Genomic DNA, 72089 nt, shown 5'->3' on the forward strand with positions numbered 1-72089 from the left:
TGCAGCAGAGGAAAGGCTGTGCAGGTTTGTCCAAGAGCACTGCCCACCTTGAAAGGCACCAACAGCCCCTCTCAGGTGGCAGGACAATGGAAACTAATTCATGCTTTGGATTCCCCTTCATGCTGTAGCTCTGTTTGGATGTGGACACGCCATCCCCGCTGGCTCCCTGCAGCTCCTGGCTCCCTCAGGCAGGGTCCCCCATGAGCTGGATTCCCGGCTGAGCAGCTGCCCTGTCAAACATCAGGGGCTGCCACGTCGCCATCCTCCAGCCCCAAAGGCACTGTCAGTCCCTCAAATACAGCTTTCTGCAAACCCCTGCCCATGAGGGTCTCACCCCAGAACCCCAGCCACGACTGCTGAAGCGAGTTTAGGAGTAGGTGGAAAGTATCTCCCGCAGATCCCTCCGGGAGTGCTACGGAGTATCTAAACCAGCCTGTTTCATTAGCTACATTTCTGTTTTCCTAGGAAAAGTATGCAAGTAAATATTTTCTCCAGATTTTTTCTTTTCTCTCCTCTTTTTCTTGGCTCCATTTTTCTCTCTAAGCCTATAGTACATCACTCATGATGACTTAAATAGTGAAAACTGTCTACAGTTTATCTAAGGATCAAACAGCTGTTGTCTTCACAGGCCTTTTTTATTAATATGAATTAATGTTTTCCAACTTATTTCCTACATTTCTGCTGGGAAGAAAAACCCTTCCCAGAAGCATTCTTTGGCAGATAGCAAAATAATTTGAGTAGCAGATATATGATCTCATTTTTTTCTGGACAGATTACAAATTGGAGATTGGCTGAAAGCGGATGAACACAATAAGTATTTTAATCTTGCAGTGATTTCATGTGCCTAAATGCTTCAGCTGCCTACACTTTCCAAGTTATGAGCTGCATCCTTAAGCACTTAAAGTGTCTCTAATTATGGAGGATACCTTGGTCTGTTTCTATTGAAATGGAAGAGGGAGTTGGTTGTTTCCATTCGTAGGTCACTGCAGAGGTCTCTGAGCATTAACCACTTGCCTGACCAGCATTTCTCAGATGAAGTGCTTTGGAAACGTCAATGTCCATGTCCTGCTCCAGCCCAACAGTCACAAAATAGGTTGCTTTTGACAAGATGGGCTGGTCCTTCTCTGCAGCTGGATCCTGCAAAGTGGGTCTGGAGGTAAGGACCTAAGAACACTGCCTTAGACAATTCTAGTATTATCTCCAGACACAGTCTTTACCACTTAAAATTTTCTTTAAACAGCTATATGGAGAGTCAGTCCTGCTAAAAGGTTACAGTTGGGCCTGAGAACCTTCCTAGGTTTATTCATGTGAGCTACACGTGTGTCACGGAGACTTTTGTCACTTGATGTATGGGCTTTTGGAACATATATAGTTATAGCAGTGACACATGGGCCAGCACACTCCCACATCTCACTATTTCTGAAGCAGGTAATTTTGCACATCTCTTACACAGAGAACTTTGCACCCAGGGGAGTGATGGTCATCAGAGACACAGCAGATGCAAGAGAAACAGCTGACTCTCAAATCCAATTATATCTCCTTCTGGAGAAGGTTTAGAATTTTCAGTTGCATTTCCTCAGTGTAAATATGCTGTTGGCTGTAGGCAGTCTTTACATGTAAGATCTGTGTTCCTTAGTAGTCCTTGTTTTTTCAGTGCTTCTCTCATCAACTCCAGAATAATAAATAACTAGGAACACAGTCTCCTCTGCATCTCAAATTACATTTCAGTATAATGCTTGGAAATCATAGAGCAGGTAGTTCCCTATCCTTCAGTGATGTTTGATAAGCAGTGTATATGAACTGATAAGTTGATGGGAAAACTCTCAGTGGTCTCTTGGAGCCTTGCACTGGAACTCTGCTCTCCCAAACCATGCAGAAAGGCTGACAAAATATATGAAAGCTGCTCTTTTCCTTCTGAAAAATGACTGAATGGAGAATTCTGTTCAGGTATAACAGAACTGGTGCAACTGGGAGGCCTTGGCACTTGTGGCAGGTCTTTTACTGAACCCAGGCTGGACATGCTGCATGTCATGACCAGCACTGCACTGTAGCAATTTAAACTTGAGTGATTTACTTAAATCTGTACCAATTTTGCACCTCGGTTCCTTTTTCTTTCTTTTCATTTGATATAATTCTCTCTGTTTTCCTACTTGCCTTCTTGATTATTTTCTTCCTTCAAGATGGCTTTTCTATAGGTAGGTGATAGGAGCAGCTGAAGGAAACAACACAGGATTCTGTGTCGTAAGAGACCCATCGTATTCAAGTGACCTCCACAAAACCGATTTCTTGGCGCCTCAATCTCCTTCAGGCCTTGCACATAGCTGCAAACCAGTGGGCAGGTTTTCATCAGTATCTTTAATCAGGTTTCAAGACACTATAAAAACACAACAAAAATCATAAAAATTCCTTTTGTCTCAAACACATACCTTAGCAGTAAGGGATGTATCCCTAAATATTTCCTCAGGAAAAATTAATGAAGCAAATTAAAAGAAAAAATCTTTCAAGCTGTTCCAAACAAACTCATTTCACAGCCTTTTATCATACTTCCTTGCTGTTTGGGAAATTTATTTAAGTTATTAAAAAATTCCCTAAAATTCTCAGCTGAAAAGTTGGCTTCTGTTTTTTCTACAAAGCTAACTCACCTGATTTGTCAGAACAGCTCGAAAATGAAGTGCTAACTGGTGGGTTTTATTGAAAGGAAACCAAGTGGAACAACATATGTATTTTCTTAGGAAACTAAAAAGCTCACAGTCCTGTGGTGTTCCTTGGGGTAAATTCTTTGTTATGAATTACAACCTGCTTACTGATGAGTTGTTAATAAAAAGTAGACCTGCTGGGCCATTATTTTTTTCCACACAGTATACCCAGTTTAGCTTTTTTTTTACGTTTTCATTAATACACTGAGTGTGAATAAATCTGTTTCCAATTTGTAATTGTTTTCCCTTCATCTGGACATTAATTTATTGCCAAATCTAACACTCTTCTATTTTTAATATCCCTCCAAACTGAAGAGTTGTTTTAAAAAGAAAAAGAAAGTGGGAAGGATCCCTCTTTCTTTCCTCTTTCTTCTTTTTTTCTTTCTTCTCTCTTCTCTCTTTCTTTTTCTCTCTCTTTCATCTTTTGCTCTTTCCCCCTCTCATTATCTTCTTCCTTCTTTCTCTCTTTCTCTCCTAGATCATGTCCCAGGATCTGGGACTGGGAGAATGGGGCACTGTGGTTCTCCTGGGGCCCCACTGTGTTTAGAAACAACAGCCGCCAGCTGAACTCATAAGTAGTAGACAAAATGGTTGAAAGAAGCACTGGAATCAAAGTAGAAACAGATGGTAAACCTGAGGTGGCAGTACAACTTCATCTAATGTGGGATGGTGTTTTATTTATTTGACTAGTTTGTTTATTTTCTGGCTAAGCCTCTCGTTGCATGTGGGAGCTTCCTTCCTCACTCATTACTGCTCTGCAATCTGGGCTATAGCAACAAATCTCATTTGTGGAAGAAAATGAAAGGATTAAGCAGAGGGCAGTCAAATGCCAGTGTATTTCAATGCCTATTATTAGCAAGTGGCTCTCTTCCTATTTTGGTTCTACACATTTGAAAGTATTCACATGAACTAGGGGTGTGAGTCCAGCCCCTAATGATGGAGCACTACTGTGGCAGGCAGGAACACCTGTGGAATCAGCATCAAAAATGAGTCTGGTTTTCCAGCCTGTTTCTTGCTGTGAGGAGAAGGACAATGTGTATGGAGGAGAGAAAGGGTAAGGGAGGGTTAGTGGTTCCTGGGATGTTTTCAGAAGGAGCAGCTACTGGGGTGGCAAACCTCTTGGCAGGCTTTAAGCTGTGCTTGTTCATGGAAGGAGAGATGCCAGGAGAGGGATGGAGATGCATAAATTAAAAGCAGCTGAAGCAGTCCTGCTTACGTGCGGAGGGTCCAGCCAACAGCTCAGGCGTGGTGGCTTTGAGGGATGCTGCACACAGTCAGCAGCAGAGTCACTACCAGGAGCACCTGGCACCACTGTGCTGCTCCCTCAGGGTCCATCTGCCTTGCCCAGGAGAGCTTCTGCCAGAGAATAGGATGTTCATGTGTGATTTTGCTGTGGCCTTCTGCCTACCACCCATTCAGCTTCATAAAGGCCTTTTCCTTAGCATTTCATCTCCCCCAAGAGCCCAGGCCATGGTTTTGAGGGGCAAAGAGCCACCAGTGGCCCTCAGGCTCCCTCACAGTCAGAGGAAATCACAGAACTACAGAATCATTAGGTTTGGAAGAAACCTCTGGAGATCACGCAGCCTAACCTCCCTGCCAAGGCAGGGTCACAGGTTATGCAGGAATGTGTCCAGGTAGGTTTTGAATGTTTCCAGAGAGGAGATCCATGATCTCTCTGGGCAGCCTGTTCCAGGGCTGTGACACATCAACATAAAGAAATTCTTCCTAAAGTTGAGGGGTGGAACTTCTTGTGGTTTAGATTATGGCCATTGCTCCTCACGCTCTCACTGGGCACCACTGAAAAGAGTCTGGCACCATCCTCTTGGCACCCATCTTTGAGATATTTATATTTTGATGAGATCCCTTCTCAGTCTTCTCCTCTCTAAACAGTCCCAACTTCCTCAGGCTTTCTTCATGAGAGATGTTCCAGATCCCTAATCATTTTTATGGCCTCCACTGGGCCCTTTCCAGTAGCTCTTGTCTTTCTTGTACAGAGGAGTCCAGAACTGGACACAGCACTCCAGATGGGGCTCACCAGGGCTGAGTAGAGGGGGAGGATCACCTCTCTTGACCTGCTGGCCACACTCTTCCTGGGCACCCCAGGGTCCCACTGGCCCTCCTGGCTACAAGGACACACTGCCAGCTCATGGTTAACTTGCCATCCACCAAGACTCCCAGGTCCTTCTCAGCAGAGCTGCTCTCCAGCAGGTCAGCCCACAGTCTGTACTGGTACTTGGGGTTATTCCTCCACAGGTATAGTACCCTGGGGAGGGACAGCAGTTCTGCTTTTCCCCTTTGAAAACCCCCAGGTTTCCAGGGAAGAGGACAGAGACTGAAATCCAAACCTTTCTGGGCACTTAAGCTGACATTACTCAAGGTTAATTTTTAGGCTGTAGCAAGCAGACACTCTCTGGGCCCTTGGACTCACCCCTGCTGCAAAAGCCAGGGGGCTCTGATGTTACTGACATTGTTTTGTTATGCACTAAACACAGCCAGGACATGGATGAAAGTGCCAAAATAGATTAGCACACGCATGGTGCTTGTGCAGCAATTGCACCCACTACACATACCAAAGCCAGATGCAGTTCTGGGATGGACTGGATGTGCTTATCCTAAAACTCCTGGCAGCAGTTGCAGGTACTTTAACCACTCAGATACTAGCATGGAAGCACAGGCTACAAGACATAAAATAAAGAGAAAGGAAAAAGAAATAAGCTTTTCCCTTACTCCCACATGGCGCCAGTATTCAGTTCCCTGCTGTGGGGAGCAGTGGGGACCCAGCACGTTGCAGAGAGCAGTTGCAGAGTTTCTTTGTCTCCAATGATTTTGACAGCAACTCCTGTTGCCTCTGCTCCCCAAAGAAGCTGGTTTTCTCACTGTGTGAACTGTACACTTTGGCAAGCCAGAAAAACTGATGCAGACACATTTTATATCTCAAATATTTTTCTTTTTTCTTTTGTTTTTTTTTAAACCACAGTTAATTCTTCCCTTTTGCCCTGGGTTATAGGACTTGTGTCCGGAAACAATAGGAGCCTAGCACCTTCCCATATGATCTCTTTCTTCGTTTTAGCTGCTTGTAAAAACCTATCTTGGTCCCTTGAGTCCTAAAGAGTAATAAGTCCATTGCCTCCACAACTGCCTACTCCATCTGGGACTCTCATTGGGATTCAGTCCACACATTCAGTTCAGGTGGGATCTTCAGAAAAATCAATAACCAACATGTCTGGCAGCACTTTACTGCATGGTATCTGTGTCCTGCTTCCTGGCTGGGATTCTCAAAATACTGATGTTCTGTTGAATTGGGTTTTTTTCCAAGGTTTCCAGCCACCTCTCTGTTGCTCTGTGATTTTTTTTTTCCAGTTGACTGTAATCTATCTCTCATAATCTGTACAAAGATGGTCATTCTTCCTGCTTCGCTGTTTCCCTTCTAGCTGAGGCCCTGCAGTTTGCAGTGTTCAAATTACAGCCTTTGGCATCATGGAATGATGCTGCTACTTGGGAAAGCTGCGGGTGACTGCAACCTGACAGTGACACCCTCTGCTGCTGCCAGCACGCTCCTGCCACAGCACAGTGGACTCTGATGCCAGCAGGGGAGCATGGCCGTGCAGGGCCTGTGCCCCAAGGTCACCTGGGCGGCGGGGGAGATGGGAGGAGTTGTTTTTCCCGGGTCATATTTGTACTGAAGCAGTAGGACAGGGTGGTACTGTCACCCACAAATTCTAAGCCACAAAAGCTTCTAATTTGCTTGCTTGGGTACAGGTAACACCCTGCCTGAGGCAGCATGGAGCTATAAAACAGCACAAGCTGTAAAACTGCTGAAGGACCTGGAGCTGCTCCATACTGAGCTTTTGGATACTGCTGCTAGCTCGGGGTTGAGGGCTGATAATGTAGGTCTGTGAGGCTGCAGCTAATGTAAGGACCTGCTGTGCAGCTGTTTCCCTAGGGAAAGGAACAGAGCTCCATGCTGGACTGAAATGGCCCTTTTCACCCCATTCATGTGAATTTAGCCATTCATGCTTGGGGAAATATCACTGCTGCTTTTAGTGTGGGGAAGGGTGAGGCGCAAGGAGATAATTGCCTGATTTTCAGCCATGCTGGCCATTTATACCTCTTGCTAATGGATATATAATGAAACCTGGCCATCACTGCTGAACAAATCAAGCCTTAGCTGACTTACTTAAAGTCACAGAAGCAGTACCTGGAGAAGTACTGACCCTATAAATGCTTAGTCCCTTGCCGGTGGCCAGCTGGGAGAGCATATTTCCACTCTTCAAAAGCATCCTCCTTGAACAAGCACTAACAAAGCTTTGCCAGTGTTGAAAATGGCCTGGTTTTGTGTAATTAATCATTCTGCTGAGGCCAGCCTGACTCAGTGCTTCTGAATACTTTGGAACATGAAGCCTGCAGAAAGCTGCTGGTCTGTGCAATAGAGAGTTAATGTTGCTGCTTCTGCAGAGCTCCAGCTTTGTAAGGAAGGAAGGCTGTTGATGACTCTGGATTTCAGTTTTCCCTACTATGACACTCGTTTCTCTTTAAGGAGTGGGAAGGGTGAGTACTGAGGTCCCCTGGAGAGATGGGGGCCCCTTATCTTCATTCTCCCTCCAAACAATGATAAGCAATTGTACTTTTGCAACTCTACCGCCAAACACTGACATAATTTCAGCCCTGAACATGAAATAATTTTGTTGCCACGAAACAGCAGCAAGTATGACCACTTTTAACTTGTACTTTTCCACTACTTAAAAGTCTAAAGAGCATTTTAAGCTGGCCAGTGAAGGACTGAGCAGCTTTCCAGGCCTGTGGAGAAAGTGTATGGGTTGGCTTTGGAGCACCTGAATTCTGTCATCGAACAGCAGGGACAACTTCACAGGGCTGTTCTTCCACATAAGACAGGATGCCTATTTAATGCAGCAACTGCAAAAATTCTTTAAAGATTTCTGGAAATTTTGAATGACCTATAATTTTATTAATATTTACATTGGATATGGGTACAAAAGAAAAGGAATATCTTAAAAAAAGTAGCTTTAGATCACTTACTTGTTTCCCAAATTATTGATAGCTGACCATAATGCTTTTTAGTAAACATACAATGACCTATATGTGGGCATTTCTTCTTTGGAAATTACTCTTTGCCATTATTTAGAATAAAACAATATGTTAGAATAATAAAGATCTGTTTAGGAAAAAAAAAAATTATCTTAAGGGTCTAGCCCAACTCTTTGGCAGGTTGAAATTGATAAAGTATCATCCCCAAATATTTTACCCTTGTGCATTTAAATTCATGAAATGGCTGTTGTGTGTTGATAACTTCATATTCAGGAAATCTTCTTCCATCTAATAACCAGTTAAAATATTCATAGCAAATTTCTTCTGGTACTATATCCCATGCTTCTGGGGAAGAGTCAGGCACATTTTTCTCTTTTAATATTTTTTGATAATTAGACTGTCTTTTTGGTTCTGTTTGTGATCGGTGCTTAGCACAAGGTCCATGGTGAAGAAGTACCATTGCTCTATAGCACTGTAGAAAACTCCAGTTTAGCAGATTCAGGATAGAGAAGATTTGTCCTGAGGACCACTGCCAAAAAAAATCTATGAGTAAAAGGCAAAGCACAGTATGACTATTCCATTTCCTATAAAGATAAAAAGAAAATCTTCAAATGACCTGAATATTAAAATGCAACTTTTCTGGATATATTACAGGAAAAAAAATGAGTACGAATACAATATAAAACTTTGAATTGCATTTTTCACCTCATCTATCCTGTGACTAATGTTAAAGGAAAAAAATATGAAGGATAAAGGGAAAAAAGGAAACTTTTATTATTTTATTATTTTATGCCTTAGTCAAACTCAAAATATTCTCGACCACTGAAAATCTAAGGCACTTTGTGTTTAGCAAATAAGTCACTGGGGAAAAGTTCTGCTTGAAGAGGTGTGTTATTCTACAGATTTTTAGGTGGATTCCACGTTAGCATTTACTAAAGTATTATCAGAAGCTGAAATCCCCAGCACAGTTTCCTGTCATAGCATTCTCTTGTGTCCTGGTCCATGCCACGTAGCCCATTTTATATTAATCATCCTTCCCAAGCTCTGATTCATAAAACCGTTATGAACTGCAGGCATTTGCAACACGTGACATTTAGCAGGAACAAATTATCTGGGATGAAGGAATTTAAGGCTTTTTTTTTCCCAATAAATATCTATATATTTTCCTTATGGTAATGAAGGGCTTAATGAATCTGATCTTATTTCATCTCAGGATGAAAGATGTTTCAGGCTGGTTAATGGAGAAACTTGGCTCAGGCCACAGACTCTGTATGAGAATTTGATGATTATTAAACCACAGAAACTGAGTGGAAATTCTGCTTTAGGTCCCATGAACACTGCGGAGCAGATGGACGAGAACACAAATGATAACTTTCCCTTTACTGTTTCTGAAAATTAGAGTCTCACACCTGCCTTAGTTTTCTTGTACAGGTAAGACAAAATAAATCAGAAAAACATTTCCAAAGGCAACTGTAGCACCAGGATACTGGTGTCAGTGTCAGTGGCAGTCAAAGGAAGTAAGCAAGTAAGTTTGGACCTCTGAGCTGCTATGTCTGTGTCCCAGGCCTCCACCCTTGAAGAGGTTGTAAATCTTATAAACTTTGAAGCTATTTTTTCTTTTTAATAGAGCAAGCAGGTTTTGAAGGAGTTAATTGACCAGCAGAAATGTCTGGAAATTCAAGATTTCCCTTTCGTGTGACAATGCGGCATGTTAAAAAAGATTTCACTCTCACTGAAAGGAAAAATCTCTCATGAAACTTCTGGCAAGTTTTTCCTTTCAGGAATGTCAAGATAATTTCATCTGACTTCTAAAAAATGAAACAGAGCAGCCAGCTGCCCCAACACAACTTCCTCCATACAGGTTGTCATGGAGCCTAAGCGATCCAAACGATTTGGATTCCAGGGGGAATTGCCTCCTTCTTGAAATAAAATGAATTGAAACAGACCTGAGATAGTTGTCCTTGTCAAAGATATTTACATGTATTTACACTGTTAATCAGGTCTGTTAGACAACAAAACCAAAATCTATTTTTCAACCTGCAGGTCTCCAGATAACATATCCACTCCGATTGATAGATTGCCTCTGCTTGCTCTAACATTGCTTAAATTGTTCTCTAGATTAAAAAAAAAAAAACAACAACAAACCACCACAACCTCTTGGCTAGAAGTACTTATCAGGGTGACCACAGAACTGCATTAAAACATAAAAAAGAGCCATCCAGACTGCAATAGTTGCCTCCCTGACATCTACTCCAAAAGCTTTATACAGTTTAGGAATGGTTTTTGAGCTCACCAGATCTCCCTCCATGCCCATTGCTGTGTGGCCCCAGCCACACCAAACCCATGTGCACTGTTTGAGCCAGAGCCTGGCCCCTGCTGAGAGGAGCCGTGTTCCTCTGCCTCGAGGGCAGATACCTGGCCATGGAGCTCACCCCTGACTCTGCCTTTTTTGCAGCAACAAGATGTTGCTGACCTGTGCTCAGTTATCATCTGCCAGAAGCACAAGATCTTTCCCAGAAAATCCATCCATCCTTTACTTGTCCAGGTGGTTATTCCTGGCTAGGTGTAACATGCAGGAAGGAATCTAAAGTGAAAAACATCCTATCTCTTTGTCAGATAATTTCTCCAATTTTCTTCTTCTGTCCTGAAGCTTTTGAAGTCTGTATATTGAAACCTTCAATACACAACATCCAGATCATTAAAGAGTATGCAAATGTTGCTAAGCTCATGACAGACTCTTAAAGAATACCATTTTCACAGTAAGTTAATGGTTAACTATTATCTGAGGGCACTATTCTGCCCTTTCTAACATTTACTCAATAATGACTTCCTCTAGACCATGTCTCAGTCCTTTGATTATGTGACAGTGACAAAAATCATGTTAAATCACAGTACACCAATACTTCATTCTCTTCTATCCATCTATGAGGTCTGTTACATTGTCAGAGGGAAATAATTTAAATTGATTCAGTGTATTCTGGAGAAATCCATGTAGCTGTTACTTGCGTTGTTAACTTTTGGGTTCTTTTGGATTTTTAAAATTTGTTCTGGTCCTGTTCTGACAGTTCAATCCAGTGTGAGGCAGCTATGATTCCAGCTTTGCTCTTTTAAAGACTGCAATGTTTCTTAGCCTTCATGCTTCTCTTGATTCTCATCTGAACTCTACATGTTCTTGCAGCATATTTGCAACCAGTAATACTCTGAGAGCATTTTAGCCAGATGCTTTAGAGTAGAGGTGTCGCTGATCTGAAAGGCTCTTATTTTTGTAAGCACTCCCTTGCTTCTTCTTCCCATACTCTAGCAGGAGATCTTATCTTCTGTCTGCTGTACTGTATTTAAGCCACTCTATTTATTTAAACCACTCTATCTAATTACTATAATTTAGTAATTAGCTTCAATGAAGGCTGAAGCAAAAGAGCTTTTGGCCTTCAGAAGATCACTCTCCAATAGTTCCCCTTCAGTACTTTCTTGATTTGCCTCTTACAGAGTGACTTCTCATACTCATTTTGTACATTTGCCTTCCTGACTTAGTTTTTTATTGTCACACTAATTATTTTTGGCTTTAGCCATCTAGCTTTGTTTCGACTGCTTGTGTGTATTCCAGTGTTTGAAGTCAAGAAAGAGCTTGTGGTATAATCAATTTGATTTTATTATCATTGCTTCTTCTTCACTTGCTTTGGAATAGTCTACCTGCAATATTTGTTTCTCATAAAAATAAAAAAGTCAGTTTTCCTTAACTCTTTTTTTTACATAAGATGTCTTTACATACAAACATATTTATCTGTTCTCTGAATATATTGAGATCCATGTCCTTGAAGTCCCCTTTTTGGTCCTTCATGAATATCTGCATACTTTTGTTCTATGCCAATCCTGAGTTATCACAGAAATCCAGAATGTTTTGGGTTGGAAGGGACCTTAAAGATCACCTCGTTTCAGCCTCTCTGCCATGGGCAAGAACATACTAGACCAGGTTTCTCAGAGCCAAATCCAACCTGGCCTTGAACACTTTCAAGGATGGGGCATCCACAAGTTTTCTGGTCCCTTTGTTCCAGTGTCTCGTCTCCATCTCAGTAAATGATTTCTTCCTAATATGTGATCCAAACCTGCCCCCTTTCAGTCATCCCACCATAAGTATACTCTATGCCTATTAATTTTTGATCATGATATATGTACTTCCATTGCCTCTTATTAATCTCAATATTGACACCTCCAGCACACACACTCTTTCACCCCTCCTATGACCCTTTTATGGATAAATCTGCAATTACCTTTGGCTAGAAACAGATATTGGCAATTACATCAACAATAATAAAAATTAAGGAATTAGGTCAGATATATTTTGTTCATCTTCAGATGAAGAAAAAACGTTGCAGAAACAGCACAGTGACAGCCCCCCTCCATGTGAACATGGTTTGTCTTCCCAGGATAGAGTTTGTGCTGGAAGCACGTGATATCCTGGCAGCAACACAGCAAATGTCCAAGAGGGAAATGACACGTTAAAACGAAAAGACAAACACATTTTTCACCCTGACAGACAGCTGGCTTACATCTGTATTTTCACAGGCATCAGCAGTGTTGACTGTTATTGTTAAATGCTCAGATACTGCACTGGAGTGTCAGAGGGCCTGAATTCTCCGCAGTGTTATTGCCCACGTCTCAGACATCCTGAAGTGATTAATGGGCTTTGGGGTCTTCCCCCCAGGACGCCTGAACGTCGAAAAACACTGGCGGGAAAGCAGGACGCTGTTGGGGCGTTTCATGTCAGCACCGCATCCACGGCAGAGATCGCTCCCGCTGGCCAGCAGGGCGGCTCGGGACGGGACGGGACGGAGGAGCGGGACGGGACGGGAAGGGATGGAACGGAACGGAACAGGACGGAGGAGGGGACGGGCGTGCACCCGCAGCTCCACCGCCCACGCCCACAAGTGGTCACCCACGGCCGGGAGTGGGAGTGGGAGTGGGAGAGGAAATGGGAGCGGGAGCGAGAATGGGAACGGCAGAGGGAATGGGAGCGGGAGGAGAATGGGAACGGGAGAGGGAATGGGAGCGAGAGTGGGAGTGGGAACAGGAGAAGGAATGGAAGCGGGAGCGGGAACGGGAACAGGAGAGGGAATGGGAGCGGGAGCGCGGCCCCGCCGCCCGAGCCCCGGCGCCCAGGAGGTGGCAGCACAAGGGGCGGCGCTGGGGGAAGCTGCGCCGGGACGGGACGGAGCGGAGCGGGCTGGGGCGGGTGTGCGGAGCGGGATGGGTGTGAGGAACGGGATGGATGTGCGGAGCGGGGTGGGTGTGCGGAGCGGGATGGATGGGAGGAGCAGGATGGGTGTGCGGAGCGGAATGGGTGTGCGGAGCGGGATGGGTGTGCGGAGCAGGATGGGTGTCAGGAGCAAGGTGGGTGTGCGGAGCAGGATGGGTGTCAGGAGTAAGGTGGGTGTGCGGAGCAGGATGAGTGTGCAGAGCGGGTGTGAGGGACGGGATGGGTGTGCAGAGCGGGGTGGTTGTGCGGAGCCGGATGGATGTGAGGAGCAGGATGGGTGTGCGGAGCAGGATGGGTGTGCGGAGCGGGGTGGGTGTGCGGAGCCGGATGGATGTGAGGAGCGGGGTGGGTGTGCGGAGCAGGGTGGGTGTGAGGAGCGGGTGTGAGGAACGGGATGGGTGTGCGGAGCGGGGTGGATGTGAGGAGCGGGGTGGGTGTGCGGAGCAGGATGGGTGTGCGGAGCGGGGTGGATGTGAGGAGCGGGGTGGATATGAGGAGCAGGATGGGTGTGAGGAGCGGGGTGGGTGTGCGGAGCCGGATGGATGTGAGGAGCAGGATGGGTGTGAGGAGCAGGATGGGTGTGAGGAGCAGGATGGGTGTGCGGAGTGGGGTGGATGTGAGGAGCGGGGTGGGTGTGAGGAGCAGGATGGGTGTGAGGAGCAGGGTGGGTGTGCGGAGCAGGGTGGGTGTGAGGAGCAGGATGGGTGTGAGGAACAGGGTGGGTGTGAGGAGCAGGATGGGTGTGCAGAGCGGGGTGGGTGTGCAGAGAGGGATGGGTGTGCGGAGCGGGGTGGGTGTGAGGAACAGGGTGGGTGTGCGGAGCAGGATGGGTGTGAGGAACAGGGTGGGTGTGCGGCCCGGCAGCCCTTGGCTACAGCTGTCGGGGGAAAATCCCACGGCGGGTGCCCGCGCAAGAGCGGCAAAGAAAATGCGAGTCTTTGGAAGGTCTAGTTTGTTGGAGAAAAATGAAGGCACCACCACTTATTTACAAAATGTAAAAGTGCTAGCTCCGTTTGTTGCTCTTCTGTTTCCACAGCCTTGGGGTGAGTGTCCAGAACCTTCCCCAGCGCTACCTTTCCCGTCAGCACAGGAGAATGCCGTGAATCTCGTCAGCCCGGTGATTGCCCCTGGCAGCTGGGACAGTGTGCTCTCAGGCACGGCCACCCCGCAGCAGCCAGTACAGCCGCTCTCGGCCGCACCACCCAGGCTGGACTGGGCACACACAGTCGGGATGTGGAGGTGCTCAGGAAACATCTCTGTGAGACAAATTGAACACTCAGATATCTTGTCAGTCCAGTAGCTGCACATGTACCAAAAACTGTGTGATGAAATGATTGTGAAACGTGTCAAAAAAGGGAGATGCAGACTGAGAATAGCAGGCTTATGCCCACATGCCCATTTAAGATGTCCCATCTTAAATGTGTCCTTGTTCTGCCTTTATGGTGCCTTTGCAGCAGCCAGTTAATTGCACTGTAAGGCTCATAGGTTGTGGAGTTATGGAAAAGCCAGAGTTTGATATAACAAGCCGGAGTGCAACCTGCTGCCAGAGGGGAAAAGATTCAAGTCCAGGGGAGGCAGCCTCAGCATGGACCTCTGGAGCTGGCCTGGAGGTGCAAACTGGCTAGGCCCCAGTTTGCACAGTGGAGGAGTGAGAACCATACTCTGCTTTTTCCTCCTCTGTGTGGCTTCCTATGGCTTCTGAGAACATGGCTCCGGTGCCATGAGCTGCACACACTTAAGGTGTCTGGGTGAAAAATGAGCCCCAAAAGCTCTTCCCTTTCTACTGGCCTCTGAGTGGGGGGTTGGTTTGTTTTGTGTCCTTCCATTCTGCAGGGTATAGTAAGAGCCTTAATGGATCCCAAAATACAGAGTGATGCACAGTTATGTTTCTTTTCTGTGCCCTAACAGATTCCCTGGGAAGCCCCTCTGTCCCTTGGCTTCTGAGCCCCAGTGTCCTCCCAGAGGAAGGAGCATTTTGCTTTCAGAGGAGAAGAGCCATCACAGCAGGCTCCACATCCCCTGATGCTTCTCTGGGTGAAGGAATTTGCTTGAGAGCCACATCTGTCCCTTGCCATGAGCTAGCCAAGATGCTGTCTCCTGAGGGCCAGCACCATTTCAAGGGAGAATCTCCCTCCCATTTCAAAAAAGGAGAGATGCCAGCCCATCCTTCTTCAGGATCCCACAGACTTCCTTGGCCCCTGGAGTGGTGAAAAGTGGGGACATTCAGAATGCAGCATAAGATGCTTCTGGTTTTTAGTGCCCCTGGAAGGGTTCAGATGTACAAGACTCTGAGGATCTCTGGGGACAGTGGGATATTTTTGTCTGTCACTTGACTGATGTTTGCTGTCATGTAGAGAGAGTTTGTTATTCTTTGCTGTATGGCTTATATTCTTTCAGGAGCAGCAAGAATTCTGAGTCTGGGATAGGTGCTTTTCCTGCATTCACATAGGAATAACAGTAATAATAACAATAATAATAATAGTAGATTAGTAACTTTAGAGAAGTACACAGTGTTTCACCAGAATGCCCCATCTTCTTCAGTGTAGCTGCTTCATTTTAAAAAGACAGTCTTGTGTTAGCCTTTATGAAACAGGAAAAAATAGATTATGCAACTAATGTTATAGACCAGCAGTTTGCCTATTGTGAACTTGTGTAGCCCTTGAAAACAGTAGTTTTTGGCTCAAAATCAGCACATAGCTTAGGCATATGCTTAACTTTAGGCATGAGAATAGTCATATTGAAATCAGGGGGAGTGTTCACATGTTTACAGTTAAATCTCAATCCAAATGCTTTGCTGAATTTTGTCCTACTGGGGACTCAGAATGCTAATACAGTTTTCAGAGCCTGACCCTGCAGAGTATTAAACACAGCTGAGCTCTCTAATTCCCACTGAAGTTAATGGATTTGAGGGTACTTGGCATTCCTTGGGCACGTGCAGCCCAGCACAGAACCAAGCCCAACTGCAGCCACCAATCCTGAGCTTCCTGAAATCCAAGCATGATGCTCCTTGATTGCAGGTCAGATACAACCTGCCAAACATGGAGAGCACTGTTGTAAAGAAGGTGTTTCACCAGGAGTTTTTGGAATCCAGAGGACCCAAGGTTACATACATGACAAAAATACAGCGTATGCCTGTAAGAAATTAAAAGGTGTGGGGGTGACTTTGGAGGGTCTCTACAATGTGGGTTTTTTGGTCCATGTTCATTAATTATGACCAGAATGTGATACTTCAGAGTCATTTAGAAGCACTGCTTCCTGGCTTGCCTTGGTATTTGTTAATTTGCCAATTTCTTGTAGCTGTTGAAGCAAAGTTTTGACATGAGATTTGGAAAAAGAGAACAGACCTGGCTGAAAGGACTGTATTTTGTAGATTTTATTTTTATGTTTATGTTTTTATTGGCTTCCATGTCATATTATTTTTATATTTCTTATTGGAAATCACAATTCTGATGAAGAAAAGCTCCAAAATTTTTCAAACCACAAACTCAACCGCGTACTTAATGCTTTTAAAACACTCTGCAGAACAGTCCATCAATTTTTGGCAATCAAAAATGATGTTGAACATTTTAAATATTGTTAAGAATAGAGTAAAAATGTATTTATGTTTTGTTACTTATTTTTCTCCAGTCATTTCAGAACACTGGCTGAAACTGTTGACAACCCTCTTGACAGCAGTAACTTTCTGTTTTTCTTTAATTGCCACTATATAACATAAAGGTTTTTCAGCCAGGAATAGAGTTTTGGATGGCTTTGCAGGTGGGTTTGGGTTGGGGAATCATAAGGAGATTGCCTGGCACAAGGAAGGCTGCAGTGGGTGACATGAGGGACAAGAGAGACAATTTAAGGGTTTGATGGGGAAGAGGGTTTGGCAGTAAAGAAAGAAATGGAATAGGCATCAGGTTGCTCAGATTAGAGCAGTAGCAAAAATAATGATTCTCAGCTGTACTGGAGGTTATGGAATGTTTTTACCAGGATGATTTTACAGTTGAGGACACAGCTTCTCAGCAAAGGACATTTTCTGTAGCAAAAAGAAAAGGCTTAATTTGAAGTTAGCTTGACCAAATTGATTTTTTTTTTATTAGAATGATGCACACCATTTCATTAAAAAAAAAAATCAGATAAAAGCATGATGTATCACTTAGGGGAAAAAATGGGATGTGGGACACATATCTCCCATTGTGTGATCTGCAATCAGCACACCAGGTTGCATGGTAGAGAAATGAGCATCCTTTTGGGGCTTGGTGGGAGCTGTAGGGCAGCCACGAGGCTCTGCTCTCTGTTCCTTTCTGGGTGAGGTCCTTTGCTATACCAGATTTATTTCTCAATGCACACTACAGGCTCTTCCCCCTGTACCATGCCATAGGGGCTGTAAAGACCACATGACACTTAAGTGTATTTTCCTATGGATTTTGACTCAGAGCAAGCAGAATCCACAAGGGAAAGGTAAGGCAGCCTGACATTGATTCTACTCTGAATAAAGCCTGCCAAGTAAATAAAAAAAAATTCAACATTTGGAATTTAGCAACTAGAAATGCTGGAAAGTTTAGCCTAAATATGTAAAACTTCAAATGTTAGTGTTTCTGAGGAGGAGCTTTTAAAATTTGAGCCATTTATCCTGTATTGGATGAGAATGAACATTGGAATTTTCAGCTGGAAATTTTGCGTTTCGGTCAAGTCTGAGCAAAACTGAAAAGAAATCGCAAGTTCAGATAATGAAGATATGAGGTGATGAAAACTGGATGAAAATTTTAGTAGACTACACGGGAAGTCTGAATGATTTAAAAATTGCAGAGGAAAGCACATCACAGCTTAGCTAATGTTCTTGTATTCTAGCCAAGAGAAAAAAGGGAAATGGCCAAAAATTCTCCCCACTCTTGAAATTGCACAGCAAAATCATGTTAAAAACACTGGAGATTGAGAGCTGTCCTGGAGAAAATCTGATGCATGTTTCATTCAGGCTGATACTGGAATCTGGAGCAGGCTCAGAGCAGGAGGCTGGGATGTGTGATGGTGTGAAGGGAAGCTGGACTGAAAAATGCATCTGAGGAAATCAGATCTGAAGTCATGGGAGCAGGATGAATGCCCCAGAGAGGTGGGAAAAAAAAGGAGAAATCTGACACTGTGACCCTTTCCTCCTTTCCCATAGATCATTCTTTAATACAGATGAGCCTGACCTTCCTCCTGGGATTTCAGCAGAGCACAGAGCAGTGTGGCATGTGGGTCCCGTGGCACTTCAGAGAGATTTGCACCTCTTAATGCTGTAAACACCCCCAAAGATCTCAAATTCAGTTCCAAGGTTTCTGCTGAAGGCAGCTGCCCATGTAGCCCGATTTGATTGTACAGATTTACTGGCCTCAGTGGAAAGCACAAACAGCTGATCCTGGACTTGATGCGTGGATAGAGCAGCCTGGGGGTGCACAACAGCATTCCTTGAGTGGGATCTCTTTCCCTGGGCTCTCTCATTCCCTCTCTCACATGTCCTGGGAATGCTCTGTTCCTCCCAGACCCCATGATGACCGAAATGCCACAAAACAAGAAAGAATATTTGCATTCGCCTGTGCACTGTTGCCCTCTGCTTCTCCAAACTGCAGGGGCCACCTTACAATAATACTTATATAGGGCTATATATTTTCTTAGCATTGTACAAATATTAACTAATTAATATCCAGGACTCCTGTCGCCCATTCTGCTAGACTCTACCAGCCTCAGGCAAGTCATTTAACCTCTGTTTGTCTTACTTCTCCCATCTGCTACATATTGTTTTTAATTGTCCTCTGAGAAGCCAAGCAAATTGAATGAGATCTCAGACGTGTAAAAATAACTTGCAAAGGATAATGTGGAATGGCCTAGCTAAACTCCTTTTGTATCCTTTCAAAATCCAGGCTGTATTTTAGCATCACCACAAATGGTTAGACTAGGCACTTGACACATCTCATTCATATGTGACTTCAAAGGGGGAAAAATAAAGTTTTGGACAAGTGCACTTCATATCATTGAAAGGAAGGGGGTACAAGAGACAGTATTTAGCATGAGACCTAAATACTGAAGTAGGAGGTTGCTTAACCTGTCCTACTCTACAAAGGAGTGGATCCAGAGTTCTCTATGAGAAGTTCTGGAGTTCTATATGAGTCATTCTGTGTGCTTCTCCAGCAGCCCTCACTGCCTGGAAGAGACAGTGAGAAATGCAGTAAAACTCTGGGGAGCATCCTGACAGAGAACTGGCCCCAGAGCAGACCAAAGTGCTTGGATTCTAAGTTGTGCACTTATCTTTGGGCCCAGCCTAGCTACAGCTTGGACCCCTGAGCCTGCCCTTCGTGCTTAGGAGGAGCAAAGCTGGTGGCATGTGGGTGGTCAGTGTTGTGCTCACCTCTGTGTGAGTACAGGATCTGAAGGGGAGTCTGAGGCTTCACCACTGGTCATGGATGAGTGGGGTCATGAGATCAGTCTTGCACTTTGGCCCTCCTGGTCCAGAGATGTATTTCCCTGGACCACATGCACTGTGATAAAGTTGCAGATGGTCTGTGATGGTCTAAATCAGGTTTTCCAGGCACAGATTCCTGGGAGGAGAGGTGTAACTGGGAAATTTGGTCAACAGTGGTGGAGTGGTGAAGACATGGCATCAACTTTCCCAGGAACATCCCTAGGTCATGGTAGAGCAATGTGATTCCAAAAGCTTTTCTGATAGGGTTGATGGACCCTGCAATATCAGACAAAATCCCCTCCTTCTCCCTTACTTTCTCTCTGTATGCAAGACACAGTGGATGGAAGACCTTGTGTTGGTAAATTGCAATAGCAGCTCTGTAGGACTGAGAGGTTTTCCTCCTGCAGGGATGGATGCCCACCAGCCTGGCCCTCAAGATTGCTTTGCCTTGCTGCTTGACTTTGCTCAGCATTCACAGACTGGGAGACCTAATCTGTGTCGGGGGAAGCCATTAGAATGACATGCTGCTGCCCCTCTCAAGGCAGAAATATTACAAAATGTTCCTATCAGGTTTTGTTTGCTTCACCCGACTTTCTGCTTAAATGGAGCTTGCTTCTCACCACACTCTTGAAGAAAACAGCTCAAGAGAGCTCCTTTATCCAGGCAGTGTCACTTTTCCAAAAGCTCAGCTTCTTCAGCACTGTTATTACGAAATAGGAATATAAAACTTTGCACTGAAATCCATTTCTGACTGAAGGAAATTTTTTGCACAGATTTAAGTGGCCTTAGGAGGTTTTTACAACCTGTATTTTTAAATGACGGAATGAACATGTAGAACCTTGACCCAGTAAAGTGAACGTACCTTATGCAGAAGGTTGCAGGCTGTATTCAGAACATTCTGAACATTCAGAACAAGTTTATACACAAACATTCACAAAGCTGGTTTTACTTTTGAATTAAATACTGGCCCTTTTAATATAGTCTCTAAAATGGGTCATTGCAAGTGCATGTGCAGCATTGCAGGCTGTTCCTGGGCATAATCAATATGCACGTGAGAAAAGTTCTGAAATTGTAGCTTTCACAACGTGGTGAATTCTTGAAAGTATGGGAAATCTGTGTTTAAATCAAGGCTGAGTTAGACTGTGTTTACAGCTGTTAATATAAACAAGGAAACCTAGCTACAGAGCTCACAGCATGACTGCGACATCATGTTTTTGTTACACTGAATGAAAAGTATGCATAATAATCAGCAGATTATTTGGTATTTAAATTCAAGTATGGATTCAGTTATAAACCTCTGAAGATGGATATTGAATTAAGGCTTTTTAACTCTGTAATCTTTTTGCAAATACGTAATAGTTAACTGATGCTTATTTTTGCTTACAGCAAATCTGAAGTTAAAGTGGTTACAATTAAGCAGTAAAACACTGTAATCAAGAATCAACCCAAAAGTCAGCTCAGCTCCCTCTGCTAAGCAGGGAAAGAGGAGACTGACCAGGAAGGCATGCATTAGATACACACATCATTAAAACAGCTTTTCTTGCTGTATGCAGCTTTCAGGTTGCCTATTGCTTTGTCCTGGGTGAAATAAAAAAAATAAATAAATAAAAAAATCAGCAATAGAATCTCTATTGGACTGAGAAGGATTTGTTTGAAAAATTTATATTATTTGAGACACTGAAACAGGCTTTAGGCTTTCAAAATGCACAGCTTCTCTGAAGCTTCTATGCAAATGGTGTTGGGAGAAAAAATAGTGCAGCTCCATTCCCTCTGTCCCAAACAAATAGTAAAATACTCTGGGAAGAATCAGAAGGTAATGAGGATATTTCAAAATTATTTCTGGCACATGCATGACCTAATTTTAAGCTTGTGGGTTTAAAGGAGCTTTTGTTTGAATGTAACACTTTGGCAGGAAAATGAGCCTGAGCAGAGGTATTGAAATAGCACAAGAAATCTGGAAAAGCTGCCTCTGAATAGCCCTGGAGAACACATGCTATGTAGTTACATGTCCTTAGCTGGTGGATCCTTGTTTGGTTTTACTCCTTCTGTTTCCCAGTGGAAAACCCAAATACTTCATACAAATATGACAGACAAGGCCCAGAAGGTGCTCACTGTCCTTCTTGGGGTGTGATCCTGTGGTGTTCTGAGCATGTGCCTCATGTCACCTGTGTGAGAGGCAACCAACTTTTCTAAGGCTTTGTAGGACCAAAGCTTTCTTGCATCTCAATAGTTTTTAAGGTTATCTGGCAGAGTTCATAACTGAAAAACACACTTTCCCATCAGCCTGGAAGCCTACTATAAGGTATTGTCTTAGTATTGTGGAGGCAAGGGGTTCCTCCTCGCTCTGTGGCCTCCATGCCCCAGCTCCATGACCACCCAAATGTGTTCAGAGACAGGGGAACTTTCCTGCCTGTCAGCTGGCTGTTATCTGTGGCATTAGCATGGCAGTGGGGGCTGCTGAAGAGGGTCACTGACCCCACCAGGCAGAAAGTGTTGGCTTCGTGGCCATGGCTAGATGGAAGTCAGGGAAGAGATGCATGCTGGAGGGAAAGGTAAGATGGTTTGTGCACAAAGGGCTGTGTGAGAAGGTAAGACATAAGCTGACTGGGCTTTTTAGCCCTTTTTAGCTTTTTTTTTTTTTTTAATAAATTTCAGTGATTTATTTAGTGTTCTATGACTGAAGAGCAGCACTTTCCCATCAAAATGGGAATTGTTCTCTTCCAGCTTCTGACTTCTTCACAGGGACCTTCTGGCGAAAGTGCCAAATTTGCAGTCGCATTTCGCAGTCAAGCTGCCCTTTAAGAGCAGTGAGGAAACCTCCGTGCATGTGGAGATGCAGCACTGTTAAACAACCTTGGCATTCAAATAAACACATTGCTTTCTGCTTTATTCTCTCCTCGGTCAGTCCCAGGTTTTGCTATGCTCAGATCTTTCCTTCATGACTGCTGCTGACCTTGTTTCCTCCCCAGTGGCTATCTGAAGGAAGAGAGATGTCCTAGGAGCTGGTGCGACCTGGAAAACCCAGATTCCCCCATCATTCGACTGGGATTGTCCTCCATGACCTTTGCCAAGACACTCCCCCCACCTACTGCTTCTGTCTGGCATTGATAAAAGCAGAAAACATATTTATCTAATAAACAGTCTTGTGAGGATGAAATCTAGCAATGACTGCAAGAAACTCAGTTGCTGTGTAGTGAAGACTGTTTAAGTGTGTGGATAAAAGGCAGCTTTATGTTAAGGTTCTCCTGGTGCTTCCTCACTTGCTGCTGTTTGACTAAGCAAGCCCAAACATCCACATTTTCTGAATGAAAGAACTTAAAAAGAAGTCTCTGAAGGGAGGGAAAAGGTTAAAGCCTCCACAGGACACTCTGCAGAAGTACTTGCTTTGCTCTAAAAGAATGGATTAAAAAACACACGACTTTAGGAGAGACCAAATTACATCCTTTCTGGCCTTGGAAGTGGAGATCCCTATGCACTCCAGCAAAGCAAATCCTTGTCCCCCCCACCTTTTATTACTGCAAACATTGGCTATATTCTGTTTAGAAGTCAATTTTTAAGTAAATTGAGAAAGGCCTCATGTGAAGGCAGCTCTGCTACCCTAAACAAGGCTCAAGCATAATCAGTTTCTGCATGCTGCTCTAAGTTGCCTACTCAAGCACTTCCCTACAGATCTGGCTGCCTCTGTGGAGGATGCTGATATAAAAACACAAGGATGGCATTCCCTGATCCCCATTCCTGAGGTGCCAGAGCTGGGAGCTGTAGGTGTGTAATCACCCTTCTGCAGCACGCACATCTGAAAGTGGTCAGCTCCCAAATCCTCTTGTGAACCCAGCCCACAAAATGGAAACCTTTTGTTTCTGAAATAGGCAAAGTCTTATGACTTTTTCCAATGATTTCCCCACACCCCCCCTAAATTTTTTGGCTGGAGCCTAGTCACTAAATCTAACCCAAATTCAAAAATAGCTTCAGCTGTCAGTGGGGAGGGGAAGGCCTGACTCCAGTGTGATGTTCCAAAAATCTGGGCTTTTGTGTGAGCTTAAGTAGAGGGAGGTTGGTTTGGGTTTTTAATAGTCCACCAAACCTCATCCTGTCCTGACACTGGAACTTTACTCAGAGCTGTTTCTGCTTTGTTGATGTTGTATACCCAAGAGTTTTGACAAGATGTTAATAGTGTACTCAGTGTGTGCTTGGTTCACAGCAACTGATGCTCATTGACATCTGAGCTGCTTTCTAAATGAGCTTTCCAAGTTCTTCATGATTAACATTTTAATATTTCCCACTATATTTTTTTCAACAGATGACTTCAATGCAGAGGAAAAATCCTTTCTGCATCCAGGCAACTAAAGAAGAGGTGGGAACAGATTTAACAGATTTTTGATTTGTTTTTTAGCTTTAAAAGATAATTTGATTTGACTCTTTCCATGACAACAATTCTCTTGCTCTTTTTCAAATCCCAGAATTTCCTTTTCTAAAATTCTTTCATTTCACAAATATCCATATTGGGACTTAGGTTATTTTAACCAAAGTTGAAACCATAGGGTTTTTTTTTAAATCTTGGGTACATGATCTAGCAAGGATACTTTACCTTCTATTTAGAGAACCAGAAACTCTGTGCTTATTCCTGATTCTCTAGTGCAGAAGCAAGAAGAGCATCAGCCCTCAGCAGGATGAAGGGTGAGATCCCAAACTTAACCTTTGTGAACAATCTCTTGATTTGTACCATTAACTTCTATGTAGTCACTTCCAAAGAACAGCCTTAATTACTATGACCTTGGGCAGCCATATCTGGTCTTGAGAAAAGCAGGGACACTCTGTAAGTACATTAATGGGGCTATAAAAGTTGTCTCCAGGAAGGAGAGAACAAGTGTGATGAATTGAGTTAGCAGGAAATGGAGCCAGCCACAATAGTTCTGGGAGACCTGTTTGTGGTCTTGCTCTCAAACCATAACCAACTGCAGCCAAGCGTGACTTCACTATTGTTTTTGAGGTGGCCCTGGTGAGTTTTTTATAAGGTTAGAGATAGGATTCCTTGGCATGCAGCCTGGACTCCGCTGCTTCTTTCGTGGGAGGGAGGCTGTTGGGTTTTCCCTGCTGTCTCCTGCCTCAGAAGTTGAACTCAGTTGCTACAGCACACTGAAAGCACCCTGGAAATTGAAGGTTTTTTCCCTTCTATATGGTTGGTAAAATAGCCAGAGCCCTGAGCTACCCTACCACCGAGCCTGCATGTGCATTCCACACAACCAGGACTTTGTGCATGTGGAGCAGTTCATCACCATGAGCACACCACTGCAGTCAGCAGCAGTTCCCATGAAGGCAAGGATGGATTTTTTTCTCTGTGGGAAGTGGGAAAAGCAGTGCAGGGAACTGGCAGTGTGACCAAAACCACGTGAAGAGTCTGTGTTGGAGTACATCTTTGAAGGCACACATCCTTGGCCGAGTAAAAGAGGACTGACAACCCTTGTGCCTCTTGCTCTTCTCCTTAATTCCTGGTTAGGAATGGAGCCTGTGGCAGCCTGGACATGGTTGTCTGTCTTGTGGACATATTCCTCTAGCTGCAGACTGGAGTGGGACCTTCATAATTGGCAATGGTGATGGTTTTTGCAGACTTTGGGGGTTTTGGTCAGCCTTAGAGGTCTGTCATTACTCTGCCACCTCGAACTGGTGACTGTGAATGTTGTATTCACTTACCCACTCACATGGAGCAATAAAGCCCTAAAGCTCCTGCATCTCTGTAGATACTACAAATCCTTCTGTGGCTGTAGAGCTGATCCTGTCTCCTTTGTTGATAACATGTGTGCGCTTATGCCATCCACCCCAACCAAAGCTGCTCTGCAATTCCTGTTTATTTGACTTGCTTTATAAAGTAACGTGCCAATTTGAAAATCATTAGGTATTCCTACCAGGAGTCAAAGACCACATTCAGAGTGGATTACACGCATGTTTCTTAAAAGTGTTAATGTGCTAATCTACTGGTTACTTGATCCAGGCAAAATGCCATGATATTCCACATGAGCAAAATACTACGGTTCTTGGAGATTTCATATAAATATTACCCACTGTGTTTCCACATTTGAAGTGTTATACTTGTCTATTAAAATCAACAAGCTGGAACTAGTATCTGGAAATAAGTGATATTACTATTTTATTTATGAACTTCAGATTCTTTTTAATGAAATACCTTACAAATAAGGAACAGAACATGAATCTTGCTGTTATTTCATGTATTCTGTGTAAATATTTCAGCTATGCCTTGCAGCAATAAAAGCACATTATACACACTGCGCATTACCATTGTGACCAATAATGTTTGACTTACTGTGCTGTATTTAGTCCAAAACCAAAACAGAGTCAGGGCAACATCATGGCTGTTTTAACAGTATGCTGTAAGTAAGGCATGCAATGAATAAGGCCTCACACTAAATGAGAGCTTGTTCATTATGAAGTTGCTTGGATTATAGAGTACTCCTGACTCTGTTAAAGAGCAAAAATTCCTTATTTGTGCTCTGAAACAGGGGTGGGACGAGGCCACACAAACAGTAGCCAGCCTGTGCTTTTGCAGTTCACAGCATGGCCCCCAGTGTTTCTTGCAAAGCAAATGCATGAATGGGAGAATACACTAACTTTTGGTACAGAGGGACCCCTCCAGTGAGCCTGCAGGTATCACCCAGACATACCCAGAACTCTCTCTGCTGGGGAACATAGGGTCACTTCCACTTCTTTTCTTTTATGCTTAAGCTAAAAGGCCTTGTTGCTCTAAGGAGCAAAGGCCATTGCTGTGTCAGGATTTGGCTCTCATTGACTCCCTCTCCTTATCAAAGGGAGCATGAGGATGCAGGAGGCTCCATCACTGTGCAGTATCTGACTGAGAGAGACCTTCCCTCCTATTAATATGGCGCCAGTAGGGACAATTCTTTTATTTCTTTTGTTTGCTGTCATGCCATCTAGTTCAAGGAAAAAAAGACCTGTGTATTCTCCAGCTCAGCCTCAGATAGGCTTTTTTTTGTGTGATGTGGCTTTTTTTTTCAGCAAAGTTTCAATGAGGCTGAATGTAGATGTAGACACAGCAATACTTCTGAGCCTTACAATCCGGGGCATGAAATTTATGTTGGTTAGAACTAGTAGGGAAAAAGTGTGTAGTTACTGGTTTCATAATAATCTGGTAAGCTAACACACAGTATGAGCCATCTTTTCCTCCTTTTCATCTTTTTTGGAATCTTATTTTTAATTTTTATTAAACTGCCAGAGGAAAAAATATTTCTAGTTGTTTTAAACTCCCTTCAAATATTTTTTCAGGTCAATTCCAACTTGCTCTTCTCCCATCAATTTAGGCCACTGAACTGGAAACCCTCACATTTTCTCAGTGCTACTATTATACATATACCCATCATTTAAGGCTTAAGTAGAAGTTGACTTATATGCATTCCTTGGGTATAGATTTCACTTTGTATGGCTGCCAGACACTTACATTCTTCTTATCAAGGGTATCACATGAGCCATAAGGAGACAATAGGCCATATATCTTTGTATTCAGTGATAGAGGCTTGGGCCTGCCCATCTGCCATCTCTTGATGTACCCCCTGCTACAGCTAAACTTTAACAAGTGTCTTTTATTCAGAGCTTATTCAGAGTGGACGTGGGATAAGAGTTAGGCTAGAAAACCACCTTTGGTTTAGAGACAGATGTGCAGCTAATGATGTCACAGCTGGTAAGACAACAGGCTTAGGGGATTGATAATGGCATACAGAGCCAGTTCTTTTGGATCATATTTTGCTTAAGATGCCAGTACGTACAGTAGAAAATTACATCTGAAATCCATTTGTGACATCTGGTAAAGGTGATGCAATCTTATCTCCTTTCTGAGCATGTCACGGGTCTGCAGTGTTTGACCAACATTGCTAGCCCAGCTGGTAGCCTTGACAGTCCCAGTGAAAATACTCAGCCACTGGGCCCCTTGGCACATGGTCCTCTGTCTGTCTGCTCTGTCCAATGGCCCAGGCTCACGTCTCTGCAGCCACTTTAAGGTCTTGGCTTTGGGACCTAAATAATAAGCATGGTAGGAGAATTGCCTGCTAAATGGATGATCTGTCAGAGGGCAACTCAGACCATGAAAGGAAGAGGGGTGCTGGTCTGTCTGCAGGGATTACTGAAGGAGCCTTTGGTGTCACACTCCATGCCAAGGGATCTCATGCAAATGTCTCAAATTAGGTGAGATAAATCCAGATATTTTCCTCTATGGCTTCAGTCAAGAGTTTTTCATTAATTTATTTAAAGACACTGGGACACAGGTACAGCCAGACTGCGAAGTCAGGAACAGAAGAAGGAGATCTTACAGCCCATTTTAATATCACAAGAAGCTCTTATTCATGGAAGATCCTATGCTCCAGTAAGAGCAATCCATATTTTCTTGATATTCTCCCTTTGTTCAGTCCTCTGTGAATCCAACTGTTTTTGGACACGAAATGAAAAAAGCCCTCCAAGCTCTGACTTAGATGGTGTTAGAACTTCAGCTCTCTTGAGGAAAAAAAATTAAATAGCCACACACAGACTAAAATGGTAACACGGCAAATCAGCCAAAGCTCGTCAGCATGTAACCAAGGCTGCATTGTTCTTCCCTTCCTCCCTGCCAATAATTTTTGAGTCTAAGGATATTCTGCTATAATTCATTTCCTGTGCTTAAGAAATTCTGTCCATGATGCCAGAATATCTAAATCTGGTAATTACTTCCACTGTCCCACTTGGCACAGCTCTGTTTAAGCTCCCAATTAAATCTTGTAGCGTAGAAGTGAGAAGTGATGCTACATTGGTTTAGAACATCACTAAAGTCAAGGTTAGCAGAAGACAGATTTGCAGATTACTCTGGAATGATGATGTCAAGGCAGGAGTCTTGCTCAAAGCCTCTCCCTGACTTGTAGAAACATTTCTGTTGAGGTTGTTTTTAGTTAGTATTTATTTGTGCACATCTGAGACTTGGATTGGTCTTCCAGTGCTATTTTAGTGAAGTAGTAGAGAGAAATAAATGTTTTAAGGTTTGCTAGCTTGTATGAGACAGTCTCTGAGTTGTCAGAAAACTGTTTCAATCCAGCTGAGATGAAACAATCAAGTTTTCACACAGATATTACTTCTTAACAATGCCCTTTCCCTACAGCTATTCAATATTTAGTTTCAATTCGTAGGCCTCTTAAATTGAGTTAGCGATACAGCATAATCCTGGAGCTATCCTGTCTCTAATCCTGTAACAATACATTTTGTCAGTTCAAAAAATGGTCTCTCTTTCTTTCTATTTTTTCTTTTTTGTTTGTCCCAAAGGCAAACATGCTCATGCTCCAGGAATGTGTCTATTGCAGCCAAAAGAGGAAATCCAACTAATCAAAATGTTATCAGCAATTAACAAAATAGTTTAATGATTTTTTCAGCATTTCAGAAAAAAGAAAATAAAACACCAGGTCTCACTAAGTTTATTTAGCTGCACTAGACTCTGGTATTCTGCCAATGTTCTTTATAACAGGGATTTAGAAGTTAATAGTATTGGAGATTAGAAATTGGTGTCAGTTACAGAACTGTGCAAAGTGATTTCTTTGCATTAAGACATAACAGCTGAAATGAATAAAATACATTTCATTCTTACTTTTTTCATTTAGCTGTAATTGCAGTTTTGGCATGCTGGCCAAGTCTCTTTGTCCTGGCAGGACTACTCCATTCCTCACTCAAAGAATACCGGGAAAAATTTTAAAAAGGAATGGATATCATAATTTGTCCTGAAACAAAAAACAGCCAACTCAACAAAACCACTAGCCCCTTTACATGTAGCACAGAAAACCCTGATTAAAAAGTAAACAAACAAGAGGAGACTGTGTGCCAGCTCAGCACAGGAACCTGCTCCTGCCAGCCTGGCAGCTGCTGAAGGCTGTTGTCTGCAGTCTGGCCTGGAGTGGCCACATTACACCCTCAGCTCTGGGGCTCTCACCCGCCAAAACCATTGCCACTGCCCTGAGATGCTCTGGCAGTACCATGTCTGGATCCTGACCTTCTCTGCATGAGCCTGGAGTGGAATGTCCCCTGCCTGCCAGCAGTGACAGCCGAACGCGCCTGCTCCTCCAGCTGGGGCTGGAGAGTCCGATGCCAGCCGTGGCCCACGTGCGAGGGAAAGGTTCGCAGCCGCTCCTGAGGAGGGAGGCAGTAACATCAATGCAGGCATGTTTTCATGCTCTTCCATAGCAATTCACAGCTACAGCTAAAAATAATACATAGCAGCCTTTAAAGTTGCCCAAAAGCTCTTAATTAAAGTTGCTGGGGGACACGAAGGGGGTGGAATCACAGAAAACCCATTGATTAGGTTCAATAGGGCCTTGTTATTAAAAATGGAATTTGGGGCCCCAGAGTAACCCTTTAAACAGATCTTTGTCAAATACCTCAATGATTCAGCATGTGCAATTCCACATTAAGGATTTAGTACAAAGTTAATAACATAAGTGATTTTAATGGACTGAGCGTGTCCACGTGTGTGTGCATGTGTACTTGTAAGGGATTATAGTTTTCCAACTACTAATTTCCTTGAGAATTAAAATGTTAATATCTGACACACACTTGAAAGCCTCACAACAACAAACAAAAGTTAAGCCGAGTTGTTAGCACACAGAGAAAGTACAGAAAACTTGCCAAGATCACCCATTTCAGTTTTATATAACCAATAGCTTATAAACACTTAACTGGAATCTGTGCAAAAATGTGTTTCTGGGCTGAAACCACCTGCCATGTCCGGTTTCAAATAAATGCCACCTGCTGAGGATCAGCCTTTGACAAACATGTGAGCAAATCAGTTTTAGTCCAGCAAAGTGCCACTCAAGAGCAGTGAGTCTCGTCTCACTGAGGAACACAGGGTTTGGATCACAGATGAAAAGAACCCCGTGCTGTAGCAGATGCAGCTGTGGTCTAGATAGCAGTGGTTTTAATGGCTGTTTAACAAGGGCTATCTCTTACCAGGGAAGCACTTGTTAGCCATCCTTATTTACTAGTGATACCAGACAGGGCAAGATAGAAAATTTATTTTTATTAGGGAAAAATAATAACAATAACGCGACTTTAGTGATTTCTTAAAGGGCAAGTAAAGCATGCTTTATTTGTTATAAATAGTTTTATGAACAAAAATTTCTTTAAATGCTAATCTTCAGGTAAGACCCTGGGGCACAAAACCTAATAGCTGTGGGAAGGCCCCTTGTGTACATGAGCAGCTTTACACAGATGTGCGTGGACCACTAGCAAGGGGCACATCCTGCATGCCCCAGTTGGCTTTCTGGCCACAGGCAGAACCATCCTGGCAAGACCTGAGAGGCCCTTTAAAGAGGATCCTTTGGAGAATGTCCTTAGAGGTCTTGCTTCAGAGCATATTCTGTACCAGGATGGCCCTGTAGGAGGAGAACCATCATCATCCCCTGCCATTTCCTAAATAAGACTCATGACAGTGTTACCAGAAAGTCATGTTACAGGGCCCTTTGTATCTTGGAGGTGTTAGGCAGTGATTACTGCCTAACTAGATCCTGCTTTTTACCAACTAGACCCTGCTTTTTACTGACTAGATCCTGCTTTATCTTTGTCTTTTTTGGTAGAGTAACATACACTGCATTTTTACAGTGTAGTACGTACTTTTCTGGGAAGTTCAGGAGCAAACTTTGGAGCTGAGTATGATCATCAGGAATTATGAAGCTACAGTGAGAACAAACATTAATAAAGCAGTATTTGATTTACAAACCTGTTTGGACAGAGGAGATGCTCCTCAGCTGCATTGCAGGACAGTGCAGCCCTTGGCCATGCTGAGCCACGTGGGGCCCTGTGCAGAAAGCTTTTTGGTTTCTTGCCAAAGAAAACCTTTGCCTGCTCTGAGACAGGCTGCAACCTGGGCTCCTCAGAGATCAATTCACTGCTAGCACTGGGAAGTGAGCAGCAGCAGAAGGTGGCAACATAGTAAAAGGTTTTGTGGAGGTTTGCTGTTCATGGCCTGAAGAAATGCTGGTTCTATTGAAGCACCAGGGCCAAAGGAAAGTAGCTGGGATGCCTGGCCAGGCTCATCTGTGCCTAGAGAAGGGCATCAGAGGCAGCAGTCATAAGCCTGACTGGCATACATCAAATCCTGGGCTATAGGTCCACACGAGAGCACTTTGCTCAGAGCAGCATTGCAGCAAAATTGAACGTTACTTTCCTAACACAATGGCCGCAAATTTCTAAGTGATTGTTTGTCATGTCCTTAGTCCCCATGAGTGCCCAGGACTGATGGAGGCACAGCTGCAGCACAGTGTGAAGAGAGTTTTCCATGCAGGTCAGGAGAAGAATAGCATCTAAGCAGGCCAGGGAGGAAGGTGGGGATTTGGCAGGTCAGACATAGGATAGCATAGAAGCTCATCCCCTGCTCAAACAAGAGACAAAGTAACCTTAGAGGTGCTGTCCTGGATCTGCTTAAGTATTTGATGAAACTTCTCTGGGAGACAGTCTCTGCCTCCTTTCACCATTAAATATTTTATCCCAGTTAACTCTTCTGCTACACTAGTACAAGCTTTACTTAATTTCATGAGACTATTACCAAAACACTGATTTCACTGAAAAAAAGAGGTGGTTTTGTTCTTGGTATGAAATACTATGAAATTTAAACTATTTAAGTCTTGTTCTGATTTGTAATGGAAACAAGTTTGAACATGCCAAATATGTCCAGAAATGGTAATTCCATTTTTTTTTTTGGACCAGCTGTATTTTCAATGCTTGCTATTTTCCTGGAAATACCCAAAATATTTATTGCATTTTTTTAATTTCTGCATATCTTTTTTTCCAAAACAAGTTTTTTTTGTTTGTTTGTTTGGTGTTTTTTTTGGTTTTTTTTTTAATCTTAAATGGGTGCAGAGAAAAAGTAAAAAGTATATCCCACCCTGGTGAGTCCAAATCAAGAAAATTTGGAAATCCTACTTTTACTTGCATATTAATAGTAATTTCTGAGGCAGCCCCTTGGTTTTTCAAGGGTTGTTGCCTGGTTTTTGAACATGTGTGATTGTTTTCTTGTGTCCCAGACAGCAGCAGTAAGAGGGAAGTCACCGTTTGCCCTACAAAACCACCTTTCCCATAGGAGCAAAGGTGTTACAAGTGAGGCTGTGGGAGTACAAGGAGGCTGACAGTCACACGGATGTTTTACATTAAGAAAGCCCATAATCTTGAGTGCTATCTGCTCAGAAATTCCTACATCATATTCCAGCCACCAAAGCACCATTTTGCACCTTTTCTGGGTGTTGCTCCAGTTATGTCATCCTCCTGATGGATTTTAAGTCAATCTCTGAGCTGATGCTCAGCTGCCAAAGGTCTCATGGCATGCACTGCCTTTCCATAGTCTCGTGGCATGTGACATATGCAAGCCAGACCCCAAATGTAAGGGAAGAAAGAGGCTCAGGATGCTTTTCCCACTGTCAGGGGTGAGCAGGACTCTCAGAAGGTGTTTGGAGCCCCACTCAATGGCTGGGCGTGTGGAATGCCAGAAGGAAGGGGTGAGACAAGAGAAGGGCTTGGCTGTAGTCTCCCATCTGGAATGGAGTGGGAAAAGAGGGGCTGGGGCAGGCAGGCAGTGTACAGACACCCAGGCTACAGAAGGAGGTAGGACTGGAATCCCCTTTCCTGTGTAAATCTTGCTCTGCTGCTGCAGGGAGACGGCAAGATTTTTGCATGAAAGCTAAACCCTCTGGTCCCTGAGATGCTGAGGGTATGAGTTGAGGTGAGAAAGAGGCTGAGGGGTGAGTGGATCACGCCCCTGTCTCTGGGAGATTGTCTGTTGTTCCCAGCCTGATTTTACTCAGCTTGCCCAGAGTAATTTCTACACCTTGAGCATTTCCCCCAAACAAAGGAGCAGGGAAGTACCAAGGTGGCATCCAAGTAATTGTTCCATGGACTCCTTTTTAATACTGCTTGTTTGCTATATGAATTAAGGACTGAGTTCATACGGCTTTAGGGCCAGTCTTATGGTAAGAGACCTGCCTTTCACTCAAGAAAGGGGAATAACACTGCTTGAAGAACCCTTTATGGCTGGAGCTTCACACAGCATAAAGTCGGGATTAGATGTTTCAGGCAGTGCAAATGCGTGGACTTGTAATGTGTCTGCTTGGGCCCCAGCTAATCCCAACAGGTGCCATGCAGACATACTGCACATTAAAGATTTGTTGTGGGGATGAGGGTAAAAATAGCACGAGGCTGGGAGAAAAAGTACATTTCAAAAGCAGTTTTCCTCTGCACAGAAATTCTGTACTTGCAAACAAATTTCACTCCTACACAAGATCCACATTCACTAATTTTATTTATGCTCATATGCAGTTTGGAGGAGAGTCTCAAATATGCCGATCCAGCATTGTTGGATTTAAAGAAATTAATAAAAACAACTCCAAGCAGCTGGTTGAAACAATTATGCTTTTCACAGAAAGCTTGCAGACTGCACAGAAAGTTATGAAAATAATCCTTTCAATTAGTGTGTGGTCAGTGCACCTGCAAAGGAGACTTGTCCAAGTAAAAGTATCAACTAGTGTCAATGAGAACAATTCATGAATTCATCATGAGGGCCTTTTTCTATTACCACATTTACACAGATGTGAATCCCTGGGGTGCAGACACCAGAAGGGTAACCCTACTGTAATCCAAAGAGCATGAGAAACATGAGCTCAGATCAGGAAAGCTATTAATTTTTGTGTATATTTGACTTCAGCATCTTTTCCCCTCTTGCACACACTGCATTTAATAATCATATCTATCTGCCTTCCTTGCATTTCTCAGCTCTCTAGTAAGAAATAACATATTAATTCCTGGTGAAAAATGACATCAGCTAGAGGACTCCAGAAGACGAAAGGGATTTGAGCTCTGTAATTTTATCACCTGTACCACAGTTGTAAATGAGTTCATCAAGCTGGTAGAATAATACTCATATTGTAGTGCAGTTTTAACCCACGGGTACTGGGTGCTGCAGCATTATTATACATTGCCCAATGGGTCATCACAGCGGAGTGACATTAGAGGGGATCAACTGAATAATTTGGAAAAAAGTGTTGAAAGAATGGAAAGTCCTGAAGCAAAGACAGCTGAGATGAAAGTGGAAGTTGTGTAAAGTGTATAACATGTCTTCTTTGTCTTGATCTACTACAATTTTCTTTTGTAATTATGTAAGAACCTCATATTTCTGTAATAACAGAAGCTTGCATCAAATGATAACAACTGTGTACATTTGATCTATAAAATGAAGAAAACCAACAAGGTTGTAGCTCAGTAAATTCCTGAAACAGCATAAAATATAAAAAACAAAGGACTAGAAGACTGTGTTGTTTATCAGCAGCTTGTTGGTAGGAGACATTATTTTAATTAAAGTCTGTATTTATTGACTTCTTTTGTATCTGAGTATAATATTCTAGTGTTGCAACACACAAAGTAAAGGCCAGCAGGGTGTATGTCAAAAAGCCAGGCCACAAAGGGATTGCTCTGATATCAAAGACCTCTGCACACTTTGAACATTTAGATAAACATTAGTTTATCCAAATTGCTTTAACAGTTTTTTCCAGGAAAAAAAACCAAAATGAAAAAGTGGTGAGACTTTGTATAAACTGCGGGTTTTTAGATCTGGCTACCATTAGCACATTTTCCTTTTAATTCCTAATTAATAACTAAGAAAAATGCCTATTGGTATGATATGACATGGTACATGCTTCCTCGTGGCTTCTTTTTGTATTCCCTGCAAACAAAAGGCAAATAGAGGTACTTGTAATGTATTCTCTGTTGTATGATGAGAGCACTGAGAAAGCCCCATGCAGCTGTAACGCCCATGATTGAGCTCTGCCCTGGGATTTGCTGCACCGTAAACGCAGGAGTCAAGGAAGCTCCAGAGCTGCTGGATGTCAGTGACACCCCTGATATTGGAAAATTGACTCCATCTCCACCTCCAGGGAAGGGGTGGGATGCAGCAGGACCGCATTGTACATATCCTAGTGAGAAGCATGCATGCAAGCCAAGGTGGAGATGGAGGGAACATGTAAACCACAAGTAATGCTTGGAACAGTTAAATGGTGTGTAGAGAGCACTGGTAACAAGATGGTGATCAAACCTCTCCTTCACTACTCCAGGAAAGTTAGTGTCTCCTTCAGCATGGAGGACACCATGCCTGCTGGTACCTTCTGGTCAAACCAGGAAAATGAGATAATAAAGTTTTTTCTTGCTCAATCTAAGTGTTTTGCTTTCAGTCAGTAGAATTCAGGAGTGTTAATGAGAGCAGGGTTTGGTCCAGAGATTTATTTCCCTACTTGTCTTTTGCTGGAAAAGAGGCTCAGTTTTGCAGTGCTTTGTCCCTGGAGAAGTCATTTGCACCTGTGCAGTGTAGGCAGCCCTGCCAAATCACAGGGAGGAGTGTTCGCGGTGCCAAATGGGCCTTGCTGATTTCTTATTCAGCAATCCCATCTTAGCCCCTTTTTCCTTTCTTGCCTCTCTCTGATGTGCCTGCTCAGCTCATTTGAAAGGTGTGCTTTGCAGCATTTGAAAGCAGTTTTCCACTGCCCCAAGTGCGCACAGTCCTGAGAGGGACAAGGGCAGAGCTCGTCAGCGGAGCCAAAGCACAGCATTCGCTTCCAATGCACGCTGGCAAGTCATTTCTCATGGATTTCAACAAAAGATGGGATTTAGCCCATCATCCTCCCCCCCCCCCCGCCCCAGGATTGCCATTAAGGCTCAGGCCATGGGGGAAATGGTGAGTGCTTCCAGACTGTTAATCACTGTGTGTTTACAGTCTTGGAAACCAGAATTAAAGATCCTTGGAAATCCAAACCCGAGCACTTCTAGGCCTGATTCAGTACTGTTTTGTCCCCAGAGCAGGAACCTGCCGTGGTGCTTTGGCAGGGCTCTCCAGCCCTGCTGTGCAGGTGTGAGTGGCCGCTGTGCCGGGGAGCGTCCTGAGGACGCAAAGCCTCTGTACCCCGGCCAAGGTGAGCCCACTGCAGCCACCGGAGATGCGAGCTGGAAGAGCTGCTCCACGCATGACCTCCTTTCATCACCCTTTGTGACCATCTCAGGAAGCTGACTGCTGCGCTGAGATAGCTTTACACTTCTTCTTTACAGCTGGTTGGAAGGGTTTAGGCTTTTTTACCTTGGGTTGTTTTTTTTTTTTTTTTTTTTTTTTTTCTCTAATGAAATGAAGAACCATTGAAATCTACAGTTTTCCAGAGGAGATGTGACAAAACAGATTTTAAAGTGCATCATTGCTGTTCTCTGAGTATTTTATTTCAGCAAAGAAGGAAACACCAGCTGGTCCTATTGTTTGACATCTAGACTATTTTCAAAATTAAAATTTGATACAGGTGGTTTTTTTGTAAGGCAGTATTTTGAAGATACTGACATCTGTAAATAACTTGTGGCAACTGAGACAGTCTGGTTGAGGGTAAAGCTGGCACTTCCTACTCCTTTTGACTGTCCACAGAACTGCATTCCTATAGAGAAAACATCCCTTACTTCTGAAAAGTCCTGGGAAGAAAAGACACAAAAGTGGCTTTATCCAATTTCTTAGTTTAGCTCTACAGAGTTAGTCCTTTTGTTTTATTTGTTTAACTGGATTCTGTAAGTATTCAGTACAGCAGCTTGCCAGAGATAAAAATTCATGTCATTCTGATGCCTCAGTGGGATACCATCTCTCCTCAAAGACTGCTGTTGGAATTTTTATTTTTGCAAATAATAGGACCCCAGAAAAATAAGACGTGCTCTACTGTACATGCTGTGTATGTAATCCAGAAAGTCCTACAGAGGCACAAGTTTATCATTTTAGTGCCTGAATGGAAAGTTCTACTCGTTTCAGGTAAAACTGAATGGAATTCATCTTCTCCTCAAACCAGAAAATGTCAAAATAGAAAGTTTGACCTTTGCCAAATGATTTCTTTTCAGCACCTAGAAATCAAAGCTGACCTCACATTTCTAGAGTAGTTTCTAGAGATCTGAAATGGTACCATTTGATGACTACTGTGAATCCTGTCCAGCTGCAGAGGAGCTGCAGCTGCTCCATGGCAAGGCACAGGCGATGGGCAGGGGAGGATGTGTCCCTGCCTCAGCACCAGGCACAAGACAGCAGCCTGGCTGCCAGCATCACCACCTGCAGTGCCACACAGCTGTGTCCCAGCCCCAGGTGGGCTGGAGCCAGGGTGCACCTCCTCCTCCCAGCCAGCACCCCCCTGCACTGGCTGGGCATGGGGAGCTCGGTTCACTTTCTGCCATAAGGGAGGCAGGAGGCTGCAGCAAGTCCCTGCTTTGGGAAGGGGCCACAGGTCAGGTCCTACAGCTGCTGTAAATAGTTGCAGCACTATTTAATTCAATGCAGCCTTTATTTACATCAGCTGATCTGGCCCCACTTCTCCTGTTTTCCTGCGCTTGTTTCCTTTAAGATATATATTTTATAGCCTTGTAAAACACCACTGTATATTCCTGTATAAACTAGTAAAGACATAAGCACAATGTGATTCTGTGGTTGTTATTACAGCAGTGCCTGGAAAGGGACCCCAGTGTGCCAGGCTCTGTGTGGCTCTCTGAGTGACAGGGAGTTCATGTCCAAAATAGGCAGGGCAAGCAGCAGGGGGAGGGAGGAGGGAATGGAGCAAGAGAGGTTGGCCCAGCCAGGAGAGGAGAGGCAAGGCAGCAGGAGCCAGAGGCCAAAAGGAATGAAGCTGTGATGAAGAGCCGTGAGCAGGAGGGGGAGATGGGCTTTGGAGCAAACAGCAATGAATGGCTGAATATGGCCAGCAAAAACTGTGCAAAATACTCTGGCATCTGACCCAGCTGCTCCTGCAGCTGTTCTGCCTCTGCTTGCCTTTGCCAGGCTTCTTCCTGAGCCCAAGGCAGGGGGTGGTGGGAATGGGGTAGAATATGGTGAGAGGAACATGGCAAGAGTACACACAGAGTTAAAAGGGACATTTCCCTGAAAAATCTCAGGGTCCAGCCACTGAAGGGAGGAAGATGGCTCTTTAAAGCCACAAATTCCCTCCTTCTCCATCTCTGCCACCTTTTAATGCTGCTTGGGGCTCCCCAGCTCCCTAAGCAAGGTACTAGAAATAAATCCTGGCAAAGGTACTGGTTCCTGTGGGCAGTTTGACTCATCTGGCCTCCTGAGGGAAACCTTCCATCTAAGGAAGAAGAAAATGAGAATAAGCAGCAAAACCATCAATCTGCCTCGGTGTCCCCCGAGTATTCAGAAAAAAGGACTTGCTTCAGCTGGGCAAGCTGGGCAGGATATGCAAAAGATATGCAAAAGAGGAAGAGGTGAATTTTTTTTACCATGTTATGACTGGGGGGCAGTCGTGGACATCACATCAGCCTCCCAGCCCTAGGAATGCCCAAAGAGAAGAATGCCTGGTGGGTTCTCCACAAAAACACCTGCTCACAGTCTGGCATAGCTGAGTTTTCTGTGCCCTCTCTGGAGGAGAGGACTATCATTTCAAAATACTATGGCAAAGGATGAAGAGTACAGGCCCTGTTCTGTGGGCAGCAATGTTCACCAGGTTTGTTTTCTCAGATTATCTGAATTCCAGGCTACACCTGGAGCACAGAGTTTCACCCCTATATGCAGCCAAAACACAGCTGTGTCCAGTCCTAGGACACATCCTCCAGAAGAGAGGGAAAAGAGAGGAAAGGTGCTGCAGCAAGACCAACTCAATAAGATCACAAATGACAGATGTGAAGGAATTTCTGAAATAACACATACTGAAAGCAGAGAAATTATTTTGAAATAAAGATTGCTTATGAATAAGGGAAGGTTAAAGGCAGTGTCTGGAGAGAAAAAATACAAGATGAAAGTGAATAATGCAAATAAAAGGAAAACAAGAGAAGAAAATCAGTTCTCCTATAGAGAAGACTTCTAGTTGCTAGATGATAATCAGTGATTACTCCAAGTGCCGTGCCTAGAGTTGCAGGTTTGAATCTGGGAAAGGTCAGGAACAACAGGGAAGGGACAAATCACAGGACAGACAAGAGGAACTGTGGTATAAAGAGAAAACTTGTTTGTTTCTGTTGGCAAAACACATTCAAGAGCCTCAGGGTGGGAGATTTCTACATGAACAAATACAGAATGTCGTGCTTCTGCTCTACTTGCTCTTGGAGCAATCCAAAAGCCCATCAGTTTTGGCCACATAGCAGCCATGGCATAGCACTGTACTGGCCTTGATGATACACACCCACTGAGCAGGACTTACTCTTTCAGGCTTTGGGCTACTGATGTGATTGCATGTCTTGAGAGGAGAACCGAGGTGGTGCCTGAACACATTGCAAACACATCTGCCCAGGCCTGGCCATGTCAGTGTGCTGAGAGAGTGGATGTAAAAACATACTGCAGCATCTGCTGTTGACTTTAAAGAAATGCCTGTTTCTTCTTTGTTCAGATATATTTCACTGCTGGCTTGCATAATAAAGGGCAAGGAGAGATTTTATTTGTTCTATCAGAAAAATACTGGTTTGTCTAACTCTTTGTTTCAAGAAGCAGCAGCTCTGAGAAGGTTTGATGATGAGAAGATTCTCCGGTCTACAAGGGAATTTCTGATCAAAACACATCAAATTCATCAATTTCTGGGGCTGGTGGAATGCAGGAGGCTCATTCCAACCCAGCAACTGCCTTTTCTGGACTCCTTCAGTTTGGAGTTGGCTTGATGTGCATAAACATGCATTCCTTGGCATAGAAACCTTCATCCTGTCTTCCGGCACCCTTCAGGAGTCAGCCTGCATGCTCTCTGCCAGACTTTCCCTTACAGCCTCTCCTCCTGGCAACAGAGGAAAAGCAGAGTCAGGGGACCGAGCAAAAGCAGAGCAAAGGCGTGTGAGTGGTGGGGCCATCACTCCTCATTACAGGGCCTGATGTGCTCACTTGATGTGAGTCCTCCCTGAGACTCTGTGCAACAGCAGTGCTTGAAAGGACTCTTACTTCATTATTCCCATTTCAGTCTTTGATCATTTTAACCATTTTGTTTATTCCAGGCAGCTTTCTGTCTCATTTATGCTGCATGCTTTCGGGCTAAGTGTACAAGGTCACAACAGGACAAAAACCAAGGCAATGAGAAGAGGATGATGTGCATGGAAAAGGATGATTTCAATTTATACCTCCTTCAGCTGGGTGTAGCTTTTGTAACTTTTCAGGGTGGGAACAAGAGATGTAGAATCAAAGACAGGTGGTTACATTTAGTGCAAGTAATTTACTAGCCTCCTGAATTTTCCTCTTTTTCCCCCTGGCACCTCAAGCATATTCCACCAGGGACTCCTATATGCTGTCAATCATCTGAAGAATTTATTTGAATAAACATCTTATGTCAACCTGAGATCCAAAAGGAAAGGATCCCAGCTCAGGAGAATAAAGTGCAAAAAGTATATAGAGGAGCTTTCAACAGTAGTAAAAATCAACTCTCTTGAACAAAATTGTAAGGCTCCAATAATAGACCTTGATGACAAGCGGAATTAAATAAAACATGAGTGATGAAACCCTGTAATGTTTATGGTGAGGTAGTCCAGACAGATGATTATTAACTGTTACCAAAACAGTGTCTTGGCAGTAGATGTGCAGTAACCAGGATGGAGACTGGTAGCTAGTTTAAATTGCTGGTAAAGATCTGTTATAAGTTTCAAAGAATCCTTTTAACACAATGGAATAATAGCATGAAGTCAGTAATTACGTGTGTGGGTGAATAATGCCTGACATCATATTCAGAGGAGGGAAAGGAGTCATTTCCCATTTCATTCTGACTTGCTATCATATCTATTTCACAACAAATACCTAAGGAGTTGTGTTGGGTCTCATGTCACTTTTAGCTAAGCAGCCATGAACATACCATGTCACACCCTGCTTGGAATAGGAAAAAAAATAAGGGAAAAAAAATTATGTTTTTTTGCTTTCTGACACACCTGGAAATAAAACATCAGTGATCCCTAGAAGTAATTCACTGAGTGATTCCAGCCTGACTGAGATGCCCAAATCCAGCCTGTCCTTTGGCCAGGAGCAGTGACGCCTGTCAGGCTCAGGGCTAAGTGCTGAGGAAGCCTTTGGGGACCGGGAACACCTACATCTTAGCTCAGCAGGCACCATCCATAAAAGGCTCCATCTGCGCAAACGAACTGTTTCTGACCCATCGCAGATCCCGCGCACCGTCACCGCACGCTGCAGGGAACTGCTGTTTATGTCCCTTATTGACAGGCTGCTCTTGTGAAGGCTTGGGAGCCCTCAGGGAGATGAACAGAAACTTCCAGGACTTGTCACCCCGCTAGAAAACAGTGCTTGTCTCACATGTGTGCTGCACTATGCCTTAAGTACCCCTTAGCCTTTGTAATGTTCAGAGCCTGTGGTCTGCAGCTCCAAAACCTTCTCCCGAAGCTGATGAGGCAGTGTTTTCCAGACTCTCTTTGGCTGTACTCTTCCTTAATTGTTTTTATGCTGTTGTTTTTCTGCTGTTATTTTCAGGGGTCTGCACCTGCAAATCCTGGCAGTGCTGTCAGGACAGGGCCTCATGGGAAGCAGCTCCCACTGCTGTGGGATTTGACCTCCTCTTCCCCTCCTTCTTTGTCTCTTGGTTTGTATATTTCAGTTTATATTACAAAAACCCAAATATAGTCCACAGCAAAGTTAATAATAACAATAAAAGTAATAATAAATAATAATATACAATAATAATAAATATTCAGTAAATTTTATCCACTAGTGTCTGTACACACCACAACTTAACAACCAGTCAATGTGAAAACGTTGCAGCTAATTAGCATGATTCAATCAACACAAACAGTGCTCTTCTTTACAAAACAGTAATGTAAGTCCATGCAGCCAAATTGCAGCTTTATCCCAAACTCTTAATCTCATTCTGAGACTTCCCACCAACGAGCCCAAGTGACATGTATAGTACCAAATTAACTGAAGTTTGCTTGCTCAAAAACACAAACATCTGTCACCAAGATATTTTTTAGTACATCACCCTGACATCAATCCTGAAGTAAAATACATATAGCAAGGGTTGTAAACCTAGATAACTCTTGTTAGATCCAGTGCATGCTTCACATTTCAGCTCAAAATCCAAGCATGTCATACAAGATAGTACAGCTGTCTTCAGCAAAGATCAGCAAGCTCTGTCTGTTTTCAATACACAGATGCATGGCCCTATCCTGTTAGTCCCATACTTGGACAGACAATTTCTCCAAAAGCCATTAAACAGCCTCATGTTGGCCTACACCCCATGTCTAATTCTAGTTCTTGCTGCAGACCCAGTTGTGGGCATTTCTCCTGGATTACAAGGGTTTATTGATTGGATTTTAACATTGCAGCTGAAAAGAACCATATAGCTGAGAGCAATTTTGAGTGTGAGAGCCACTGGTACTCCACAGACACAACACAGCTGGAGATAGGACAAGGCTTCAAGACATGTGTAGGTTTGGTGTTAGAGTCAAATTTTCACTTGCAATTAATTGAGCCAGGAGTTGGAGTTGTTGCTGAATCAAGGTGGTACTTATAAGATAGATTTGGGGGATATTACTATCAGGCTCCATCTTCTGTATTCAGATGGAGTCTGACATTCCTTACCGGCCTGTTCTTGGGTATGGATTTGGAGTTGAGTTTCATTTGTTCAGGAGATCAGGGTTTGACTGGTATTGGACGTTAGTCCTAAATTACTGTTCAATCCAGAAATAACTACTAAGCTGTTTTAATAACTTCAACAAAAAGTGCCAGGGAGCCCATGGTTATTTTGGTGTCTGTCAGGGTTTCCTGAATGAATTTTAGAATTAAAATTTGTTCTAAGATTTAAAATATTTTTTTCAGTTAAAATTCTACCTCGTGCCCATGACTTAGTTTTTTAGATATTGGTTTGCATTCCTCACATTCAATTCCTTTCCCATTCCAGCAACCCAGCTGGCTTAGATAACTGGCAAACTTTCACACCACCCTGTGCAAACAGTTCTGCTTTTACACACAGGGTGCAAAATCAGAGTCTGAGCCCACAGTCACCCACAGACTGCTCCTGCATTCACCTGTGTCCTTCAAACTGGAGCTGGGCTTTCTGCTGCTGAGAATGAGGTGGGTGGTGTTTTTGTGCCAGCGTTTGGGCTCACACAAGATGCACTTGGACCTGCATTTTACTGGAAAACATGTACTGGTTTTAATATCATTTTTGTGTAGATGGGGTAGATAGGTTCTTGGTGTAGAAAATGAGACAACCTCTCCAGATCTCCAGCACTAACTGTGACTGTGGGTTGCTGTAGACCATAGCAGAGATCCTCTGACCCTCACCTCTGTGGCACTGTGGCACGTGTGCTGCTATCAAGACCATGCTGTCATCAAACCAAGTCTCTGCCTCCTGTCTTGCTTGTGCAGAGATGTGGAAACATCTGGATTGTTGTGGCTCATCCCCAACCAGCAGACAAGTCCCACACAGCCACTCGCTCTCCCACCAGTGAGACTGATGAGAGAATCAGAAAGGGAAAAGCCAGAGAACCTGTGGGCTGAGATAAAGACAGTTTAATAGAGAAAGCAAAAGCTGCACACACAAGCAAGCAAAGCAAAACTAATGATTAATCCACTGCTTTCCCCCTTTTTGTGCTGAGCATGATGTTCCATGGTCTGGAATATCCTTTTGGTCAGTTTGGGTCACCTGTCCCGGCCGTGTCTCCTCTCAGCCTCCCAAGCACCCCCAGGCCCCTCCCTGGCCTGGCAGAACAAAAATAAGGAAAGACCTTGGCTCTGTGTAAGCCCTGCTAACAAAATCATCTCTATATTATCAACCCTGTATTCAGCACAAATCCAAAATGCAGCCCCGTACCCGCCACTGTGAACAAAATTAACTCTACCCCAGCTAAAACCAGCAGATGCAAGCACTAACCTTCTACTCTTGGGCAAGCTGAGATGGATCACACTGCCCTTGGCTGACTCTCTAAGCATGGGTGGATCCATCTCAGTATTCCATTTCAGTAGCACAGTGAAATGAGCATGCTTCATTTTTCCTGCTTCTCAAGGTATCTCCAAAATAACTTACCAGCCTACCACCTTATCACCTGACTGCTGAAAAGCTGTAGTCCACTTCTGATCCTGTACTCCAAAGTATTTGAATAGCACAGAAAGACTTCCCCAGCACGGTGTTAAGTACAGGCCAAATTCACATCAAATTGATCACTGCATGACAACAGCACTGTCACATGCACATAGCTTTCATTAAGTGGTAGGAAGAACTACTTAATTTGCAATATATATTTTCTTGTTGCTACCAGAGACCCCGAGTTACGTTCTTTTGCATGTACAGTCTGTGTTGCCAGAAAGCTCCCAGCGGCCCCCTGGCCCACAGCTGCCTATCATTTATTCCACACACAAAGTATGAATTAGCATTCTACTCCAATGTTAAAGCTGTTCATCATTAAAATAATTTGGATGAATAAACAACACATTGGACAAACTTACGCCTTTAAAAGTTGTTAGGTACTGTAGGGTTGAATCTTCTCAATTCTGTTGTTTTTTCTGTGTATTGTTTTTTTCCTTTTTGATCTTTGCCGTAGGTCCTTTCTTTCCTTATTTAATACTCCTCCCCACTCTCAAAGGGCTCAGAGTTTTCCTTGCCCCAGAAAGCAAAGGACAATACATCAAATCCAGATCTCTTGGAAAAGAGCATAATGCACAAACCACAGGAGCAATGGGTGTTCTGAGAGCATCTTTTCAGTGCTAACTTTGTCCCCCACTTTGATGCCATATACTCTCTTGAAACATGGGGAATCTCTGTTAAAGCTCTACCTTCTGGTTTTATCCCATGTACAAGGCAGATCCTGTATCCTTGTAAAAGTTAGCAGTACAGGATAATAGAAAAAGTATGGAGAAGCCTTTCAGTCTAGAGAAGAAATTAGAGTTGACAATCAACATGCCACCCACTTCCTATTAAAAGATAGTGGGTTTTTGCTAAAGCCCTGAGGATTAAATCCTAGCATTACCTTTTATATCAGCTTTAACAAACATCTCCCACAAATCACAAGCAGATCTTCAGATAAATTAGACTAATTCCTTGTGAAAATTGCAAACACTGTCTCTCTCCAAGAAATTGTCACAGTGCAAGGAAGGCTGCACTGCGTTCTGTGCTCTCATATCCCCTTCATTTTTTCTCCCTGCTTGATGTAATCCTTGTCAGATTGTCAAAGAGCATTTGCACAGTCAGTACTGGAGATGAGTCAAAAGGCATTTTAACAAATTACTGAGCCTGGATGAAAGGACCATGGGTAGAACTGCCACGTTCCCATTGAAGACACAGTTCTCTCACTACCAAACTGCAGTACATTTTTGAGAGGGACCATCCTTCCCCTGCTGCTAGGCACCCAAAGGTTTACCAGCATATGGACCAGAGCCTTTTCTTTGCTTTAAGATATTTGGCTGCCACAATTCACGTCCACACAGATACTCTTGTATCCTCCAAAAGTTGGCAGGACTGTGGAAGTAGTCTCTGGCCCTGTGAGAAGGGCCCTTTGAGCAGGGCTTGGCACTGCCTGGAAGAAGGTGGATTGACATCAGCCCCAGCCTGGAGGACAGAGCCTGCCAGCAGCTATGCAGGCTGGACAATCCCATGCCAGTGCTCAAGGCCGTGTTTGATTTTTAGTTACAAACAGTAAAAAGACTAAAAGTGTAACCCCTTAACCACTGGTGAGGATGCTCAAACAGGGCTGGAAAATCTGCACCATCCTAGTTTTTAAGGAGACAAAAGCCACCCCAGCCACACTGGCTAGAGACTGCCCTGAGGAGGAAAACTTCCTGCTCCTTCCTAACTTAACCCAAAAGCCCTTATAAAGAAGCCCTGAAGTGTCAGAGTTTCCAGCACTGTCAATATAGGCAGAAAGGAGACCCATTTTGGCATAATGAATTGCTTCTTGGGAGCCTTCAAAAGCATCCATCTGTACTGACCATAGGGAGAGGGCTGAGGAGCAGAAATTACCTTTGCAGAGCTGGAAGTGAAGTAGCTACTGCTGAATACATGGAGCTCCACATCACTGTTTCCCAAAACCAGGCTGCATTGGCAGGCTGATGCCTGATGCTATCTTACACTTGGCACCACACTCCAAAGCTCCTCTGCCTATAAAATACTTAGCAAAAGACTCCCAGGGGGGTGGTGGTATAAAATTGGAATGGAAGATGGGAAGAATCATAAATAGGAAGGTGGGTCAGATGCCAAAGCATAGAGAGGCTGGTGACAAAATGACTGTTCCCATGTGTAAGCACAGCTCTCTGTAGCACAGCAAAGTTCCAGCTTTGTTCAAATGGTGGAAAGTCTGAGAAGGGCATCAGCTGAGCCTTGAGAAATCTGGGACATGCTGTACTTGGTGAGCAGCACCTGGAAGCAATTGGGGATCACCCAGAGTGTAAAGGCAGGGCTGGCCTGAGATTGTGTCCCAATAGTGCAGCTCCACGATGCAAGTTCACTTTCTGAGTCCCCAAAGAAGCAGCTGCATTAACTTGCTCCAGCAGAGATGCTGCAGAAATGATACATAAAGGCATCTCACAGCAACATGTTCATTCCTTGCTTTGCCAGCTTCAAGGAGCACCATGATTTGAAGGGTCACTGGCTGTGAAACTGGAATCACACCTTTGGCCAAAAGAGAGGGTTATCAGGAAGGTGAGGCTGTTCTTCTCTTATCTGCTGAATGGTCTCTAGCTGTTATGGAGGAATGATGAAAGAATTGTCCTGAGCTCAGGTGCAAGGATCATGATCCAAATCTTGCAGAGGCTGTCCATGACTCGTGAGTTGGTTCTGGAGCAGGCACTTCTGCTCCACCTTACTGCAATTTGTCAACAGAAGTATGACTGTGTTTCTAGGAGCAGTTGTAGAAAGGGTTTAAACAAGAGGTAAAGAAATTTTAGGAACTACTAACTTCTAGTGTGGTTTTCATTTTCTTTCATTTTCTAATGCAGGCTTTTGCCAAAATACGCAAGCTGCTCCATCCAAAACAAGAGTTTGGCCCACATTTTCAGACTAGCAGATTGAGCAGTGGTAGGGACTTTAGAGGCTGTAAGAAACTTTGAAGCAGGGAGATGACTGATTAATTGTTCAAAAATTGTCCATCTAAGTATATACTAATAACCTAAGTGTTCATACTCTTTCCAAATACACCTATTATAATTCTGACTAAAGGGCTATATACTCTTTTCTAGACAAAAAAGGCAATAATTTCCTGGGTTTTTTTCAGGAAAATATCTTGAAAGATGTTTCTGTTTCTCTTCTGTACCCTGCCCTTCTTTTCTTCTAGTGTACTAGTCATACTGTTTTTATAAAAGATTCTGTAAACAGCAACCTTAGATTTAATTCATACATATTACTAGGAAAAAAGGATGCAACAGTAATAACCTATAGTAACAGGGACACCTGGAGTCCAGAAGGTCCCTGTTGTGTTGAGAAGAACAGGTATCATGGGCCAGCTTTCCCACCATGTGAGGAGTCTGTTCCACATAATTTTTCTTTGTTCAGATTTGTCTCAAAGTGGCCAGACTCTTGCTAACTGAGAAAATTGAACTGAAAAATCATTCTCAGCTCTCTCTTTAATACAGCAGCAACTGGATGTGGGGATATATGCACAAAGAAACCTTCCATTTATTCTTTTTGTTAAAAATTCCTTTTTAATCAAAGCCATGCTTTGGGGTATTTTGCTTATATGACTTGAGGTTTTTAACCCTTTGAAATATGTAAGAGTGGAAAAGAAGGAACATTTGAGTTTTTGTAACATTTCCCTTTCCATATTTTCTTAGTTACATCACTGCTGTTTTTTTAAAGTGGTTTGCTCAGCAGATGATATTCTTTTTCAAAAGCTTGTGTTTGAAAAATCCAGTCTTTTTCTTTTTTTTTTTTTTTTCTTAAAATTCCCTTTTTCTTTCCCTAGTTTGCCTTAGCAGGGATAAAGGCTTTGCTGCAGGAACAAAACTCTCCATCACAGCCGTGCAAGTGAAAGGGGCCACATGAGTGAAATGGGCTGGAACCTGGAACATCCTTTTCATGCTGGTACAGTTAAAACTGGCCTCAAATGAAGGGCTTTTCATCACTTAAGCAGGCAAAGCAGATGGAATAAGCCCAGGAATCTCACCAACTTCTTAGTGGTGCCAGTTTCACTTAACTAGTCCTTTAAGTAGAACCACACATTAGCAACTTTGAATTTTCTTCCATTTCCTTGTCCTTACTTTGTGGCTGAGAACTTCTTGCCAGACCCACAAAGGTATTTAGGTGGCCATTTCCCATATAAGTGTCCAACTTGACAAAGTGAAATCAAAACCTTTTGAATCCCGATGAGCTGTATCCTTCCTTTCCTTTGTTATTGTGGACTGTATTTGGTTTTTATGGCATTTATTTTTCAGAAGAGGATAAAACATTTTATCACTTATGAAAATGTGGTTACAATTTGTATGCAGCTCTATAGAATATTACTTGGAGGTGTAACTCTTGCCATGCCATTTTCTGAATAGTCTATTTACTAAGTGTTAATGTGAGTCCCAGCAGGGTGCAGTTAGTAAACTTATGGGTGTTTAGAAGCTTTACACTAAAGGCTGTATTAAATGCTCGAGCCTGCAATTAGAAAACATGTAACTAATGCTCGCTCATACAAATTGTTTATATTGTCTGAAGTATTTGCATGCAGCTTTGAAATGAGGACAATTAGGCTGTTCCCTTTTCAGACCCTACACACAAGTGTCGATACACACATATGTACTTACACATGTATGTGTGTATATGTATGTATATATATATATATATATATGCACACATAGACACATATATGTGCATCTATGTATGCATGTGTGCACTCTCTAATGCATTCAGAAGCCCATCTTTGGTTCAAACTCCCTGGCTGCAGTTCTGCTACAGTGCCCAGCAGAAAAATTCAGGATTATTTATCCTGCAGGAGATGCCTACACTGCTGTTCCTCTGTCTGCTTGTGTAACTGTACTCTCAATCCCAGATTCACCATGTCTAACTTATGCCATCTGGAAATGAGGAGACAGGCACTGAGTCAGTGACCCTCTTTCCATTTAACTGCAGAGAAAACTCAGACTCAAGCTCAGACACCTGGGATTTTGGTTGCTGTAGCTTCATGAGATTAGTCATATTCCCAGTGGCATGTCTGAGGTCCTACTGGAAATCTTTGCTGAAGCTAGACTGGAAACAGTATTCCCATGGGGAAACTAGCAGCTAAGCCCTTGAACCAGCTTTTCTTTCACATAGAATAGATCTGTGCAATTCAAACTGTAGTTATTCTGTAGTCAGATTCTTGATTTTCCTAATTTAGGCAGAGATTTGTTTAAAACTAATTTTAATCCATGGTCCTGCAATAGGTTTGTCTTAATCTATATAGCTGTAGAAAATAGAAATTAAAAAAAAAATCACCAAGGTCTACTTTTTAAGGTTATCTAACTTTAAGTTCCCAAATCATGTCTGAAACACTCTTTACCATATCTTGATTACAGTGTTTCATAATGTACATATATAAAGCCTGTCTTTAGTCTAGAAAATAAACTATTATAAAAAAGGGTGAAAAATCTAACTATAATGAACTTCTTTACATTAATTGGTCACTAACTTTTATGTAGGCATCCTCAGTATCCTCACACCTGTTGGCTTTGTGGGCTGGAGTCTGGAGTTATTAACACTGAGAAATAAACCCAACTGCTGTTTTGTTTCACTGACCTCCTTTTTCTGAAATATTGTTTTACAGTTTTCCCATTACTGACTGTGAATGATGCAAAGTGAACAAGAACTCCCTGTTCCTCATGGATACAGTCTGTTTCTAATCTCAGATGTAACATCTTCCCAGTATCACAAGTCATTTGCCATCCCCAGCTCCCCTTACTTCCTAGCCCACAGACAGTGAACCTGCAGAAGGGGTGTGTGAAGGGGTAAGAGGAAGGGCTGACAATAAGGATCTTCCAGAAGATTAGATGTATAAAATAAATGTGTAGAGCAGATCAAAAGGATATTTCAGAACAGCATTTGTAATGAAAACAATGAAATTTTAATGAAAACCGTAATTGCGCAAATCGTTTTTCAAGATATGTCAGTATTTACTTAGCAGCAGGAGAGAGTCTGCCCAGAATGTCAAGATTTTGCTTGGTATTGGAGTTAATATTGCAACAGACCTAAATTTAACTTTTTTTTAAGGGTAGTGTGTATGGGGGGGGGGAGGAGATCCATGAAGAAGGAAACTCTCAAAGCTTTGATCTTTCACAGTGTTTTCTTGAGTACTCTACTACTACCTGCTGAAACCACACAACATTGTATTTTTAACTGGAAAAAGGATAGTATGTTTGTCTGTGATCGCATTTTGTAGGAATATGGGATTTGTGGATCAAAGATGTGCTTGAAACTATTTCTGTGGATGGTACCAGCTGTTTCTTTGCCAGTCTGGCACTGGAAGGGCGTCTGCACCGGCAGAGCTCAGCTCCCAGAGCAGCATATGTCCCTCTTCTCATTCCACCACTGCTACAACTGTTCACTGAGCTGAAAAGGAAAACAAGCCTGTCTAAACAGGCCTGACAGCCAGGGCAAGGATGGAAGCAGATAGGTCAGTCTTGGCAGAAATGCACAGAATCCTTGCTAGTCAATGTAAGACTTTCCTGTCTCAAGGATATTTGCTTGGCTGGAACTTTAGATATAATTATTAAAAAAAAATCAAAAACAAACAAGCAAACTAAATAAAATACAAAAATAAAAAATAAAAACCACCAAAATAAAATGAGCTCACTTATCGTAACTGGGGAATTGCAAAGTGGAAGATTTTCCAGACTTCAGGCTAGGAAAATGTGTTGCTGTTTTTTCCCCTGAAATCTCCAGGGACATCAAGACAATCAACAGAAAGCAGCCTGGTTTTGTCTTAAAACCAGTGGCAAGGGTTCCCTGGTAGGCAGTGTTTCTAAGCCTAGCTAGTATTTTTCAAGACAGGTAGAAAAGCTTGCAACAGATCAGTTAGTTTTCATTGCAAAAGCCCCAAGTGTACCTCAGGGACCATGATACCATTTTACTTTTTATTTCCCAACTAGCATTACTTGGGATAGACATTTATCAAATTAGGCTTTTAATGGGCAAATGCCAGTAAAATGATCAGATACTAAGTATCAGACACACATATCTTTTTGAAATGCTATTAGAAGTTTTTTATTACTCCAGGCAATAATATGAGGGTGACTTAACTTGAACTTCTGCAATCAAAGAAGGTTTAATCATATTTGTAAGTTAACCTAATAGGCTGCCCACTGTCTCTGCAGGTGCAAAAGGATTCCAACTGCCAAAAAGCCATAGGTTTTAGTGATTGATTTTCCTGTAAACAAACAGGAAAGTGAAGCTACTGTATTGACCTTGGGATTTCCACCTATAGACATTTTATAAATATTTGGTGATACCTAAAATGTACTTTGAGCATGTGTTTATTATAATATACCATACTAAAATGAAAAACAGAATAAACTCCAATTACTTCCTAAACATTTTGCCTGATAAATCTGGAACACGTTAAAAATATTTTAGGAATAATTGAAACATTTCACACATTCAGCATTGATGCAGCATTCTTTTTTATATCTAAACCATCTGTGTGCTACCCAGTGCTTGTCAGATGGGCACTGTGAAAAGGGTCCGCTGATTTTCTGGGAATTGTTCTGGCTGAGAAAGCATTTGACCAGTATAACCACACAGGTCACGATTTATTAGCCAAGGCAGCACGTCTCAGCACACAGGCAGGTATCCAATATGAAACTCGCCTCAGAACGCTGCAACCCCTACTGTTTTCCCCTGGAACCTAATCCAGAAAACATGACTTTAGGGAGGATCCAACAGAGGAGTTTCATGATCTTCTGCTGTTTCATGGAAATGTGTTTGGAAGCTATTTTTCTGGGGTAATCCATCATGAAATAATCATGGAATAAATGTGTCTTATACAGAGATTCAACTACTCCTCCCTTGGCTTCTCTACCCGCTGCAGTGGTCACTATAACAGTGGTTCTACTCCTGCCTTACACAGACAGCATATCTCCTTCCCATTCCCAGACATCACCTCTGTATTTCTGATTATCATATTAGCCTTTTTAACCACAAAACCATTTTAGGAATTCATGGATAATCGATTATTTTTAACAATTTCCACAGCCCTTTTCTACTTCCTGTGATGCAGTCCTCCATCCCGTAAATATTTTCATTTCTAAATATAAACCTGTATTTGGCTGCATTTGATTCTACCCAGTTTATGAAGTGAGCCAGATCACCTTCACTCACAGGAGTACTGTCATCTTTCTCTACTGCTTTCAAATCTGTGTAATCTGAAAAATGATGTATTAGAGATTATTTCTGTGGTATTTGTGATTTAAGTAAAGATTGTCTTGGGTGGAAAGGAGAAAGGGGTGGATTCCCTTTCACAAAGTAGCCACCCATTGATATTTGCCCATAAAATATCTATATTGAATTCTGGTAGGTACTTTTAAAAATGCTATTTCTTGGAATTTTACGATCAGTTGACTGGTTTGTCAGACTTTCATTTGTCAATATTATTTTTCTGTGAATAAAATCAGGTTGAGTTGACAAGCTCCAGCTTCCCTACAGTCATAGTACTCTGCAGAGATTTTTACCTCTGCCTTCAGTACCACCATTTCCAGTGTGCCACTCTCAAATGAATGCTAGAGTAGTCAACCTATATTTACTTGGGTCATCCCTCTCTTTTTTTTTTCTTAAATTACATCCATAGCATTCACTACGCACCTAAGGAAAAAGATCCTTAGCTGCTCCTCAAGACATCTTGGGGACAGTTAATCCAGCTTTTCTGAATTGAACAGAGCTAAGCAGACTTACACTCTCCCAGTTTACTGCTAGATCAGAAAACATTTCATCAGCATCATATGATACTCATACTTCCTCCAGCTTTGATCCACCAGAACAGAGATACTTATTGAATGCATCTGTCTCATAACGTCTCATTACTAGGAGTTTAACCATCAACATTTAGTAATGGACTCACAGAAGTTCTTTTCATACTTCTTGTAAATTTATGGAAGGCATTTCTTGTCTTATGTGGGGTTTAACCTCTTTTGCCCTATGCAGTGTATGAGGGGAGAAGAAGCTGGTTGCTACAGCTCAGGTTGGGAAGCCTCTGAAGAGGCAGAGCTTATATGAATCAGGCTTGGGCAAAAGCACCCAAACACCTGGGAGCTGCTTCCATAGGAAATCTTCTGGAGGAGATTTTGAACAGAGCAGTCTTACAATGTGAAGGCTGGATGCCAACAGTAAGGGTCTTGTAACACACTTTTAAAAGTACCTTTTTTCTTCCTAGTGAGCTGACTGGGTGCTTTCCTCCTGATCACAGTACCTGACCCGGGACACAGGATCTCTGTGCTGCTGCTTGTGTTGCTGAAGTCCTGGCATCAGCAGAAGAATGATGACACAAAAGAATGCCATTGCCTTCAAAAGGGAGAGCAGGATAGAGCATCACTTCACCTCATCCAAGCTCTTGTGCTCAGCAGACCATGATGCCTCACCCAAACAAGCTGTCTAGGCTCCAGCCAGCAGAGGTGAGATCATCTCAGAGCTGACACCAGGCTCTCCGTGCTAGACAGGAGGCTCAGCAGCCCCCAGAGTGCTCTAAGGAAAGCCAAGGATTTGCTGGCTATCATTAAGCCACGGAGATCAAGACACAGCTGGAGCAGAGGGAGAAGGACCAGGGGAAGGAGTGTCTCTGTGAAGACCTGTGGGGCATGAACAGCACTTGCCCCCAGCTTGAGACTTCGCAACGTTGGCACCACAGCAGCTGGTGCCAGCTCCTGGGGCGGGTGCCCGATGGGCAGGGCTCTGCCATGGCTCCAGACAATCTCTAATGGGGGTGTTGGTGTGATGCCCCTCACAGTCAGTGCAAACATCCCCTGAAGAAGCTTTTCTGAGCAGCCCTGGTTATCTCTGCAGTGTGGCACAAGCAGAGGCAGGTGCAAGATGCCCAGTGTGGAGCACTTGGTGCCATGGCTTTTTCCACAGTTTTGGTGGCAGTTCCTCTGCAGTCACCTCTTCCACTAGAGCCTCACCAGGACCTTCTCAGTGACCCAGCAATGAACCACCTCCCAAGGTCAGGTTCCACGTACAGAACTGAGCTGGAAGAGATAAAATAAACCCAAATCCACCCATCTGGTGCTCACTGCAGGACCTCTGCCAGCGTGGAGTTCCACTGGGATCCAGGCCTTATATGTTATATTTTCTGCAGATATTCTTACAATTAAAAACAGGACTACAAAGGAATCTGGGAGGGAGCTCTTGGCAGCATGTTGAAAGCCCCTGAATAATTTTTTAAAAGAAGATTAATGTAACTGTTACTGGTACCTCTAGGGAAAAGAGCAGCTCCATTTTGCAGCAGGCTGTAATTTGTAAATTGAATCTAATACTGCCACATAAATAATACTGCAGAGATTAAATCTGGAGAAAGGTGTGAAATGAGAGAGCTACAGCATCTAAGAAGCAAATGCAGCAAACACTTTTACAGTCGCTGCAGAGCAGAATGTATTAACAAACATTTCTATTGTTCAAGTCAGCTCTCTGCTAAATGAGAATAACATGCACTTTATATCACAGGGAAAGTGCCAAATATTGCAAATTTCTTTTCTGTTTCCTCGGAGCTAGCTTCTTTGGTCTCCATGTTGCAGTCTTGTGTTATTGTTCAAAGAAAACTTTTGTGTCCTGAATGTGTTCTCTATAAACTGTAAAAACTCCAACTTAATACAAAAGCTTTGTATGTTTCCTGTCTGGGATAGGGGTCATGGAGCTACCAGAATGCATAATCTCATGAAAACATTACCATTTCTTAAAAAAAATGAGCAAAATGTAAGAATGTCTTGGTTTTGTCCTTTCATCCCCTGGCACCATGTGACATCCAGAAGCCTGTGCACAAGCCTGATCCCAGACTGTGAGATTTTATTGGTATTTAGATTACTCTTGTAACACATTACTCACTGCAAATAGTTATATCTACTAGAACTTATAACAAGTAAAGGAAAAAATGTGTGCCCTGTGTGCTGTTAAAGTGGTTAAAACAGTAATTTCCTGAGATATTAGCTCAAATTTGGTCAAAGGGACCATTTCACAGGCAAATATTCCTTAATTTCATCCTATGGTCCAAAGGTTTCTCTTTTGATTTCCTGTGTGTCCATCACCTCTGTCCTTATATCTTTAGGCAAATTTCTCCTTTGGCACAACAGGGCAGCTGCTGGGTCATCTCCCTTCCCATGAATTGTTCTCAAGTCTGGTCCCCTGCTCTGCTCCAACCCACTCAATATCCATAAACAGGGAAGAAAGACATCAGCATTGGCTGGGAAGTGACCAAAGGTAATTTCCCAGCTTTGTCATGGACACTTCCTTGACTCCCAGAGTAGTCTGTCACTGGGAGTAGTGTGTGTGCAGGGTGATGAGTGAGTTGAATGTTGTACTCTTCATACTATTAAGTCAAACAGACCATCTGTGTTCAATAACACACAAAAAGTCCAAAAGTTTCATAGGTCTTTGCCTTGTTTTGGGCAGCTGCCATGTTCTGGTTGGATTTTTTACTCCTGTCAAAATGTTTTTCAATGCACAGGATTTTAGGCTTTCTGATTAGAAATGCTTGTGTGGTACCAGTCTCAAAAACTCAAATTCAATAAAAAATGCAGATACCATTTTCTATTACTTTTTCTAGAGTTTCCTGAAACCTGTGAATAGATTGAAAATTTCCAACCTGGAACAGGATATTTCTATCATTCCAGGAATTTACTATTCTTTCTCTTTTTTTTAGGGCTGAAAGACAAAAACTTTCCAAGACACCCAAGAGCTGCCAGTGTTTATGGGTATTATCATAAAAGATCAGAAATGAGAGAGTTTCTAAACACATACAGTATTTAGAACTTCAGAGGGTGTCCAACATAACATTTAGTTGCATATACTGCTTCACCAACAACCCTTGGAATCTGATGCACCCTAAAAGTTGCTTTCTTGCAAAATTTTTGTTACTTCTTGTGAACATCTTGGATTTTATCTGCCTTTTTGAAGATGAAAACAAAACCCACATGGTACTTGGGCAAGAAGCCATTTTTTTTTCTGGATTTTTGAAAGGCTAGAAGTCCCATAACGTACAAACATGAGAACAGCTGTAGTGGGTGAGATGAAGGGCCTGTCCAGCCCAGCATCCAACATCTTATGGTGTGACAGGACCAGAGGGGAAGAGCAAATGGGCAAAGCAAATGCATGTGGCACTTCCCCTGTTGTCTCCCAGCCGCCCACCACCTGCACCACAAGTATTTCTCATGGCAGATGTAGAGCTATAATTTTTATTAATTTGGTAACCCTTGAGGGGATACCAACACAAACTGTGGATTGCTTTGTTTTTGCATTGGATTCCAACCATTTAAATGAATCCAGAAGGTAGGAAGGAAAAAGAAACTTTGCATAGGATGGGCAGGAACTCCTGATCGAGGCTCCCCAGTTGTGAATTTCTATGTAAGACTACTCGATTTCTCATTCAAGATGAGGTGACTTTGCTAAATCCTGTAGCAGCAATACACAGACCATAGTTTACTTCAGGTACACTCCTGTGATACTTTTTTTTTTTTGTTCCCCCCTGTTCCTCACTCCTCCCTGGCCTCTGTGTTAGTGCTGTACAGTTTTACCTCAAACTTTAATAAGAGGGTTATCCAAACAGCTTTTTTGTCTGAGTTTGGAAGTAGGCAAGAACAGTCATGACTTGTTAGTCCATTATTGGTATATGCTAGGTACCCAAGGAACATCAACTACAGTGTCTCACCCTACTTCTTGCTATGGACTCTTTCATGACATGGAAGGAATTCTATCTCTGGTCCCCAGGAAAAAGGTCTTCATTAGCTTTGGCAGGGTAAGAAAACCTCCTCCCCTCAGAGTGACACCTCTTGATTACTAGAGCTGCTGGGGATCTGAGGGTGGGATTAGCTCGCCACTGCACATCCCTTTCACACAGTTAGCAGCAAGAGGCATTTGGAGTCACTGGCTGTTCTCCACTGTGGGACTGCCTGTTGCAAGTGGTCCTTAGACAGCCAGATAGTCCTCCTGGGGGAAAGTATCATAATTATTCCTGGACATCTAGATGGGGTGTCTGTCATCTAGCCTCACTGATCAAATCATACCACGTCCTCAAGAAGTGAATATTCACTAAAGACCTGGTTCTCACTTTCTCAATGCAGAATCACTCTTCATCTCCCCACGTCCTGAAAAGAAAAAGCGGGGAGGGAAGGGGGGAAGAGAGAAGAAAGCCATGAAAATTCAAAGTTCATCTAAATCTATCAACATGTGCATAACGCATGTTTGTGTCTATTAATCACTGCTGGGGAAACACAAAGCCACAATGCCATTATGGAAAAGACAACAGATCATTCCAAAGCCATATGGCCACCACCATTGATCCTCACATCCAGGAACCAATGAATGATCTTGACTGGTAAGAATGTAGAATAAGAGCCAATATTATAACTCCTCTGCTTCTACAGACTGTGGAGAAATATACTTGGACTGTAATTCAAAACTGCAACAAAGGGCACATGAATGTGCTATCAGTATTTGCTATCAAAGGATCTGCTCATGTGGCGTGATGTGCTCCAAGAGTGATTACAGCAACATTTTAAAAAATTACATTGCCCTATTTGTTCCTTAATAAATCAGTTTTTTTAACAGAATCCTGACCCAAATCCTTGATATATATGATTCCATAGGTTTGGGTAGGAATGTATATACTGAATATGACAAGTGGATGTGGGACTCAGTGTCTTTGTTTTGATGCTTTCATTGATGCAGAAACCAGATAGAGAATTTCCAGCTAGCATAACAGGCTCTAAATGTCTTCAACCATGTTTATAAGCTGTGTTAGAAGGTAGGTGGTCTCTGACATGGGTCTTTAAATGCAATGGGACAGATATTCAGCTGGTCTTAATTGTGACTCCGTTGTCTTTGAGAGCGCCATGCCAATTTAACCCAGTGTAGGATCTGGCTCAGCGTGCCCTTTCCACAGTGTCTGCTTAATCTGTGTAAATCTGAGTTAATCTAAAGTATCATTTAAAACTACCCCAAGGAACAAAATCCTCTTTACAAGGATAAAATGGGATCCAGAGATATTTCCTTATAAAATGAGCCTTCAAAAGCTCATCTCCCATTCTGCAGAAATACGCAGCAGTCTTCAGTTCTCAGCTGGCACAGAAAGAGGGCCTAAATTCAAATCTCTCATTGGACCATTCAAGAAAATTTGGATTTGTCCTGCAACTGTGTGTAATTTACAGTTTAAAACTTCAGATAAATAGATAGGAAAATGTCTTGTTACAAGACACTGTTAACCTCTTTAGGCAAGACTTACTGCAAGAATGAAATAAAGCAGTAACACACATTCCCCTTCACTGACATTTATGCATTATCTCCAGCCTGAAGAGAAATGTCACTGCCCTCCCAACTTTCATAAAGTTCAGTGTTCCCACTGGGTTGGCATTTACATCTTTTTATTATAGAAAGCCTATGGGTTTTAGGTTATTTTCCTGGCCTGTCTGGTTCAAGCTACGGCTGTCCCTCAGCTCAGCATGTTTTCCAGAGCTGAATGAGGAGCCACCAAATCTATTTCTCTTTCCTTGGTGTTTTGCTAGTTGGCACAGCCTCCCTTGGGAAGTGAGACATGAGTTCAAATGCCCACTGCTCATGGGAGTGTAGTCCAGGCCGGGAAGTGTTAAAGAGGGGGATGTTTGGCTGCCTCCCCATATGTTAAAACACTGAACTGGATATTCAGTCTGGGATTTTTCCCTTCCTGCTGAAGGTTGTCACAGGCCAGAGATAATTCCCAGAAGGCAAGGCATCTGCAGCCATCCTTTTTTAAGGGAAAAGGTAGTGAAACTGTATTGGCATGGTCCTTGCTGCAGCACCCTGGTGAAGCTGGAGCAGGACAGAATAATAACTCCAGAGGCTATTTCCAGGGACTGTTTTTCACACTGTGCTTGGGAGAGAGGTTGGAGGATGGGTTGCAAAATCCAATTTCCAAACACCAGTGATGTGACAGAATAAATTTGTGAACCTGTGGAGTTCACAAGGGAGGAGGTTCCTTGGATGCCAGTGACACCTCAGTATTAGACACCAGGCAGGGGTAACATTTGTGGTGCCAGGGGCCTGTGCAGGGAGCACCCTGCAGCACACAGCTACTCTGAGCTGTCTCTGTGCCCCAGATGCAGGAACTATGCATGTGCATCCCTTTGACCAACTATCAGGCAAGAATGCATGGAAATTAAACAAATTACTGGTTATTACGAGAAACATATTTCACTAATTGGCTTCTGAGGGCAACATTTTATTGGGCAACAACTATCAATAAGCAAAGTGTGGCACTTGTTTAGTATTAGAACTTTATTCTAGCCTAAGGGAAAGGAAAGACTAAAGGATCAAGGAGACAAATGAAAAACAAACACGGAAAGCTGCAAAGTTAAAAACACTGAGGGGAGGAAGCCACAAGGGAATGGGATTAGATTTCAGAGTCTCTGTAAGTGAGCACTAGGATCTTTCTTGTAAATTAATTCCACACTTAATTTTTGGAATTCTTTCTTACTTTTTCAGACTCCAGCCAAAACTAAGTCAGATGAAATGTTATAAGACATTGGCATCCTGGGATGTAGTGGTAAACTAGTTTACTTTTCCAGTTTCCTTTCATATGTAGATTAAGCACTGAATTTTCTTTTGTCATTGCTTGCAAAGATCTAAGTTTCCTTCCTAAGGCATCATCTTTTATTAATCAGCTTATCCACAACAGAGTCCAAAGAGACTGGAAATGGGTTCAGACAGATGTTGATAAATGTCTTAAGTTTCTTATAAACTAAATCAAGGCCAGCCATGTTTTATTAATAAGCTAACCTTCAAACATACTTTGCCCTCTGCATACTGTATCACACTTTATATGCTATCCTGTTTACACTATTTGTCCCAATTTTATTCAAGGCTGTTAACATCCCTCTCTTAAAAAGGCAAATCTAACATATATCTATAATGCAGTCGTAAGGGGTAACTTATATTATCTGCTAAAATACATGCTACATGCCAGGTGTGGTAAGAATTTGGAAAGACTCATTTCCTTATTGTTATGACTCCTCTTCTTTAATTTTATTTATTTTTTTTGTACCTGTTGCTGATTAAACATGTTTAACAAGCATGCAGCTTAGTTGATGCTATCACCTTGCTGTGGAAAATAGACTTCTGTCATGCCCCTGAAGCTTTTCCTCTTCTCCAGCAGAAATGTTGTGGAGTAGATCATACTATCCATCTTCTAAGAGCCTGTTCTCAGTCCAGACAGAATAGAAAACCCCAGGCCATTCCAGATCAACATGCAGTCTCATGGAGGATCCCAAATCTTTCAGCTGTTGCCAAGTATGAAGTGGACACTTGAACATGGACTTAGGATTTTTAGATTGTTAATATCATTAAGATCATTCATATAAGTTGTAAGCATTTAGAGTAATGCTTCCATAAAACAAATGTATGGAGACACAAATGACTGGGCAGGCCCTGTGACAAGGGTGATCTGTGAAACCAGAGGACTTGTATAGCATTTCCAATGGAAAATTTGATGATAGGGACAGATGACAACCCAAGGAAAACATTTAGAGAGGTGAGGAGAGCATGGACAGTGATGTCTGGCTCAAAGTGTTGGAGAAATGTTGATCTGGATGTCCCCCAGTGACCAGAACTGTGAGTGTGATTGGTGACATTATCACCTTCAAAAAAAAAAGCTTAGATTATTTTAGGAGAGGGAGGGGAAAAAATCCCTCTAAATTGCTTTTGGCGACTTATTTTTTTAACCTATCCCTAGAGGTTGGTGTTTTAAAGGCATGAGAACGTTACTGAAAGAAGCATTACTGCAATTAGGGGAACATGACTGGTTAAAGGTGTCCTGTGATGTGCCTTACAGCATGACATCTACAGGGCTGCATTTTTGTGCTCCACAAACCCAACTGTCAGATGTTTTGCAGTATTAATCCTCATGAGAAAGCAAGTTACAGAGAGAACATATCTTCAAGAGGTACTTTTTCTTTGTGATGGTGTTTTATAGAATTTTAGGCTTTTGCAAGGTGATTTTTCAGAGATGCTGAACATTTAATCTTTCATTAAAGTATTTTAGGGATGGAGAGATATAATTTTGAAGAACAAAAATCCAGTACCTTCTACCTTGGGAAAAATCCTGTCTATATTGTCATGGATTACAACTTTATCATTGACAAACATTTTTATTAACATTAATAAAGTTTGCACTATCTCTGCTAAAGCTGGAAATTATATATGTAAAAAAAAAAAACAAGAAAAAAGAATGTATAGTCAGGCTCCTCTCACAAATATGGCTCTGGGATATGCAGCTGAGAACAGGATGTTCACACAAGCACAAAATCCCAAGAAACATGTATCATGAAACACTTCCTATTAGGTCAGAGTTACACTGCTGATTCATTAAAATACAGTATTGCACTCAGACTTCAACTTTCAAATGAAATCTTCTGAAAAATGGATCGTTGTGGCTGAAGCAGCATGAAGACCTGTCCTGTCTTCTATACTCCTCTCCCCTCCCAGGTCTGTTACAAAGCCTTCCTATGGGAAAAGTAATGAGAAGATAAGCAAAATTCAAGCAGAGAACTTTGAAATGCAGCAAATAATTTATCTCAATAAAATGGAGTATCCATGAGAGATCTGAAAAGACCATCAGATAATTAAAGTGATACATGATTGGAAAACTATTTCTGAATGTGTCAATTAAACATCTGTTAAATGTTTTAACAGAAACTAATGAAACTGTGGTGAAAAGAGAAAAAAGAAAACCACCAAAAAGATGTCTCCAATTTACTAGACCTATTGTTTCACAAATGCATTCTCCATTGTACCTCAGTGTGCTAAAACACTTTAAATGTCTTGCTCTCATCAGGTTCTTGCATAAAGGATCCCTTCTGCTCCTTAGGTGCTTTTTGACAAGTGTAAGATTCCCCTTTGCTAACCAGCCTCAAATCTCACTGAAGCTAATGGGAAATCAGGATGGTCCTTCACCATGAAGGTTTTAGCCCAGAGGCACAAATGAAAATACATTGACCATCTTTATCGTGTCCAGGAGATGAAAGGAGAAATTTCAGTGGCGCTTAGCATTAGCCTTGTAGGCCTCATATTCTGTGATTTTTCCAGGACACAGAAATCCCACGTGCCAATTCCTCTTATTTTTATTGTAGCTGATGAAAGTTCCCAGCATGGAGAATCATGAGAGTCTAACTGCCAAAATTCCCTTGCAAAAATCCAACCTCTAAAAGATCCGTTTTCTCTCCAGAAAGAATATTCTTCTACACAGTTCATGACTTCTCAGTGCAGGGTGTCCTGCTGAACACCAGTTCCAAGGACCTTCCTGTACCATCCTCACATGAAGTTGTAGCATTACCTCCCACCAGGCTGTTCTGCAGTGAGAACTACATTTCACTGAGGTTTAAGGCAGAAAAACTTCTCTGCAGAAAGCAAGTGAGCTGCACGATTCAATAGCCACCTATTCCATGAAAAGAGAGACTGTCAGTGGGTACAGTTAAGCTTGAAACACCCTGCTTTTTAAAATCAGTCATTTATTTTCCTATCAGTTATACTAATATGTAGCAGCAGGCAGCCAGAAGCTCACTTGAAGCGGACAGAAATTTTTTTACAACAAAGTTGTCAAACACCTCTTAGTTATCTCAGTGTCATCATTAGAAAAATTAGGACCATGTTTTTCCTAGCAAAATAAACAAGATCAGGACACAGGCATGGGCTTCCAGCACAGGCCAACTATTCTTCTTCCAAGAACAGCTCAAATAAAGTAACAAAGACTTTCTTCTTCAATTTCTTTGGATGTCCTCAGAGGGGATGTTCACTGCAGTTTGTATTTCTTGCTCTGCGTAATTTGCTGAAAAATCTCAGCTGTACCTCTTCAACATAGTCATCAATTGGAAAGATCAATTGCTTTTAGTGGGTGAACTGCCCTTCCTACTCTCTGCAGGCTGTGTTGGACAGGGCAGGTACCCCTTAAACTCCTGTGCTCACTCCCTCTAACCTGGGAGTCGTTCAAACTGTGCTGTAGCAGCAGCAGGCACAAGCCATGGTCAAAGTGTGCTGTTGCACGGTGCGGCAGTGCATCAGCCCTCCCCGTGGACACATCAGCAGAGTGCTCAGTTTGGTGTGCCAGGGCCACTGGGGTGTCACTGCCGTGCCCAGAGCTGTGCTCTGAGCCTGGGCAGCTCCCACATGGCGCATAGTGAGCGAGCAGCTCCGGCGTGTGCCGCATCCATGGCCCACATGTTGGGCCAATGTCACAGCTCCAGCTGCTGGCTTGGAAAGGGGAACCCTGATCCCATGCCAGGGAACAACTGCAGGGAGCAGCTGAGGGTTGTGCGTGTGCCTCTCTCTCTGTGTGTGTGTGTGTGTGTGTGTGTGTGTGTGTGTGTGTGTGTGTGTTTTGAAAAGCATTAATATGTCTGGCTGTTGGCGGGAAAATGACTTGTTAAATTGCTCAGAGGAGGCCTGGCCCACCTATAGTGAGACTGGAGCAGTGTATAATCACAGAGAGTGTAACTGATGGGAAAAATGTGCTGGGTTTACTGAGTGTAATAGATGCTAAAAGGTACAACCTGCTGTGTAGTTTAACAGCTCCTATTAAACCCACAGACAAAGCATTTGCTGGGACTGTGGAAATTCTACAATCCACAATATTGCCTGTCCCAAAAGCCACTGGTGAACACAAGGCATTTCTCTTTTTATAAACTGAATCATAAAAAAAAAATGTAGAAAAAGCAATTTCTGAATATGTGACTGGATAAATGAAATTAACAGAGTACTACTAGTTTAAAAGAGTTTAATGATGCTCTAAGGAAAATGCAAACTGAAGGCATTAAAAAATACCAGCAGCTGAATGAAGCTGACTTGATCCCTTCTGTGCTACAAATTGTTCCAGCAATGAAGACAACTGCTAGAATGCCAGGATGCTCTGACAGCATCTGGTAATCTTTACAGCAGATAAACTGCTGGTGAGGCAGACATCACAGGCAGCTCTTGGACTCTTCTTTTCCCTTCTTCTTGTGGTAAATAATCTTCAAAGCATGTTCAAGCACAAGCAAAACACTGAAAAAAAAAAGACAAAAAAAGAACAACCAACTTCTCAGAAGGGAAAGAGCAAAGGATCCCAGATCACCTTCTGGAGACGATGGAGAACAATGTAGCAGCTCTAACTCAATTAAGAGGTGTTTGGACTTTGTAATTAGAGGAGCAAGCTGTAATGCAGGGCTCATTTCACAGTCTGCTGCTTGTAACTGCAATAAAAGCATCAGGGACTGCTCAAAAGCATTTGACTTCAGCAAATGCTAAACCACACACAAAGGAAATCCTTGCTGCAGTGACTGTTGCTACAGAGAAAGTAAAAAACAAAAAGAAGCTGAATATGCTAATATGCTAAATAACTGAGAAACCAGTTGGCAATATCCAGCTCTGCAGCTGGGTGTATGGTTTGGTACTATAAAAGCCACTACTCTCATAGAGGTAGAGCCAGCCCACTAGAGTGTGCTGCTCCAAGGTTCCACCAACTGGGATCAGGGACATCCCCCCATCCCCTGGGACAAAGCAGATTGCCCACATCTGCTGCACCAGAAAGGCAAGAGGTTGCAGCTCCTGTGGATGAAGGATGGCAGGGAGGAGGCACTTCCAACATGCAGAAGGATCTCAATGACAAGTTGATGACCACTGCAGCAGAAATTAGGCAGAGTTTAATGATATGGAATTTAACAGCTCTGCATTGTGGTGGTGAAAGAATCCATGCTAGGTGTATGCAAGCATAATAAATCCAGGATGAAGAAAAAATCTTGACCATCAGACAGTTATGGTATGATTGAGTAGCTTGTCACTGTGAGAAGACCTACCATGTCCAGACAGTTTATACTATAGCAGCATTTTGAATGTGAAGTGCTGGTGCTACCAGACACCAGACAAGGAAGGCCCTGGCAGACCCCAAGACTATTGATCTGGGCTGTTGAAGGCTGCTTTGAACAGAGCTCTAAGCTCCAGAGAACTGGTAGCTTTTCTCCAGTGACTCTTCTGAAGCCAAATGTCTCAGGTGCTCTCAGAAAGTTTAAATGTCCTGTGCTTGGATCATTCGGGTCAGTCTGTCTGACATCACATGGATAATGAACTGACTCTCATTACTCAAAAGAATAGACCTGAAAGAACATCATTTTGCTTAGGCAGTGAGTCTCATGATGGGAAAGATGGATTGTGTCACTGTAGGAACACATGCTTGTCAGCCACAGGACCCAAGTCTTTCACTTGTGCCTGTGGTTTTCACTGGGTTTGTGCATAGCCATTGCTTGAATATGAAAAGAGAGAGACTGTGCAAGTGCCTCATAGCACCTCAAAATGCATTTTGGGTACAAAACAGCAGAAAAATAACTAAATTTATACCCTTCCTTACACCATCTACCCAAAATACAAGGGTCCTATTGAGTTATTTCATCTCTTTAATTTCCTGCTCTTTCCACAGACAGAAGACTAGTGACACCTGTCATATCATTTCCACTGTACTGGCCATTACGTTTAATCAACTAGATCCTAGGAAGCTCTTTGATCTCAAAGGAACATTACAAAAAGTCCTTGCCTCAAAAGCTTACTGCTCACAGAAAGTGCTGATCCTTGGACTAAATTGGAGCTTCCATGAATTTGGTTGTGAAACAAGATTTCACAGCCCTGATACACACTGTTATTTCTATAAAGACATCAGTGGACCCACTTCAGGTAATTTCCAAGAATCATGCCAGGCTGAACTTAAGCTCTTGTATTTTCCCCTCAGTGCCTGGAATCCCTGACTCACTAAGAAGTCATGTCCTTCAGTCCTTTATATATTTTCATTTTGTTTTTATCCCCACATGCAGAAAACAGTCAACAGTACATCGCATTCAAGCCTCTTCTCTATTTGTACATTGGAGTGATCTTCCCTTTGTCTAAAGGTCAGATTACATTAGCAGTTCACATTCCTGGTTAAACATGCAGGCAGATGTTTTCTTCAGGGGGCAGATCATGTAGGAGGAGGCATCGTTTTCTCCTCCGGTCTTCAGTCAAACTAAACTTGTCATCTTCAGCTGTGTAAACGTGCATCTTAACTGAATGGCATATGCTTCATTTTGGATTAACATTTCAATGAACTTAAAACCATTTGAGGGTCTGTTATCTCTTTTCTTAAATCCTGGGACGCTGAAATTAATGGCAGGTCTGCTGTTAACTTCAGGAAATGGTACTGGAACTTCTGCCTCCCCCTCGACTAAAATATGGTTCAGTCATGAAAAATGGAAATACATTTCACTCTATTTAGCAAGGACACATTCTGAAATGCAATTTGGCACTGAGGAAGTAAGTCTGGTTCATGAAATGGCTATGCATGTAGAAAAGAAATTACTTTTCCAAAGCCTCCAGCTTCTCTTTAATTAGACTAAAAACCCAAGACTGTGACAGGTTTTCTGTAGAGCTGGAGGTCCTTGTGGACCCAGCCTTCAGCTGCACATGAATGTTTCACCTCTACTAATTTTCTCTTATTTTCTGTGAAACTTGCATCCCCCAGCTTCAATTTTCAAGGTATAGAACTTGCCATCCTTAGACAAGGAACTTCATGTGAGTGTTTCACAGTCGGGAGACCATAGCATAAATGCAGCTTTCTGAAACATTTGCTTGCAATTCACAGAGAAGACAAATTTGAAATTATGGAAAAAAAGATTGTAAATAAAGCAGTGTTCCCCCCAAACAATACTCCCACAATATCACAGGCTCTGAAAGCTGATTTTTTTAAGAATTAGGGATGCTTTATTAGGAACTTCCTAATGTCTACTTGGAGTCAGGAGGCAGAGATTTTCTCTGGGTGTGCCCCATCACCTCTTCTCTGGGTGTTAGAAGTATTCATCTTCAAATTAACTTAGCAGCAGAGTCTCCTGATGGCTTCTTTTAGTTCATTCATATATTGTCATATATCACAGTTGCCATATATCACTGCCACAGCAGATTGAGAGGAAGGCTGGAATTTGGGCCAACACTTAGACTCAAATGGCTCTCTGTGTCTGGGGTGGGGTTTAGGGTAACATTACAGGACTAACTGTACTACCATTTGCTATGAATATTGACGCATCCCAACAGAATATCCCATTTTGCTAACAACTCTACAAAACTATGATCTGAATATTTTAAATTGTCATCTGTGATCGGGTCAATCTTTTAATAAATAATTGAACATATAGGCAGCAAGAAGAAAATGTCTCCATATTTATATCTACAGACAGGATTGGACTAGGAAAAAAATAATCAGCTCTGCTTCTCTTGAAGAAAGTGGTGACTTTTCCTTTTTAAAAAAGAGAGCTTGAGTACTGTCACACTGAGTGACCCATCCCCTCTTATGTGGCCTTTCTACCAGAGTTAGGTCTGCTTCTGTGAAAGCTTGCCCAGACTAGCTAAGCTTTGGAAAAAAGGCTGTTCCTGTAGGCAGGAAGTTTTTACTGGATCAGTTGGAAGAGTGCAGGGCTGCTGAGCCTGCTGGCATTGCTCTCAGCCCACATAAGTGTCACCACTCAGGCAATGAACATGTCCCAGCTCTGCTCCACTCCCCTGGCTCCTCCAGAGCTCCTGTGGCCGTCTGCCAGGGAATCCCTCTGGAAAAGGAGGAAGAAGTCCTCTGATCTGATCCTAGTGCAGCCAGGTGGATGGCAGCAAGGTGTTTCCTGTAGGATCACCAGCAAGTGGAAAGGAAATGTGGGACTACTTAGGCAAGATGGTCGGAGAGATGGAAACAAGGAAGGAAGAATAGATCAGAAGAGGATTTAGGAGGGAGAATTGGAGGTGTGAAATCTGAGAAACAGATCCTGGGATATTTAGGTAGCAAGGACAAACTTCTCTTTCTCAGCTGCAGCTCTTTTCCCAGTCTCAGAGTCAGTCACTCAAAAATTAAGGATTTGGCAAAAAAGTTATTTTGCAAATGAAAATATTGCAACCCTGTGGGGAAAAATACTATGTGATCATGTAATTAAAGTCTGCATCCTGATACATAAGTAAAGTAGGCCAAATTTAAATTGTGCAGACAGTAAATATTATTTTTTAAATTAAATTGTAGAAACATTTTATGACCTGATGACTTTTTTGTTTTATTTAGGGGGAATAAAATTGTTGAAATATGTAGAGCAGCCAAAACAATGAGATGGAGAACACTAATACTGGAAAATATTCAAGCAGTGGATTGAAGTGACAAGAGATTATCTCAAGAGACCCACAGGCTACCAGAATTTATTTCTTCTTCACTTGCAAGTTCATATTATTTTTGTTATATTTTTCCTCTTTTTTTTTTTTTTTTCCTGGAAGCTGATCAAATATCTGTGGGGATAGATTTTAAGTCACAACAGTGCATTTCAGTGACTAAATACTGATGATGTCTCTCTTAATGACTCACTTTTCTGTTATTTCAAGAGGAAGTATGTGTCCATTCATGATAAGGGAAGAAGCCTGAATTTTGCAAAAATTTCTCAAGTCTGTGGAGTGCTATTACATCCAGCTTCAGACTAAACAAACACACCCAGCAACATATGGAATTAAGGGCTAAGGATAAAGTCCACTAATAACAAAGAAACTGTTTCTTCAAATGCTTTGCATCAGACCTCACATTTCCATTGGAAAAAACTTCACAGCCCCATTGTATTACGAACATCTTAAGAGTGGATGTTGCTCCATGAACATTCATGCTTTAAATTTGCTGTAAATGCTGTGTATCTGAGGTAGATTCCAACAACATTTCTTTGTATGAAAAAATGGTAAATGGAAAATGTTTCCTGATTCCTAGAAGAACTGGTTAGATGATCTGTGATGGCAGACTCTGGAAGCAGTAGCTAAGCCCTGGCCTTACTCTTCCCATGGAAATAAAATGGAGTTTTTTGGCTTTTACTTCAAAGAAAGACAAATACAATGATCCTGAGGATCTGTTAGAGTTGCACCCTCTGCCCAGCACTCCTGAAAGGGCTCAGCTCACACTGCCAAGACGGTGCTATCCCACTGCCTTATAAATGTTTATCACCAAGACTATAGTATTCTCATGAATACTATATTTATTAAGGTCCATGGGGTTTCACACTTGAGGTCAAACTCTGTTTTGATTTACACTTTGTTCTTTTCTGGGAAGAATCTCACCACACTGAGGAGCACCTGATTCGTTGGTGAGCTCCTCCAAGCACGCAGCCCCCATCTTCAGCAGGATGGAGCACCACAGCACTCCCCAGGAACCAGCTCCTGAGCACCTCAGCAGCTCACTTTTGTGTGGCAGGGGTGTCAGCATTTGACCAAGAATATCTTGGTCCCAAAGCTGCACACTGTCAGATACAGCAATCTTGTGGTTTTTATCTACAGTGCCATTATTTTCCCTTTCCTTGTGTTTTCACAGTGAATTAAGTTATTTTGGAGCAGAGCCAGCATCATTCTCAGACTATATCTGAACATATTTCCATTATATATTATATATATTCCCATAGACTGTCATTGTATTTTGAGGGAAAACTAGACCAAATCTGCAGCTTTCTACTCCATTTAGTATTAGTTTAAAGGAGAGGCTATCTTGCTGCTCTCTTAGATAAATGAAGTTTAGAAACATCAGTGGGAATTTGGCTCTTCTGTCTAAAGAGAAGAAAATCTGGGAGATTTTTTGAAAAGTTGATGTATTTTCTTTAATTTGTGGATTTGGCTTCTAAGTTCCAAAAGCATATACTCTTCTCCAAAATATGGCCTTTTCCTTGATTTTAATTCATTTGCTGGAGGATTAGAGGAATCAGACCTTTGTCTTGCCCTGTTTGATTGTGCCTTTGGTGTTGAAGCAATCAGTGAGCCTCTGTGGGTATGGATACAGGAATCACAGACTCACAGAACTGGTCAGGCTGGGAGGGAGCACAGGGTGTCATCTGGTCCAACCTCCTTGCTCAAGGAGGGTCATCCTAGAGCACATTGCTCAGGATTGCATCCAGATGGTTCTTGAACATCTCCAGGAAGGGAACCTCCACAACCTCTCTGGTTCCAATGTGTGGTCACTCACACAGTAAAGCTCTTCCTCATGTTCAGGCGAAACTTCCTGTGTGGGAAAAGGGTTCCTGCACAGCCCCCTACACCTGAGCTAGGAGCAGCTGCTGGGCTGGCTGTGGAAGACCAGGCTCTGCCCCTGCACGTGGGCTGCCACAGCAACAACCTCTTCAAGCCTGAAGATCTGGTCCCTCCTTAACCCTCAAGGGACTTCAGCAACATTCATGCCTATGTCTTGTAAACATATGTTGCAAACATTACATGTAATTTTTGTATTGCAGTTGATAGCTTTAGTGAGTAATTATTCACAGGAGAAGCTGCTCTTTGAAGTCAGGACTTGAGACCACAAACAGAGGATGTGTGCCCAGCCACTTGCAGGAAAATAAACACAGAGGCCCGTTCTGCTGTGCCACCTTTAACAAACATGCAGCACTATTCAGGGCTTTTAAAAGAAAACAACAGAGTTCCTCCTGCCACCCAGTAAAAAATGTATGTTTGCAATCGCGTCTTGTTTTGCATATGATTGGTAGCATACTTTTAAACTGCTGTAAGTAATAAAAATATATATGTGCAAGTTGGCCATAAGAAATGCCAAAGTTTCACCTAATAAAATTTTGGTATGCCTCAATTTTCAAAGTAAATTTGATTTATTTGAGCCACCAGCCATCTGATGACAGCCTTGTGTTTTTTATATGAGTCATGTCCCAAGGGATCTAGAATATGCCAATAGTGTACCTTGGATCAGATCCAGTGTCCGCAAACAGGTTTTCATTAGACTTTGATGCCAGTTGCATTGGGGAGCAGAGAGGCTGCTGAAAACCAGCTTTACTTTGGGATCATTTCTTTCTTTTAGAAAAAATAACAAAGATCTTTTTTAGAGAAGCTTTACGCCTCCACATTGTAGGTGTATGGCAATATTTTAGGGAACAGTAATCTGTTATTGCAGGTGGTCATGCTTCAAGCACTTCCGTATTTTGAGAATAGATCAGACAAAGTGCAACAACTTTTATTGAAAAATTGCCGAATTTGTAAATTAGAAACATATTTTTCTGTGGCTAAGATTAAGTTAGCATGTATTACAGTCACTGGCACTTCTCTGAAGCACTAAGGGGAATAAAATTACATAGATTATTCCACATATCCTGGGTTGGGACCATGGGCATACAAGAGGGCATCTCAATCCCGTGGTTCTAGATCCGGTTTAATATCTGCAGTAATACCATAGTGCCTTTAGACTGGAGGTCTTTGACAGGCAATGTGTACCTCCCTTACCCTTGTTCCTCTCAGTGTGGGTATTGCTGTCTCCCAGGTGATGTGGGAAGACAACAGGAACTGGATTTAAGTTCTGGGAAGAGCCATTGCTGTGTATTGCCATTCTGTGGTCTCTGTAATAGATTCAGAGGGATCACATTCAGCCTAAAAATGGACCCTGGCCTGCCTTCCCCTTCCTCTAAAGTAACCACACTTTGAAATTTTGACTAAGATAGGAGAGTAAATGGGAGTGGAGGAAATCCTGAGAGACTCTTGGAGGTGCTGATGGGGGCATACAGCAGTCCAGTAAAATAATGCCTTTGGGCCAGATT

The sequence above is a fragment of the Agelaius tricolor genome, unplaced genomic scaffold (genome assembly GCF_023055355.1).
Source record: "Agelaius tricolor isolate 1412-34295 unplaced genomic scaffold, bAgeTri1.0.p SCAF_1, whole genome shotgun sequence".
Lineage (NCBI taxonomy): Eukaryota > Metazoa > Chordata > Aves > Passeriformes > Icteridae > Agelaius > Agelaius tricolor.